The sequence below is a fragment of the Somniosus microcephalus genome, unplaced genomic scaffold, assembly GCF_052327205.1.
Source record: "Somniosus microcephalus isolate GS21.2 unplaced genomic scaffold, FLI_Smic_1.0 unresolved_chr1, whole genome shotgun sequence".
Lineage (NCBI taxonomy): Eukaryota > Metazoa > Chordata > Chondrichthyes > Squaliformes > Somniosidae > Somniosus > Somniosus microcephalus.
The window spans coordinates 51,833,886-51,905,974 of NW_028225179.1; the positions used below are offsets into that span (position 1 = coordinate 51,833,886).

Below are 72,089 nucleotides of genomic sequence, written 5' to 3' on the forward strand. Positions count from 1 at the left end.
AGAGTTTGATCCAGGCTCGGCTCAGCACAGCGGCCGGACTCTCGTCCTCTCACCCCGCCCGCCTCTGTCTGGAAAGCCCCGGATCCCCAGCACAGACTTTATTCTCCGCTTTGTTCACCGGTGCCGCCAGCTTCAGAGATTTGAGCACCAACACCCCCGGCTCTCTCTCTCCTCCCGCCCCCTTTAAAATCCCCCCCGTTTGGCTCCTCTAGTCTCCTCATTCTCCCCCAGACTCTCCGCCCTCCCTCACACTCTCTGCACTCAATCCCACCGGTCCTGTGTCCGCCCATTCCCCCAGCCTGTCTGTCCTCCTCACTCTTCACCACACGGCCCAGGCTCGGCTCATCGGCGCGGCGCACAGTCCCGCACCGAGCCCCCGAGTTCACGGCAGCTTCACACCGACACAACCGCCCTCAGAGCCACAGACAGTTTGATGGGACGGTGTAGAGGGAGCTTTACTCTGTATCTAACCCGTGCTGTACCTGCGCTGGGAGTGTTTGATGGGACAGTGTAGAGGGAGCTTTACTCTGTATCTAACCCGCTGTACCTGCCCTGGGAGTGTTTGATCGGACAGTGTAGAGGGAGCTTTACTCTGTATCTAACCCGTGCTGTACCTGCCCTGGGAGTGTTTGATGGGATAGTGTAGAGGGAGCTTTACTCTGTATCTAACCTGTGCTGTACCTGCCCTGGGCGTGTTTGATGGGACAGTTGTACAGTGTGCCCTCTCCCTCTCTCTGTCTCTCTCTCCCCCCTCTGTCTCTGTAATTGAAGCAGATTGGTTATTTTGTAAATTTATCTGAAATTTTAGAGCAAGTGACAAGCGATTCCTGCTGATCGCGTATTTCCATATAGGACACAGATGCTTCGGGGGAGCAGAGCTCTCGGTCATGTTGAAATAATGCTAAACAGGTTACTGTAGAGACCGCCTAGCAGTGGAAGGAAACTATGTCAGCAAATCTATAAAAAGAGTAAAATACATATCCTAATCATGGGAGATTTTAGCTGCACCAAATAATCCGTCAATAAGAGGAAGGGAATGGAGTATTTGCAGTATGTTCAGGACTCCTTTCTTACCCAGTACGTAAGAAGCCCAACAAGAGAGGATTCACTGATGGATCTATAATGGGAAATGAACCAGAGCAGATAAGAGAAGTAAACTTCGGTGAAAATCTAGACAGTATAGATCACAACATAGTAATAACGATTGACAAAGACATAAGTAGTAATAAGATTGTGAAATATCTGATTTTGAGGTGATGACAATGGAACTAGGGAAGATAAACATGGAACAGAAGAAACAGACACAGAGAGAGAGAACAGCAGTGGGAAATATTTAAAAAGGTGATCAGTAGAGTTCAAGAGAAATATATTCCACTGCAAAACAAGAACAAACTAGCCAATAATAAAACACCAGGGCTGAATAAAGAGATGAGGGTAAAATGGATACTGAAGAAAAATGCTGAGTACAGTGAAAATAAAGGAGAGGATGACAAAAGGTAATTGGACAAGGCTGGGAAAGTATTAGAAAAACAATTAGGAAGGTGAGAAGGAACTGCAAAATTAAATTATCAAGGAATATTAAAAGCAATAGTGAAGTATCGTACAGGCACATAAATAATAGGAAATTCAGGATAGGGACAGAGCCACTAAAGGATCACAAGATAAACCAACAGGTAATGACAGTGAAATGGCAGGAATATTGGATACAAAAGCCTGACCTGCTGAGTATTTGCAGCGCCTGACTGGCTGAGTATTTCCAGCATTTTCTGTTTGTTTCAGATGACCCAGAAATTCGGGTCTCCACGGGTGAGTACGCACGGGGTACTTGCCCGTAGGCCGAATGGAAGTGCCGGTTTTCTGCATGCACTGCGCATGCGCGGGAAACCGACACTTCCATTCCCCTGAAGGAAGAGGTTCAGAGGTCGAACGCGCGTGCAGGAGAGGCTGCGCGTGCGCATCAAACTTACAATTCTTTTTACAGGTTTTCCCGGGATCGTAAGCCTGCAGGATTTAGAAATATAAAAAGCAGGCGTAAGGCCTGCTTTTTACAAGGTAAGTGGTCAATTAATTAAAATTAAAAACATTTTCCACAGGTTTATTATTTTTAAATATTTTAAAGCAAGGTAAGTTTATTTTTAGCCCCGTTAGAATATAAAATTATTTTTTTCAAAAATTTAAATTATTGTTTAAAATAGTTATTTAATGTAATTTATAGTTTATTTAAAAAGTGTGATTTAAAAAAAAAAAAAAATTATTTGAAGGTTTACTGCTATTTTGGGGCCGTAGTATTTAAGTCTTGACAGCTCTTCCTGTCAATACTTATGAATGGAGCATTCCCTGCTCCGATTGGCTGCCCATTGCCCACGTGATCCTAGGGGATGCATCAAACTAACTGCGCCCCTGGGACACGCAAGCACTGCGCGCCGGCAGTTGGAGCAGGCCCAGGATCAGAATTCCACGGGGGCCCACAGCACAACGGCCGGCGAGCTAGCTAAGTGCAGGGCGGGAGCTTACACCCGCGGGGAGCCCCTGACCTGAATTTCTGGGCTATTGGATAGTTACTTTGCCTCAGTTTTTACCAGGTAGACGAAAAAGGTGGACATGACATTGGAAGAAGAGATGAGAAGAGAGATCAAGACATATAAAATAGAAAGGGTGAAATAATTGATAAACTAGCAAAAGTTAGAGAATAAAACCCCTATACTAAAAGAAGCAAGGGAGAGAGAGAACAGAGGCTCCATTATATATACTCGGGAATAGTTAGTGTAATTTCCAAATTTACAGATGACACCAAATTCTGGTGCATAGTTAATACTGAGGAGCACTGTGACAAAATACAAGGTGTTAATAAACTGGCAGGTTGGCGTGTAAATGGCAAATTAATTTCAATATAGATAGATGAGAGATGCTACAATTTTGGTAGGAGGAATAAGGAAACATACTCCTTGGAAAGTTACCGTCTAAATGGGGTAGAGGAGCAAAGGGATCCAGAGGGACAGATGCACAAGTCATTAAAAGCAGGTTAACCAGGCCATGAAAATGCAGACAAAGCACTGGGGTTCATTTCTAGAATGATAGATATGCAAAGCAGGGAAGGTATTTTAAACATGTATAGAACCTTGGTTAGACCGCACATGGAGTTCTAAAAGCTTTCCCACCGCCAAGGTTAAGCTGACTAGCCTGTAATTGCCAGGTTTATCATTCTCTCCTTGTTCGAACCAGGGTGTAACATTTGCAATCCTCCAGTCCTTTGGCACCACCCTTGTAATCGAAGGGAGGGTTGGAAGATTGTGGCCAGCACCAATGCAATTTCTACCCTTACTCCCCACAGTAACCTCGGGTGCATTCCACCCGGACCGGGTGACCTATTCACTTTATTTACCGCCAGCCTGTCTGGTACCTCCTCTTTATCTATTTTTATGTCATCCAGTATCTATTTTTATGTCATCCAGTATCCCAGCAATCTCCTTGTTTACCATAACTTTGACAAATGCTCTTCCTTAGTTAACGCTGATGCAACGTACTCATTTAGTACCTCGGACATGCCTTCTGCCTCCACCGGTCGTTCTCCATTTTGGTTCCTAATCGGCCCCACCGCTCCTCTGACGACGCTTTTTCTGTTAATATGCCTAAAGAAGACCTTTTGGATTACGGTTATGTAATTCTGTGGTGAATTCTGAAAAGCCATGGTACAGCACTCGAAACAATCTTCAGCAATGGGCTGGGTGTCAGAGGGTCAAAACTCCGACCTTTCACCCCTACCGATCTGAAGGTCTTGTGTAAAATGAATGTGGGGATTTCAAACACAGTCCTTGGTCAGAGGTCAGATTTGTGCCAAATTAGGCCGTTTGACAGTTCAAGATTTCCACTGGGCTTTGTGTGAAGACGTGCTTCCTGACCTCACCCCTGAATGGACTGTTTATAATGTAAATATTGTGCACTCTTGTTCTGGACTCCCCCACTAGAGGAAAGAGTTTCTCTGTCATTTTGACCAACTTGATTTGAGGTTTTTGACGAGGTAACAGAGGGTGGATGAGGGCTGTTCAGTTGATGCTGTGTATATGGACTTTAAAAAGTCCTTTGATGAAGTATCACGTAATAGGCTTGTTGGCAAAATTGAAGCCTGTGTGATAAAAGGGGCAGTAGCAGCAGGGATACAAAATTGTCTAAGGGATAGAAAGCAGAGAGTTGTGGTGAATGCTGTTTTTTGGACTGCAGGGAGGTATTCAGTGGTGTTCCCCGGGGATCAGTGCCAGGATAACTGCTGGTTATCCCCAGAGACCAGGTGAGGCCTCACAGTGTTGGCGGGAAACTCGAGCAGCAGAGCGGGGCTATAAAAGGCCCCAGAGACCAGGTAAGGCCTCACAGCGTCGGCTGGAAACTCGAGCGGCAGAGCGGGGCTATAATAGGCCCCAGAGACCAGGTAAGGCCTCACAGCATCGGCTGGAAACTCGAGCGGCAGAGCGGGGCTATAAAAGGCCCCAGAGACCAGGTAAGGCCTACCAGTCTCCGAACTCGGAGGGAAGGAGAGAGGTAAAAAGTAATCCAAGTGTGACGTCACCAGAAAGCGGGTAAGTGATTGGTTGGTAAGTATTTCTCTTTTTTAAGCTTAAACTCTGGTTTATAGTTTCTAAGGTGCGATATTCATCATCTAGACGGTGCAGAGTGTATTGAGAAATAATAAATTAAATTAATTACATAGAATGGGCGATCAGGTGATGTGTTGCTGCTGCAATATGTGGGAGCTGGTGGACACCATTGATGCTCACGGTGATCACATTTGCAGTAAGTGTTGGCTGCTCGAGGAATTCCGGCTCCGTGTTGAAGAGCTGGAGCCCGAGCTTCAAACACTGAGACACATCAGGGAGGGGGAGAGTTACCTGGACCCTGTGTATCAGGAGGTAGTCACACCAATTAGATTAATTAATTCAGATGTAGTCCGTAGCCAGGGTCAGGATGGTGTGACTAGAAGTGAGGCAGGTACGGGGATACAGGAGGTAGTGTTGGAGGAGCCGCAGCCCTTGCTCTTGTCCAACAGGTTTGAGGCTCTTACACCGTGAGGATGGGAACAGGGACTGCAGGGAGGATGAGCAACCTGGCCACAGCACCGTGGAGCGGGGGGCCATTCAAGTGGGGGGAGTTAAAAGAAATGTTGTAGTGGTAGGGGATAGTATCGTTAGGGGGATAGATAGAGTTGTTTGCAGCCGAGAGCGAGAGTCCCGAAGGCTGTGTTGCCTGCCCGGTGCCAGGGTTAAGGACATTTCCTCTGGACTGGAGAGAAACTTGGAGGGGGAGGATCCAGTTGTCATGGTCCATGTTGGTACCAACGACATAGATAGGACAAGGAAGGAGGTTCTGCTGAGGGAGTTTGAGCAGCTAGGGGCCAAATTAAAAAGCAGAACCACAAGGGTAATAATCTCTGGATTACTACCTGAGCCACGTGCAAATTTGGCTAGGTTAAATAAAATTAGAGAGTTAAATGTGTGGCTCAAAGAATGGTGTGGGAGAAATGGGTTTTGCTTCCTGGGACACTGGCGTCAGTACTGGGACAGGAGAGAGCTGTTCCGTTGGGACGGACTTCACTTGGCCAGTGCTGGGACTAGAATCCTGGCGAATCGAATAACTAGGGCTGTAGAGAGGGCTTTAAACTAATTAGTGGGGGGGAAGTTTTAAGAGCGCGAAAAATAAAAATGACAGCGGAGAAGGCAATAGAGCAAGGTAGCAGTGGGGGAATTAAAAACCAGAGCGTGTCAGGAAGGGACAGAATATATAATGATAAAGGTAAAGTAGTAAAAGGGGTAAAAGCAGGAATAAATTGCCAGAAAACATATTTGAAAGTTCTTTATGTGAATGCATGCAGCATTCGTAACAAAATTGACGAGTTGACGGTGCAAATAACTACACATGGGTATGATCTGGTGGCCATTACGGAAACATGGCTGCAAGATAATCATGACTGGGAACTAAACATACAAGGGTATTTGACAATTAGGAAGGACAGACAGGAAGGAAAGGGAGGTGGGGTTGCTATGTTAATCAAGGATGGAATCACTGCAATAGTCAGAAATGATATTGGGTCAAAGGATCAGGCTAGTGAAACAGTTTGGGTGGAGATAAGGAATAATAAGGGGAAAAAGTCACTAGTGGGCGTAGTCTATAGGCCTCCTAACAGTTGCAACTCTGTTGGTCGGAGTATAAGTCGGGAAATAGTTGGGGCTTGTAATAAGGGAACAGCTATAATCATGGAATAACAACAGAAAATGCTGGAAAAACTCAGCAGGTCAGGCAACATCCGTGGAGAGAAATTTGAGTTGACATTTCGGGTCGAACCCTTCTTCAAAACTAGAAAGAAAAGAAAATAGATCGAAGGCAGGGCTATAATCATGGGGGATTTTAACTTTCATATTGACTGGACTAATCAAATTGGGCATGGCAGCATTGAGGAAGAGTTCATAGAGTGTATTAGGGACGGGTTCCTTGAGCAGTATGTAACTGAACAAACCAGGGGGCAGGCAATCTTAGATCTGGTCCTGTGTAATGAGACAGGATTAATAAAAAATGTCCCAGTAAAGGATCCCCTTGGAATGAGTGACCATAATATGGTTGAATTCCAAATTCAGTTTGAGGGTGAGAGAGTTGGATCTCAAACCAGCATACTAAGCTTAAATAAAGGAGACTATGAAGGTATGAGAGTAGAATTGACTAAAGTGGACTGGGAAAACAGATTAAAGTGTAAGACGGTACAAGAGCAGTGGTCGACATTCAAGGAGATATTTCACATCTTTCAAGATAAATATATTCCACTGAGGAAAAAGGGGAGTAAAAGAAAAGACAGCCATCCGTGGCTTAGTAAAGTAATAAAGGATAGTATTCGACTGAAAACAAGGGCATATAAATTAGCCAAATCTAGTGGGAGGATAGAAGATTGGGAAGCATTTAAAAGCCAGCAAACAATAACTAAAAGATTAATTAAGAAAGGGAAGATAGATTATGAAAGTAAACTAGCAAAAAATATACAGCTATATAAAAAGAAAAAGGGTGGCTAAAGTGAACGTTGGTCCCTTAGAGGATGGGACCGGGAAAGTAGTGGTGGGGAACATGGAGTTGGCAAAGACGCTGAACAAATATTTCGTATCAGTCTTTACAGTAGAGGACACTAAAAATATCCCAACACTGGACAAACTGGGGGCAATTGGGGGGGTGGAGGAGCTAAGCACGATTAAAATCACTAAGGAGATGGTACTCAGTAAAATAATGGGACTTCAGGCGGATAAATTCCCCGGACCTGATGGCCTACATCCTAGGGTCTTGAGAGAAGTGGCGGTAGGGATTGTGGATGCATTGGTGATCATTTTCCAGAACTCCCTGGACTCAGGAAAGGTCCCGGCAGATTGGAAAACTGCTAATGTAACACCCTTATTTAAGAAGGGAAGTAGACAAAAAGCTGGAAACTATAGACCAGTTAGCCTAACATCTGTGGTTGGCAAAATGTTGGAGTCCATTATTAAGGAAACAGTAACAGAGCATTTGGATAAACATAATTTAATAGGACAGAGTCAGCATGGTTTTACGAAGGGGAAGTCATGTTTGACAAATTTGCTCGAATTCTTTGAGGATGTAACATACAGGGTGGAAAAAGGGGAACCAGTGGATGTAGTGTATTTGGACTTCCAAAAGGCATTTGACAAGGTTCCACACACAAGATTACTGATCAAGATAAAAAATCACGGGATTGGGGGTAATATACTGGCATGGGTGGAAGATTGGCTATCTAACAGAAAACAAAGAGTTGGGATAAATAGTTCATTCTGGGGCTGGCAATCAGTAACTAGTGGTGTTCCGCAGGGGTCAGTGCTGGGACCCCAACCCTTTACGATCTATATTAACGATTTGGAGGAAGGGACCGAGTGCAACATATCCAAGTTTGCTGACGATACAAAGATGGGAGGGAAAGCAGTGAGTGAAGAGGACATAAAAAACCTGCAAAAGGACATAGACAGGCTAAGTGAGTGGGCAGAGATTTGGAAGATGCAATATAATGTTGGAAAGTGTGAGGTTATGCACTTTGGCAGAAAAAATCAAAGAACAAGTTATTATCTAAATGGAGAGAAACTGCAAAGTGCTACAGTACAAAGGGATCTGGGGGTCCTGGTGCATGAAACACAAAAGGTTAGTATGCAGGTGCAGCAGGTGATCAGGAAGGCCAATGGAATCTTGGCTTTTATTGCAAGGGGGATGGAGTATAAAAACAGGGAAATCTTGCTGCAGGTATACAGGGTATTGGTGAGGCCACACCTGGAATACTGCGTGCAGTTTTGGCTTCCATATTTAAGAAAAGATATACTTGCTCTCGAGGCGGTTCAGAGAAGGTTCACTCGGTTGATTCCAGAGATGAGGGGGTTGACGTATGAGGAAAGGTTGAGTAGGTTGGGACTCTACTCATTGGAGTTCAGAAGAATGAGAGGCGATCTTATCGAAACATATAAGATTGTGAGGGGGCTTGATCGGGTGGATGCGGTGAGGATGTTTCCACTGATGGGTGAGACTAGAACTAGGGGGCATAATCTTAGAATAGGGGGCTGCCCTTTCAAAACTGAGATGAGGAGAAACTTCTTCACTCAGAGGGTAGTAAATCTATGGAATTTGCTACCCCAGAGAGCTGTGGAAGCTGCAACATTAAATCAATTTAAAATGGAGATAGACATTTTCCTAGCAGATAAGGGAATTAGGGGTTACGGGGAGAGGGCAGGGAAGTGGACGTGAGTCTAGATTCAGATCAGCCATGATCCTATTGAATGGCGGAGCAGGCCCGAGGGGCCGTATGGCCTACTCCTGCTCCTATTTCTTATGTTCTTATGATATATATTCATGACCTGGATTTGGATAAAGGGCACAATTTTGAAATTTGCAGCTGACTCAACTTGGAAGTGTTTAAAACAGTGAAGAAGTTAGTAATGGACTTCAAGAGGATGTAGACAGGCTGGTGGATTGGACGGACACATGGCAGATGAATTACAACAAAGAAAAGTGTGAGGTTATACAGTTTGGGAGGAAGAATGAGAAGAGACAATGCAAGCGAAATGGTACAATTTTGAAACTGTGCACGAACACTGACCTGGGGGGATGTTTGTGCACAAATCTTTGGTGGCAAGACAGGTTAACAAAGCAATTGTAGTTAATAAAGCCAATTGGATCCTGGGCTTTATAAATAGGCGTAGAGTACAAAAGCCAAGAATCGATGGTAAACCTATATAAGACACGAGTTTGGCCTCAGCTGAAGTATTGTGTCAATTCTGGGCACCACACTAGGAAGGGCGTGAAGGCTTTGGAGAAGAGACTTGCTGGAATGGTTTCAGGGATGAGGGATTACAGTTACTTGGAGAGACTGGAGAAGCTGGGATTGTTCTCCTTCGAGCAGAGAAGGTTAAGAGGAGATTTGATCGAGGTGTTCTAAAATGAAGAATTGTTTAGATCGAGTAAATAGAACAACTTGTATTTATATAGCACCTTTAACGTAGTGTAACGTCCCAAGGTGCTTCGCAGGAGCCGCATAAGAATATATTGGGGCAGATGACCAAAAGCTTGGTCAAAGAGTTTGGTTTTCAGGAGCGTTTTAAACAGGCCATGAAAATGTAAACACAGCGCTCGGGTTCATTTCTGGAGAGATCGAATTGCAAAGCAGCGAAGTTATGTTCAACATGTAGATTCTGTTTGATCCTTGGTTAGACCACACTTGGTGCACTCTGTACAGTTCTAGTCTCCATATTATGAAAAGGATAGAGAGACACTGGAGAAGGTGAAACAAAGATTGACGAGAATGATACCAGAACTGAGAGGTTCTAAGTATCCAGAATGACTGACCGTGCTGGGGCTCTTTTCTCTAGAAAAGTGAAGTCCGATGGGTTATTTATTAGAGATCTGTATAATTATGAAGTGGTTTGATCGGGTAGATGACAAAGATGTTGCCACTTGTGGGGAATCCAAAACTGGGGGTCAAAAACATAAGATAGTCACTAATAAATCCAATAAGGAGCTCAGGAGAAACCTCTTCACCCAGAAAGTAGTCAGAATGTAGAGCTTGCTGGTACATGGCGTAGTTGAGGTGAATCGCAGAGTGCCTTTAAGGGGAAGCTGGATAAGTACGAGGTAGAAAGGTATGGACGGATATGATGATAGGGTGAGGTAAAGTAAGGTGGGTGGAGGCTCGTGTGGAACATAAACACTGGCATGGACCTGTTGGGCTGGATGGACTGTTCTGTGCTGTATATACTATAATTCTACGGTGAATTCTGAATAGGCACGGTACAGCACTCGAAACAATCTTCAGCAAGGGGCTGAGGGTCAAAACTCTGACCTTCCACCCCATCCGATCTGAAGGTCTTGTGTAAAATGAATGTGGGGAGTTCAAACACAGTCCTTGGTGAGAGGTCAGATTTATACCACACTAGGCTGTAAATCGGCAGACTGGCTGTTACGTGCCGATGAAGTGCCTTCAAAATCCTGTTTAAAACCTCTCCGTCACTGATCTCAATCCACCTACAACCTTAACCCGTTCTCTGCTGCTCAGTCTGTTTGTGTCTCTACGAGCGTGTGTTTCTGTGTCCCACTATACATGTGTTTTTATATGTGGGTATGTCTGTGTAGGTGTTTCTCCATGTGTCTCTTGTACTGATGTGTGTGTCTATAAACAGAACCCTACCTAATGAAAATATATCAATCTGAGGCTTGAACTTTTCAATTGAGCTCCAGCATGAACAGCTTTTTTGGGGAAAGTTCCAGATTTCTACTACCCTTTGTGTGAAGAAGTGCTTCCTGACATCACACCTGAACAGCCTAGCTTTAACTTTAAGCTTTTGCCCCTTGTTCTGGACACTCCCACCAGATGAAATAGTATCTCTCGATCATCATAAAACCTCAGTGATCGCATCCTTAATTTTCTATATTCAAGTTTATAAATTCAGGAACAGAAATGGTATGGAGCGGGGAGGGGAGCAGAGTAACAGTGGTAATGTCTAGGTAATGAAGAGGGAGCTCAGAATTTTACCTGCCTTTGAGGGCTCAATGCTGACACTCTATAAAGTGGAGGTAGGAACAGGAGTCGGCTATTCAGCCCCTCGAGCCTGTTCCCCCATTCAGTGAGATCATGGCTGATCTATCATAACTCCATCCACCTGCCTTGGCTCTGTATCCTTTCTCGACCCTTGCCTGGCAAAAATCTATTGATCTCGGAATTAAATTATTAATTACGCGAGCATCTACTGCTTTTTGTGGGAGAGTTCCATACTTCTACCACCCTTTGCGTGAAGAAGTGTTTCCAAACTTCTCTCCTGAATGGCCTGGCTTTGATTTTGAGATTATGTCCCCTTGACCTAGACTCCTCAACCAGTGGAAATAGTTTCTCTCTCTCTACCTTGACAATTCCTTTTAACATCCTAAAATCCTCAATCAAATGAAATCGCCCCTTAACCTTCTATATTCCATGGACTACAAGCCCAGTTTATGTAATCTCTCCTCACACAATCCTGGCACTCCCTCCCTAACAGCACTGTGGGAGTACCTTCACCACATGGACTGCAGCGGTTCAAGAAGGCGGCTCACCAATATCTTTTCGAGGACAATTAGGGATGGACAATAAATGCTGGCCTTGCCAGCGATGCCCACATCCCAGAAATGAATAAAATAAATAATTTAACCTTTGGTACCCTGGTAACATTCTGGTCGATCTGTGCTGCACTCTCTCCAAGGCCAGTATATCCTTCCTGAGGTGCGGTGCCCAGAACTGAATGCAATTCTGCAGATGGGGTCTTTCCAGAGCTCTCTACAGCTGAAGTACCAACATTCCATTAGCCTCTTTAATTATTATTGTACCCGTCCACGAGCTTTTACTGATTTAAGTACTTGGACCCCTAAATCTCGCCAGTAAGAGGTGTGGGGTGTGTGTATTTTCTGTTTAAATTGGTGCATTTGATTTAATTTGATTCTGGTATTTAACAGCAACAAACAACTCCTGTAAACCCTCAGCAACTGAATCTCTATTTGGAATAGTTCACCAGTCCCGGCGACTGATCCAACTCTCCCTACGTATCTCTCTGCCCCACTATCCTTCCCCGGTGGGTTCAGATGTTGCAGACCGAAACAGTGAAAGATCCAGTGATTGTTTCCCACCAGCCCGAGCACTCCATGTTCTCACTGAATGAAACCTTCCTTCACGGGAAGCAGGCTCTGTTTGATTGTTTAGGTCCCGTAACCCCTGACCCTGTATTACTGCTGTCAGAATAATGGGCTGTACTCAGAAATAAAACTTACTGCATTGATCACAGCTTCACACCCATGTCTTGTTTCTCTTTAGGGTCAATGTGCTGGAGGACAAGGTGTCTGGGGATGAAATGAGACTGGGAGAAGATTTGGGAATCGCAGGAAATGGGAAGAGGAAACTGGCACAGGGAATCTCTCCAAGTGTCCAATAACACATTCAGAAAGGTACTGAGATAAGATGGCTGTTCCAGAGCGTCAGCACTCTGACCGTTTGGGGTTCAAGCTGTTTAACTTGAAACGGTGCCTTCAGGCAGATTGGAAATTGACATCTATTGCATCAGACCCACAGATCGTTTGATGGGACAGTGTAGAGGGAGATTTACACTCAGTCTAACCTGTCCATCCTCTATCTTGTTTTTTCTCTAGCTACCTCATTTAATCTCTCTCTCTCTCTCTCTCTCTCTCTTTGCCTCAACTCACTCTCGTCTCTTTCTTTCTCAATGGCTCTATCTCTCCTCACCTCGTTTTCTCTCTCTCATACACCTTTGCTCTGTCTCTCCTCTCTCTATCTCTCTCATTTCTCTCTGCCTCGCTGTGTCTCACGCTTTCTGCCTTTCTCTTCTCTCCCTCGGTCCCTACTTCTGCCTCACTCTCAGTCCCCCTCTCTCTGCATGTATCGACTGTTGTATCCTGAAAAGTGGACCTGGTGTTGTGCCAGGTCGACACTTAACCCTTTCCCCCTCAGAGCGGACTAAGTGATATACAAAGTCGACGCTTAGCTTTGGTGCAGATGACAGACTTCGAGTGAAGGATGGTTCAAAACGGTCTTTGTTCACAGGCCTGGGGAGAACCTTCTGAGACCCCTCTCAGATCCGACTCCACCGATTCCCTAGCAACAATTACAGTTATACAAAAACAAACCCCTGCCCTAGGGGCGGGGATAAAGCTTATCAGCATATACAGAGTTATAGCTAAACGGCAATTATAAACTGTGACATTTCATCTTCTTGCCGCCAACAAATCCCACATTTCAGTTTATCAGTTTGTCCCATCACCTCCTGTGACTGTGGGCCTCATCTTAATTGCTCAACAACCATCCATTTGTCCATAGCCAGGTGGTTTTGCTTGTTACATGTTGTCTTAAGATAACAGTCCTCGTTAAGGTGTGCAAAGCACAGACTTTCGGCCTCGTCTCGGGTTACCTCTGCAAAGCAAGCACATTCTGATTAGTCCCACCATACTTTGAAGAATGGAACCCTGTTGTGATTTACAACAAACAAATTCTTAGGTGCGTTATCTTGCATATGTGTTGCCTGGCCTGGCCAAATAGACCTCCTCCCCAATCTTCCCGTGAGTTGTTCTGCAGTTTAATCTCTCAGGATTTGAAGTCACTTAATCATGTTTTAAAACTTAGCTGGGTAAATGCAATATACAGACCTCTATATCGTTTAACTCAGGATGGGGATTAACCCATTATCTCCACCTTGTACATTGGTGCTGCATTATACATATTCTAACATAAAAACTAAATTATAAATATTCTAACATAAAAACTAAGGTATAATAGTAATTTGGCTACTTCAGTCCCCCCTTATGGACCATTGGTCATTTTGACCCAATACAGCCAATATGCTGCAGTTTAAGATTGTTTGCTAAGAGTACCGTCGCCCTAGTGGTACCAAGCCAGGGTGTCTAATACTCATACTTCCGCAATCCTAAACGCAGTCTTCATAATGATTCTACTCACGCCCTACCCCTTGCTTGTTGGTGGTTAGCAACAGTGTTTCTTTCTCTTCTTCCTTCGTTATTCATTTGGTTATGGCCTGTGCGAGGTTGTGGTTCTTTCGCCATCGGCAATATCCACAAAGTTAGAACAAAGGGATCATTAATACGGCGCCTTGCACAACTACCAGCACGTGTGACATGATCCTGATCCAGGGGTGTATATCGACATTTAGCCCCCAGTTCCAGATCTTATTGTACCAAGGAGTTTCCGCTAATGTTGTACCAATGTCTTTTTGTTGTTTCTTTAAGTCTTCCTCTATTTTATGATAATATAATTTAAAATTTCCTTTGTTTCCTGCCGTAATTTCTTCCAAGCCTCCTCTTCCTCTAACTTAGGAATTGCCTTGGGCTCTGGTATGACATAAGCTTCAACCTCTTTATTAAGTACCATAGCATCAAGTGACCATGTTTTCGTTTCCTGTGGTCTTGGTGGGTGTATATATTGATGTCCTATCTGTGTAGATATCTTTGGATCAAAACAAAAGTTTGGCTGGGGAATGGGACAAATCATATCTTGATATTCATATTTCTGTTCAGTTGTGGTGACACAAAATGTCCCGTTGTTCCTTGGTGCTACCCTTGTCCGGTGTATTCCCCTTGGGTGTACCTCAATGGTGCAATTGGTGGTTTTTGTGAACCCGCACTCGGATGTGTCTCCCTTAGTGGGGGGGGTGTGTGCACGCCCATGTCCTTCCCTTGTGGTGGCACCCGTCCATTACCACCCCCCTTAAGGTTCCATTCTTCTGTTTATTCTCTTCATCCCCGTCCCAAAGTGCCTTGGTAGGGACATCATGATATTTAACCCAACTTTCCCTTTGTATCTCTCCTATGTTAATCACGTCGTATAGGGGCTGTCCCTCTTCTGGGAGTTGTGGGATGGCCAGTACAAAGCCAATCACCTTAGTCCATGGGGTCAGACAATTGCCTGCCCGGTATACTTGTCCCATTTTACGCCCCTTACATAGGCTTTCATTTGCGTCAATCAAGGGTTCCAGATCCTCATTAGTAATCCAGACAGAGATCTGTCCATTATTTATTTGCCTCATGTTATGTTGAGCATTTGACAATAGCCATGAGCCATACATGGCACATACTAGTTCCTTATGGGTTTGGCGAGAAGCATTGTCAAGTCGATCAATAATTGTATTGATTGTTTCTGCATGGGGGGCTACTACCTCTTCCACCCCCAACAATTGCATTATTGTTTGTTTTCCTGCCAGTGCCAATTGCTGGCTATTTCCAGTGGTTTGTTTTAGTAGCCTTTTTTATTTTTGGTTGTAGTTCCTCTACTCCTTCGTTTACTCCTTCTATGTCCAAGCTATTAACTGTTGCTAACCCGGCCGCACACCCTGCTCCAGCCATTTCCAGTGCTCCCCTTTTCTTGCGTCTTTGTAAGAGAGATTTTCCCTGTGGACCCTCTAATTGTTTTACCCACAGGGAGTTCCATATTTGTTTTGTATGATTGTTACACATCGCGGGCATCTCTAGAGTACTCCTATTAATGGCAACCTTAATAGTTCTATGTGTTACACTAAAGTACACCTCATCTTGTGTTTTCCTTGTTATTAAATCCCCGGGTGCCCCTTTTTCCATTGGTGGGCCAGTTAGTGGAGTGAGGGTATTTTTATGCTTGTTGCTTTTCCTTTGTAACCCTATCCCCTCCGTCCTTTCCCTGATTTCCATCTGTAATATTTGTCCTCGCCGGGATCCCTTTTTGCGTTCCGCATTATAACATCCTATCATTCCCCTTTGTCTTTGACCTATTTTGGGCCAATTTAGTGGATTCGAACTCTGTCCCAAATATGGGAGCCCTGTGTAATTTGGTGTAATCTCAACTGCTTTATTGAATCCGGATCCTGTATCTACGAAATATCCCTTTCCTACTCAAAACTTTGGAGTTATTTGAACATTGTCCTTAGTACATAGGCACTCTATTTTAATCCCTTTGCCCTCCGTGACCCAGACAAACAAAGTCCCGTTAGCTGTACTTTCGTATTCACAATAATCACAGTACACAGTCATATCGCATCCGTTTCCCGAAGCCGCCCCCCATTCTAATGGTGGCGTATTGTTGGTGGGCATCTTGATTCAATTCTGGATGATGATTATGTTTCAAGTCGGGTCGATACCAAAGAGCATCAGAAGTCCCATTACAGATTCAGGGCGTATATTTAAGCATAAACTCCCGAGTTGCTCGCGCCTCCCACTAGACCCAGCGCTTATACTTAGGCATAGAATCCCGATGAGAGCGCGATTGATGCTCCACTTCATTTTTCTATGCATTTATCGTTCCTGTAAAGATAAATAAAGGGGCCAGTCGTCACCAGCCAATTAGAACGGATAAGAATGGCATAATTCTATCACTTCAAACTGCTGTACGTCTGGTTCATTTCTTGGTCTGTGGCTCTGTTTCCAGATATACTTGAAGATGCAAACCACGACGTATAATATTAACATCCCGCACAGCCCTAGCATTAATATATGTAGAAACTGCCCTTCCCATTCTTTATACCTTCTAGCAAACTCCTCACTCTCCTCAAAAGGCGCCATCTCTGGTTTACTCATTGTTTTTGTTATATATTTTTAACTGAGTCCAGTGCTTCCACCGTCCTTTACCTGTTCCGGACTCATCTATACAAGCGCATGTGTCACTGTTCATTCATACTTAGTAAGGTCCTGACCATCTGGGTGCTAGCCCTGGTTTGGCTGGTATTATTTTTGCCATCACCTTGCTACCTACAGCTGGGACCTCCTTCTGGTCGTCCTGTGCATCCTGTTCTGGATCCTGTATAATCTGTTGGTCTTTGGCCTCATGTCTGAGAGCGTGTAATTGCGTACACAATTGTTTAATAAATCTGCTAATTCTATCCTTCAGGGGCCCTACATCCCCACCCCCGGTAGCGACTCCTTCCGGCAGTGTCATTGCTCGTCCGCTCATTAGTTCGAAAGGTGTCAGCCCCGTGGTTCTATTCGGAGTTGCTCTAAGTCTCATCAGTATACTCGGGAGTAACTCTGCCCATCCCTTCCCCGTGTCTTCTATTGCTTTAGCTAAGGATAATTTCAAAGTCCGGTTCATCCTTTCCACCATCCCTGAACTCTGAGGGTGATATGGTATGTGGAACCTTTGTCTGATACTTAATAATGCGCATGTTTCCTTTATAACATTTCCTGTAAAGTGTGTTCCCTGGTCTGAATCAATCTGCAGCGGGACCCCCCATCATGGTACAACCTCCTCTGCCATTATTCGTGCTACGGTTGTTGCTGTGCAATCTCTAGTGGTGAAAGCTTCAACCCATCTAGTAAATTGATCTATTATTACCAAACAGTACATTTTCCCCATTGATTTCGGTAGAGGTCCAGTAAAGTCTATCTGCAACTTCTCCCATGGGCCTCTTGGTCTCGGCTGATGTCTCCACTTTACCTCGACGGGTTTCCCTATGTTATACTGCGCACATATGGGGCAGTGTCTACAGAATCTGTCCACAGCTTGTTTCATTCCGGGCCACCACCAGCATCGCTGGAGGTTGTTTAACATATTGGATATACCTGTGTGTTGCCTACCATGGTACATTTTCATTAATTCCTGTTGTATACAGCCTGGTGCATATATCTGCTGCTCTTTCCTCCATATTCCCCCCGCCCTTTCTCCTTGTCCCCCTCGTTCCCATAGCTGTTTCTCCTCCTGGGATACTTCCTTATGTAATTTGGATATATCTATATCTTCTGGCAATGCAGTTATAGCAGCTATGTCTATCTGTGTTTCTGGTTCTGTGCTTCTCTTGTTTGCTGCTGCAACCTGTTGCTCTACCAATTTTCTGTCTGCACGATCGGCGGCTCTGTTTCCCTTTCTGTGGGGGAGTTCCTCCTCTGGTGGGCTTTTACCTTCACTACAGCTGTTTCAGTGGGTAACCCTGAGGCAGCTACCAATTCCTTTACTAATTCCTCATGCTGTATGGGTTTGCCACCTGAGGCAATATACCCCCTTCTACTCCAAGCTGCCATATAATCATGTACATAACAACTATCGGTATAGATATTCACCCGTTTCCCTGCTGCCAATTTTAATGCTTCTGTCAACGCTGTTAACTCAGCAACCTGTGCTGAACTACCCCCTGGTAATCTTCCTTCCCTCTGGACGATGCCATCTCTGGTCACCATGGCCCGACCTGTTCGTAGTGTTCCGTTAACATATTTACGGGACCCGTCCACATATAGCTCTAGGTCTGCCTGTGTCAAAGGCAATTCCCTGATCCTGTCTACATATTCTGATTCTTCTTCACTGGTGCAATAGTGTTCCTCTCCTTCCATTCCCATCATAGCTGCGGGGTTCTGGCTCATATCTCTAACTATCTGTATGGATTTATCTTTAGGTAACAGGACAGCCTCCCAAGCAGCCTTCCGGCCGTTTGAGACGGTTTTTAATCGTCCGGTGTTTAACAATTCCACTAGGGTGTGTTATGTATGTAACACAATATCCCCTGTCATTACTACAGGTTCACTCACTTTGTGCACGGTGGGCAGTCAATCAATCGCAGCAACGCATCTTGGCATACCGGCTACTATCGGGGATCTCCGTGTCGAATAGTAGGCTACAGGTCTCATGTAATCCCCATGCTTTTGTGCTACCACTGCACTGTACTGTCCCCCGTGATTGTGGCAGAAGATATGATATGGCCTCCCCATATCAAGTAATCCTCAGGCTGGTGCGGCAGTCAGTGCCTGTTTTAATTTAGTGAAGGCTTCCGCCTGTAACTCTGTCCATTCAATGGGTTCGTCTGGAGCTTTTCCCCCTTTGGTCAATTCACAGAGAGGTGCAGCTAGTTGTGAGAATCCTTCAATAAAATTTCTGCTATAATTAAATAGTCCCATTACTTGTCACACTCCCCTTGTATTCACAGGTTTGGGCATATCGTTTATAGCCCACTTTCGATCCCCTGCCATGGCTCTCTTGCCCATGCTGATGTTATATCCCAGATAGGTTACCTCTGATTTCCCTACTTGAGCTTTGGTGGGGTTTACATTGGGGAAACACTGTGTGTATGTAGATAAACCTGTATAATCCCCTTTTAACTGCTGTATTCCCCTCCCCCTGCAAGACAGTTGCAAGCTGAGAGGAATAAGGCACGTTTAGACTTGCCTGCTGCTGAGAGAAGGAAAACCAATCGGGTTCCAGCAAGTGACCAATCCGTGAGTCATCACAGGTTCGCGGGCTTCACGAATTCAGTACTGTATTGTGAGAGTTGGAGTAAAGACCTATTTCTTGTAGCTCGCTGTGTTGCCTATTTGTTTACGCGGGAGACCGTAGTCCCCCACAACTTTAAAGCCTGCATCCCGAAGAGCTTTCAGAATTTTAGACAAGGCTTTAACATGCCCCTGAGTGCTTGTGGAAGCTATCAGTAGATCGTCGACATACTGCAACACAGTGCTGCCGTCCTCCTCTAACTCTACTTCCTCCAGGGCCTTGGCCATGTGTCGGTGGAATATAGCTGGACTATTATGGAACCCTTGAGCGACCCTCGTCCAAGTATATTGTTTCCCATCTAGTGTGAAAGCAAATTTCTCTTGCGATTCTTTGTCCAATGGTATGGACCAGAATCCGTTCACAATGTCTAATACTGTAAAAATTTTGTGTTCAGGCTTTAGTTCATTAAAAATTGTAGCAGGGCTTGCTACTATCGGGCATTCCTTTGGGGTTACCTTATTTAGTTCTGTGTAATCTATTGTCAGTCGAAATGATGCATCTGGTTTCCTTACTGGCCATATCGGGGAATTAGTTTCAGATATAGTTTCTCGTAAGATTCCCTGTTTGGTTAATTCCAACACTGTCCCGTACTGCTGCTTTGGCTCCCTCCTTTAAAGGATATTGTTTGTGGGCGATGCATTGGTCCTGGTATGTTCACCAGAGGGGTTTGGACTAGTCCACAATCTTGTTTGTGTTACCCACACCCCAATATACTCTCTGCATGGGATTGTCCACGGTCCCTTCTTACCCCATTCTTGGTCTATAATCTTCGTTGCCCCTGCCCGATCTGCTTTGTTTCCCGGGGCTGCCTGTTTGTTTGACTTATAATCTGGTGGCCAGTACACTTCATTTGCTTTAGGGTCGACTAAAGCTCCTACTTCTCGCAGTATGTCTATCCCTAGGATTGTTCCTTCAGTATTCTCGCATACCCACAACTGTGCAGGTATTATTATACATCCAATTTCTAGTAAAACTGTTTCGCTCTTATGAGCCCTGATTTTTCGTCCACCGATTCCTGTTACATTAATTGAAAGTTTTGTTCGGGGCAACTCCTCTGCGGCAGCTATCTTAAACTTTTGCATGTTATCCACTTCTGTTGCGCACCTAATTAAGTCTTCATAGTTGTCAATGAGATTGTGGCTCCTGTGTCTATTAACATTTTGCACTGCCGGCCCCCTACCAATGCGTTAACAAACATCCTTGGATCCCCCTCCCCATTCTCCCGGAGGGCCGCTACCTTTCATTTAATATTCAACTTCTTCATTATGTCTCTCATTTGCCTCACAGTGCATGTGTCACCACCTTCCCCATCCTCTGAATCATACCCATGTCGCTTCTCACTTCGGGTATTTTTCCAGTTACTATATTCCTTAAGCTCCCTTTCTTCCCTATCCCTTTGTCGCGGTCTATCCCTATCTCTGTCTCTATCCCTTTCCTCCTGTTCCTCTCTTTCTTCCCTCATCCATCTTTTAAAATCCTCTCTTCCCCCGTCTCCTCCTGGCTGTCCTCTTTGGGGTCCCCCCCTTTGGTTTGGCCCCTGGCTTTCCATTCCTCTCCCTTTCTTCCAGCAGTCTATTCTCTTATGTCCTGGCTTGTTACAATTCTAGCAAATTAGTTTTGTATCCGATGCTGATCTGGCAGCCCTTCTCTGCTTCTGTTTGTATTCTTTAACGAAATGTCCCTCCTCTCCGCAAGCATAACAGCTCGCTATCCCCACTGTTTCCTCCTGTTCCCCGAACTCCTCTGCGGCAGCTATCTTAAACTTTTGCATGTGATCCACTTCTGTCGCCCACCTAATTAAGTCTTCATAGTTGTTCATTGTAACAACTCCTAATCGTATGGCTGCCTGATGTGCGGGACCCAGTCCGGCTTTAAATTATTGCAGGAAACATTGGTTCTCTGTGGTGGGGTTTCAGATGCCGGAACATCCCACAAACCTTTCCCATTTCCGTTTACTATAGTCTACGGCAGATTCCCCCTTCTCCTGAGCTATATTGGTTATGGCTGCCCAATTTACCGGGGCCTGTCCCATAACCTCTTCTACTGCTCGCTTGAATAACTCGTAGTTTTGGTCTAACTGTTGCGGGGTGAGATTACACTCCAGGCACCAAGTTCCGTCCCTGAAATTCACGGGCAATTGGTCCCAACGATCATCCGAAACTTTTGCTCGCACCAACTGGTTTACATCTTTATTGTGTAAACTATGACTGATCCTCAATTCCCTCATCTTTTGCCAAAATGGGTAGTTATTCCCCCGATGTTGCAGCTGGGGTAATTTATTCACCAGCATTTGTTTCTCTAAGGGTTTGAAGGGCTGGTAGGTAGTTCGAATTATCTGGGGTCTTGCCGGAACTGCAGGGACCGCTGGAATTTCCAGGTTGTCTCCTACCACGGGGATCATGGCGGTACCGGGAATCTCTGGGTGTCCTGGGATTACTTCAGCTTTTACCGGGGCCACTTTTACCGTGCGGTCCAGCGGATTATAGGGTGGTGGGAAATTATTTTCTTCTGGCCAAGGCAGTGGCTCCAGCCAGTCCCTTTCCTTACTATCTCCTGCTGATTTCTCTCCTAACCCACCCCCATCTATATTACCTTTTCCCAGTAGGTTTGGGTATAGGGACGTACTGCTGGAACTGGCTGCCGCCACCAGATGTCCCTCTCCTCCTGGTTTGGGAGTTGTAACTTCTTTCTCTTCCCTTTCTCCCTTTTCCTTCTGTTTCAACTCATTACATAGTTTCTGGTAACCAGCTAAAACTACCATTCCCCCTTTCCCCTCTTTATCTTTGGATTGTCCTCTCTGCCAAGCTCTTTGGCTCTCTGCACTATCTTCAGGATCCCATCCTTTTTCATATTTTCGATAAATGTTCGATTCTTGTCCGCTAAATAGCGGGTGACAGAGCCGGGATCTCCCCAAGGGGACAGTCCCTTCTCCTGTATCTCTGCATTCACTTTAGGCATTCTATATAGCTTCCGACTTACTTCTCAATGGTTCTTATATTACCCTATCACTCACTCACACACACTTATTTTGCACACACTCACTCATCACGGGGTCACGATCCTGTGGTGTTTCGTTCCCTACACCTACTTGGTCCTGGCCGTCACGTGGGACTACGTCCTCTTAATTCGGGCTCAGGCTAGGCGTTTAGGATAGACAACCACCCTTGTCCGTGTTGGTCACCCCATGACTCCCAAGGATCCACTATTCGTAGGAGTTACCGCCCACTTAACCACCTCTTTACCCTAGACGCCTTGCCATCTTAACGGCTCTGAGGATTTGGTTTGCCGCCTCCCGGCTTCCTCGTAGGTCATTATAGCCCACTTATCTGCCTCTTTATCCTAGAGGCCTTGCCGTCTTAACGGCTCTGAGGATTCGCCGCCTCCTGGCTCACCAGACCGCACCCCCTTTCTCGAGTCTGTCTCTAATTTAGTTCTTTTATTCACAGCTTTACCAGATCTCACAGTACGTTCTGAGCTTTCTAATTTATGGGTGGTAATTTAAAATGTACTCGCCCTTCTTAGCTCGTCGTTCCTGTGGACCGGTCAGAGTCTGTTATCCTGTTCGTGACGCCAATTGTTGTATCCTGAAAAGTGGACCTGGTGTTGTGCCAGGTCAACACTTAACCCTTTCCCCCTCAGAGCGGACTAAGTGATATACAAAGTCGATGCTTAGCTTTGGTACAGATGACAGACTTCGAGTGAAGGATGGTTCAAAATGCTCTTTATTCACAGGCCTGGGGAGAACCTTCTGAGACCCCTCTCAGATTCAACTCCACCGATTCCTTAGCAACAATCACAGTTATACAAAAATCAAACCCCCTCCCTAGGGGCAGGGATAAAGCTTATCAGCATATACAGAGTTACAGCTAAATGGCTATTATAAACCGTGACATTTCATCATCTTGCCGCCCACAAATCCCACATTTCTGTTATCGGTTGGTCCCGTCACCTCCTGCGACTGTGGGGCCTCATCTTAATTGCTCTACAACCATCCATTTGCCCGTAGCCAGGTGGTTTTGCTTGTTACATGTTGTCTTAAGATAACAGCCCTCGTTAAGGCGTGCAAAGCACAGACTTTGGCCTCATCTCGGGTTACCTCTGCAAAGCAAGCACACTCTGATTAGTCCCACCATGCTTTGAAGAATGGAACCCTATTGTGATTTACAGCAAACGAATTCTTAGATGCGTTATCTCGCATATGTGTTGTCTCACCTGGCCAGACATCCTCCTCAATCTTCCCATGAGTTGTCCTGCAGTTTAATCTCTCAGCACTTGAAGTCACTTAATTATGTTTTAAAACTTAGCTGGGTAAATGCAATATACAGTCCTCTATATCGTTTAACTCAGGGTAGGGATTAACCCATTATCTCCACCTTGTACATTGGTGCTGCATTATACATATTCTAACATTAAAAATAAATTATATATATTCTAACATACAAACTAAGGTACTGCCTACCACTCGGAAAAAGACCCGTTTATTCCAACAGTTTGCTTTCTGTCAGCCAACCAGTTCTCTATCCAAGTCAATACCTTGCCCCCAATCCCATGTGCCTTAACTTTACACGCTAATCTCTTATGCAGGACCTTATCGAAAGCCTTCTGAAAGTCCAAATACACCACATCCACTGGTTCTCCCTTATCTATCCTCAAAAAATTCCAGTAGATTCGTCAAGCACGATTTACCTTTTGTAAATCAATGTTGACTTTGTCCGATCCTGTCACTGTTTTCCAAGTGCTCTGCTATTACATCATTTATAATGGACTCTAGCATTTCCCCCACTACCGATGTCAGGCATACCGGTCTGTGATTCCCCATTTTCTCTCAGCACCTTTTTTGAATAGTGGGGTAACATTAGCTACCCTCCAATCCATGGGTACTGTTCCAGATTCCGTCGAATGCTGGAAGATGATCAGCAGTGCATCTATTATTTCTGGGGCCACTTCCTTAAGTACCCTAGGATGTAGATTAGGGTTGCAAAGGGGTGGAAAGTTTCCGGTAAATTTCCGGAAATTTTCCACGGGAAGTTTAGCTTGGGAATTTTGCCCAAAAAAGCACATGCTAGCACAATATTGTTTTTTTTGTATTTTTTTTTCCACAGGTCCTCTCTTAAAATTACTAACAGAGATGGAATCTTAATTATTAAGGAATTTCTTAATCAATATATGTTTATCTTACTTGGCTTGTTTTAATAATTACAACTTTTGTGTATGACTGTGAACAAATGTGTCCTGATTGGTTGGATGAGTGGATGAGCGATTAGCTCCCTCTATTTGTAATATTTGCATATCGAATTGTGATTGGCCTGCAGGCATCTGTAAGACTGCTATAGTTTTTTTAAGATCCAGGTTAGGGGTCCTGAGGGAAGTCATTTTGTTTTCTGCTGATGTTGTGATGATGCAGTAAGTAAATCAGACTTTATACCAAATAAACCAGTTACTTGTTGAACTCTGTTGCCCTTCAATTTAAAATATACAAAATAATACACTATTGGTGATGTAGGGTCGTGTGTGTACAAGTCATGCTTCCATCACATGGAGCATCAGCAAAAATGTACTCACCCTGTTGCAAAAGAATGCCACAAAGATGCAGCAGCATTTATCCAAATGCAACAACTTCACTCAAAGCTCACAGCAGTCAGCCCAGAGTTCCTCTGCTTCCATTCAAGAAGATGATGGTTCTCATTCTGTATCAGGCTCCTTATCATCAGCAACTCCTGGCCCACTTGGAAGGTTCTTTGATACAATGGATAACCATAGCCAGAAGAATGCAGATGAGTGCCTTGCTGGAGCTGTATATGCAACAGGCTCACCCCTCATGCTCACAGCCAATGTGTACTGGAAGAGATTTTTCAATGTTATTCGCCCTGCATACTGTCCTCCCACCAGACATGCTTTGTCTACTTATTTGCTGGAGGCTGAGTATAACAGAGTCCAAGGAAAGCTCAAAGAAACGATAGCGATGGCAGACCGAGGTGCAGTTATCTCAGATGGGTGGTCAAATGTACGAGGGGAGGGCATCATAAACTACATCGTCTCCACTCCTCTCCCAGTGTTCTTCAAGAGCACAGACACGAAGGACAACAGACACACAGGCACATACATTGCTGATGAGCTGAAAGCGGTCATCAACGATCTTGGATCACAAAAGGTCTTTGCAGTAGTGACTGACAATGCTGCGAATATGAAGGCTGCTTGGGCTCAAGTGGAGGAGGCCTACCCTCATATTACGTCTATTGGGTGCACAGCTCATGGGCTTAACCTGCTCCTCAAGGACATCATGGGTTTGAGAACCATGGAAGCACTGTACAAGAGAGCCAAGCAAGTTGTTAAGTATGTCAGGGGAAAACAGGTAGTTGCAACAACCTACAACTCCAAGCAAATGACAAAGAACAAGAACACCACACTGAAGCTGCCCAACAACACTAGATGGGGTGGTGTTGTCATAATGTACAACAGCCGTCTGGAGGGTAAGGAGTCGCTGCAAGAAATGGCAATATCTCAGTCTGGGGATATGGAAACCACCATCAAGAAAATACTGCTGGATGATGTGTTTTGGGAGAGAGTGGTTAGCAGCCTTAAACTTCTCTCACCAGTAGCATCTGCAATTGCTCAGATTGAAGGAGATGACGCTGTCTTGTCAGATGTTCTCAGGCTTTTTACTGATTTAAAAGAACAAATCAGCATTGCCCTACCCACATCCCTGCTGCTCACAGCAGAGGAGAAGGCAATTGTTCAATTCATACAGACGCGTCAAGAATTTTGTGTCAAGCCGATTCATGCTGCAGCATACATGCTGGACCCAAAGCATGTTGGGAGACCAGTACTTTCTGGAGAACAGATCAACAGCGCTTAGTGTGATTTCTACCCTCTCACACCATCTCAATCTGGATGTGGGCAAAGTTCTGGGAAGTCTGGCAAAGTTCTCTACCAAGCAAGGTCTTTGGAATGGGGATGGGATATGGGAATCATGCAAGCATATCTGTGCACATACCTGGTGGAACGGACTTTGTGCATCTGAGGCCCTGTCACCAATTGCATCGGTGATACTCCAAATCCCACCATCAGCGGCCTCTGAACGAAACTGGTCACTTTTTGGGAATACGCATACAAAGGTGCGCAACAGGCTGACTAACAAGAGAGTGGAGAAACTGGTGGCTATCCGGGCGCACCTACAACTTATTGAGCCAGATACAGAAGTGTCCACCATACAGCTAGACACTGACACAGAGGAGGAAATGGACACGTCAGACCCAGAGTCAGAGAATCAGGAGGAGCAATGAGGAGTAGAAGACTCAGAAGACTCAAAGGGACAAAATAAGGACAAATTACAGGCTAAATAAGCTGACGCTTTTTATTTTATTTTAGATGGGTCTTTTTTGTGGGGGTTCAAAATTATAACCTAAATAAAGTTTTGAAAGCCTGTTTTTATTTGTATGGAACAGTATGTCTATTTTGACGACAAAGATAATATAAGGGTCAGAGACAAAAACCATCAGTGTGCAAAAAAACTCAAAATTCCCATAAATTCCCATGGAAAGTTTCCTCTTTTAAAAATTCCCAGAATTTTGCAACCCTAATGTAGATTATCAGGCCCTGGGGATTTATCGGCCTTCAATCCTATCAATTTCCCTAACACCATTTCCCTACAAATACTGATTTCTTTCAGTTCCTCCCTATCATCAGACCCTATGTTCCCCGACATCTCTCGGAGGTTATTTGTGTCTTCCTTTGTGAAGACAGAACCAAAATATGTATTTAATTGGTCTGCTATTTCTTTGTTCCCCATTATTAATTCCCTTGATTCTGATTGCATGGGACCTACACTTGACTTCACCAATCTTTTTCTCTTCACATATCTATAAAAGCTTTTACAGTCAGTTTTTATGTTCCCTGCAAGTTTACTCTCGTATTCTATTGTCCCCTTCTTAATTAATCCCTTTGTCCTCCTTTGTTGAATCCTAAACTGCTCCCAATCCTCAGGTTTACTGCTTTTTCTGGCCAATTTATATGTCCTCCTTGTATCTTATGCTATCCCTAATTTCCCTTGTTAGCCACGGTTGAGTCACCTTTTTTTGTTTTATTTTTTATGCCAAACTGGGATGAACAAATTCTGTAGTTCACCCATGCGGTCTTTGAATGTTTGCCATTGCCTATCCACCGTCAACCCTTTGAGTGACATTCCCCAATCAATCCTACCCAACTCGCACCTCAGACCTTCGTAGTTTCCATTATTTAAATTGAGGACCCTTGTTTCTGAGTCAACGACTTCATTCTCCATCTTAATGAAGAATTCTATCATATTATGATCGCTCCCACCCAAGGGGCCTCGTACAACAAGATTGCTAATTAATCCTTTCTCGTTACATAATACCCAGTCTAAGATGGCCTGATCTCTGGTTGGTTCCTCGACATATTGGTCCAGGAAACCATCCCGTAAACACTCCAGGAATTCCTCCTCCACAGTATTGTTACTAATTTGGTTAGCCCAATCTATATGTAGATTAAAGTCACCCATGATGACTGCTGTGCCCTTATTGCACGCTTCTCTAATTTCCCTTTTAATACCATCCACAACCTCCACATTACTGTATGGAGGTCTATATACCACTCCCACTAACGTTTTCTGCCCCTTGGTATTTCTCAGCTCTACCCATACAGATTCCACATCATCAGAGCAAATATCCTTCCTTACAATTGTGTTAATCCCTTCTTTAACCAGCAATGCTACCCCACCTCCCTTTCCGTTTTGCCTATCTTTCCTGAATATTAAATACTCCTGGATGTTGAGTTCCCAGCATTGGCCACCCTGGAGCCATGTTTTTGTAATCCCAATCAAATCATATTCGTTTACCTCTATTTGCACAACTAATTCATCCACCTTATGATGAAACACACTCACTGACATAGTGTGTACATCATAACCCACCGCCAGAGACACACTGTGAACTGTAATACACTTCTACTGACCTCAGGAATATTAACACTCTGACAGAGACCCCAGGTTAATATTATCACACTCACTGCGACACTCTGTCCTTATGTTTATACTGCCAAATGCTGACAGTAATCAATAACACACTCCCACAAAGCCTTGGCTCATATTTACAATGAGAGGGAGAGAAAACCTCGTACATATTAACACAGTCCCGGTATAAATATTAACTGAATCACAGAATGCCTGGCATAAAATAAAACATTACCAAAGACAGTCTTTGTGCAATAAAATTCTGCTACAAATCCACAATAAATATTAACACACGTTTAGAGACACATTGTTCATAGTGACTCTGTCATGGATTTCCTGTGGGAAAATCTTGTTCACTCTCTCTACTTTCCCCTCATTCTCTCTCACTTATTCTATTTGCAGTATGTACTGGAGCTGACACTGAGACACACACGGGCTATACAGTGCCAGACAGGAGTGAAGCGTTCCCTTTTACCCGCTGTGTGCTGTCCATGTACTGGAGCTGACACTGAGACACACACGGGCTATACAGAGCCAGACGGGAGTGAAGCATTCCCTTTTACCCGCTGTGTGCTGTACATGTACAGGAGCTGACACTGAGACACACACGGGCTATACAGTGCCAGACGGGAGTGAAGCGTTCCTTTACCTGCTGTGTGCTGTACATGTACAGGAGCTGACACTGAGACACACATGGGCCATATAGTACCAGATAGGAGTGAATTGTTCCTTCTACAAGCTGTGTACTGTATATCACAGAGTCAGAGAGTCCATCGGCACAGAAGGAGGCCATTCGGCCCATCAAGTCCATGCCGACTCGCTGTAGAGCAATCCAGTCAGTCCAATTGCCCCACTCTATCCCTGCAGCCCTGCAAGTTTATTTCCCTCAAGTGCTTATCCAACCTCCCTTTGAAAACATTGAGTGTCTCCGCTTCCACCACTTCCGTCGGCACTAAACTCCAGTTCAACACCACTCACTGTAAGAAGATTTTTCCTCACATTCCCCCCTGTATCAAGTCTGTGTCCCCTAGTCCTTGTACCATCAACCAGTGAGAACAGCCTTTCCCCGTCTAGCCTTTCCAAACCCGTCATAATCTTGTACACCTTGTACATCTCTATCAAATCACCACAAGGGAAGATGTTACCATGTGTGGCGAGTCCAAAACTAGAGGTGATCAGTGATATCTGCTCCTGCTATTGCCTGAAGACAGCTGATTGACAGCGCAGCCCCCAATCGGGGCCCGGCGCAGCGACCCACACCCCACCCATTTTCGCAGTCGGAGGCGGGGTCGCTGCGCAGGGCCCCGATTGGTGGCTGCGGGTTTGAATCCCGCGTCCGTTAAACCGCCTCAGCGGCAGTGACGTCATGTAACCCGGCAACGCGGGCTTTGTGACATCAGCAGCCCAGCAATGGGGGCCCTCCCTGCCCCTGGTGCCAGGTTACTGAGGTCAGATTTGTACCACACTGGGCCGTAAATCGGTAGACTGCCTGTTCCGTGCCGAGCAAGTGCCTTCAAAAGCCTCTTAAACCCTTTCTCTCCGTCACTGCTTTCAATCCACCTACAACCTTAACCCGTGTGTGTGTGTTTCACCGTGTCTGTCTCTCAATATACAGACACACAAAACCCTGCCTATCAATCTGAGTCTTGAATTTTTCCAGCTCCAGCTTCAACAGCTTTTTGGGGAGAGAATTCCCGATTTCTACTCCCCCCTTTGTGGGAGGAAGTACTTCCTGACATCACACTTGATCGGCCTAGCTTTAATTTTAAGGTTTTGCCCCTTGTTCTGGACTCTCCCACCAGATGAAATAGTATTTCTTGATCATCTTAAATACCTCAGTGATATCACCCTTAATTTTCTATATTCAAGGAAGTAAAAGGCTAGTCTATGACACCTGTCCTCCTCATTTAAACCTTTCAGCCCGGGTATCATTGTGGTGAATCTGTGCCGAACCCCCGCCAAAGCTAATACATCATTCTTGAGGTACGAGGTCCAGAATGCAATGGGTTCTTCCCTTGCATGTTTTAGTACACTCGGATGTAATTCATCCAGTTCTGATGATTTATCATCTCTAAGTTTTACTGGTTTATAAATTCAGGAACAGAAATGCTATGGAGTGGGATGGGGGACAGAGTAATTGGCAATGTAGAGGGAGCTCTGTATTGTACCTGCCCTTGCAGTGCTCGATGCTCCAGGGTGGATAAAAGGGAACCAGTAGATGTAATGTATTTGGATTTCCAGAAGGCATTCGATAAAGAACCGCATAAAAGGTTACTACACAAGATAAGAGCTCATGGTGTTGGGGGTACAGGAAACTTTTTTTTATCTGGGACCGACGTGGTGCCGGTTTATCAAAAATTCCGGATAACTGAGTGCTATAGTAAAAGATACGGAGAGCTGAGAGCTCCGTATAAAGCAACAAACCCTGTTGCTTAGCAACAGGTGCAGAACAATGGCCACAAGTTCCAAGCATCTCTGTAGCTTAGCAACAGCTGCAGCCACACCCAATTGCACAGCAACAGATCGAGGAAGGCAAGTAATATGAAGTAAAACTTACCTGAACCACCTACTGAATTTTGCCGGTTAACCGAGATTTCCGGTTATTTAGGTGCCGGTAAATAGAAAGTTTCCTGTAATATATTAGATTGGATAGGGGATTGGCTAACGAACAGAAAATAGAGAGTCGGAATAAATGGGTCATTTTCAGGTTGGCAAACTGTAACTAGTGGGGTGCCACAGGGATCAGTGCTGGGGCCTCAACTATTTACAATCTATTAATGACTTGGATGTACTGTAGCCAAATTTGCTGACAATACAAAGATAGGTGGGAAAGCAAGTTGTGAGGAGTACACAGAGTCTGCAAAGGGATATAGATAGGTTAAGTGAGTGGGCAAAAATTTGGCAGCTGGAGTATAATGTGAGAAAATGTGAGATTCACTTGGTAGGAAGAGTAAAAGAGCAAAATCTTATTTAAGTGGAGAGACTATAGAATGCTGCGGTACAGAGGGATCTGGGAGTCCTCGTCCATGAAACACAAAAAGTTACCATGTAGGTACAGCAAGTAATTAGGAAGGCAAATGGAATATTGGCCTTTATTGCAGGGGGATGGAGTATAAAAGTAGGGAAGTCTTGCTGCAGCTGTACAGGGCATTGGTGAGACCACACCTGGAGTACTGCGAACAGTTTGGGTCACCTTATTTAAGGAAGGATATACTTGCATTGGAGGCAGTTCAGAGACGGTTCAGGAGGTTGGTTCTGGAGATGAAGGGGTTGTCTTATGAAGAAAGGTTGAGCAGGTTGGGCCTATACTCATTGGAGTTTAGGAGAATGAGAGGTGATCTGATTGAAACATAATATTCTGAGGGAGCTTGACAGGGTAGATGTAGGGAGGATGTTTCCTCTCGTGGGGGAATCCAGAAATAGGGGGCATAGTTTCACAATAAGTGGTTGCCCATTTAAAACGGAGATGAGGAGGAATTTCTTCTCTGAGGGTCGTGAATCTTTGGAATTCTCTACCCCAGAGAGCTGTGGAGACTGTCATTGAATATATTCAAGGCGGAGATAGACAGATTTTTGAAAAACAGGGGAATCGAGGGTTATGGGGAAACGGCTGGAAAGTGGAGTTGAGGCCAAAATCAGATCAGCCATAATCTTGTTGAATGGCGGAGCAGGTTCGAGGGACCGAATGGCCAACTCCTGCTCCTATTTCTTATGTTCTTGTGCTGATACTCTATAATGTGGAAGTAGAAACATAAGAACAGGAACAGGAGAAGGCATTCAGCTCCTCGAGCCTTTTCCCCCATTCAATGAGATCATGGCAGTTCTGTATCTTAACTGCATCCAGCTGCCTTGGCTCAGTATCCTTTTATACCCTTGCCTGGCAAAAATCTACCACTCTCAGAATTAAAATTATTAATTGCGCTTGTATTTGCTTTTTGTTTGAGAGAATTCCACACTTCTACCACCCTTTGTGTGAAGAAGTGTTTCCTAACTTCTCCTGAATGGCCTGGATTTGATTTTAAGACTATGTCCCCTTGTCCCAGACTCCTCCACCAGTGGAAATAGTTTCTCTCTCTCTACCTTAACAATTCCTTTCAACATCCTAAAAACCTGCATCAAATTAAATCACCCCTTAACCTTCTATATTCTAGGGAATATGTAATCTCTCCCATAATGTAACCCTTGGAGCCCTGGTAACATTCTGGTCTATCTGTGCTGCACTCTCTCCAAGGCCAGTATATCCTTCCTGAGGTGCGGTCCCAGAACTGAATGCAATTCTCCAGATGGGGTCTTTCCAGAACTCTCTACAGCTGAAGCACCAACATTCCATTAGCCTCTTTAATTATTATTGTACCCGTCCACTAGCTTTTACTGATTTAAGTACTTGGAGCTCTAAATCTCTCTGCTCATCCACAGCTCCTAGCTTCTCGCCAGTTAGAGAGGTGTATGTGTCTGTGTGTCAATCTGTGTGGCTGTGTATGCGTTTATTTGTATATTGTGATCTAGGTATGTGTACATGCTTGTGTATGTGCTTCTGTGGGCATGTCTCTACATGAGTGTGTCTGCATGTCTGTGGTTATGTGTGTCTATGTACATGTGGGTCTACGTTTATGTGTCTGTGAGGTTGTCTGATCCACCATCCCTTTGCTCTGTTTCTTTCTAAATACGGTTCCGTACCAATGTGTCTGGGCCATTCACCTCCACAGAAAGTGCTGAACTTTCTGTTTCAATTGGTGCATTCTCATTAATTTGATTCTGGTATTTAACAGCAGCAAACAACTCCTGCAAAACCACAGCAACTGAATCTCTATTTGGAATAGTTCACCAGTCACGGCGACTGCTCCAGAGCAACATAGGAACAGGAGTAGGCCATTGAGCCCCTCGAGCCTGTTCTGCCATTCAATGAGATCATGGCTGATCTGCACGTTGGCCCATATCCTTTACTACCTTTAGTTAACAAAAAGCTATCAATCTCTGATTTAAAATTAACAATTGATCTAGCATCACTTGCCATTTGCGGATGAAAGTTCCAAACTTCTACCTCCCATTGTGTGTAAAAGTGTTTCCTAATTTCACTCCTGAAAGGTCTGGCTCAAATTTTTAGACTATGCCCCCTAGTCCTAGAATTCCCAACCAGTGGAAATAGTTTCTCTCTCTCTACCCTATCTATTCCCCATAATATCTTGAAAACTTCAATCAGATCACCCCTTAGACTTCTAAATTCTAGGGATTATAACCCTAGTTTGTGTAATCTCTCCTCGGAACAACCCTTGGAGTCCGGGTATCATTCTGGTAAACCTACGCTGCACTCCCTCCAAGGCCAATATATCCATCCTAAGGTGTGGTGCCCAGAACTGCTCACTGTACTCCAGGTGTGGTCTAACCGGGGTTTTGTATAGCTGCAGCATAACCTCTAACCCTCTGTACTCTGGTCCACTAGACATAAAAGCCAGCATTCCATTAGCCTTTTTGATTATTTTCTGTACCTGTTCATGACATTTTAATGATCTCTGTACCTGGACCCCCAAGTCTCTTTGGACCTCCACTATTTTTGAGCCTTTCACAATTTAGAACGTACCCTGTTGTATCCTTTTTAGGTCCAAAGTGGATGACTTCACATTTGCCTACACTGAAATCCATTTGCCACAGTTTTACCCATTCACATAATCTATCGATATCACTTTGTAATTTTATGCTTTCATCTACACTCCCTACAATGCAGCCTATCTTTGTGTCATCGCAGATTTAGATATATGACTTTCTATGCCATCATCTAAGTTGTTAATAAATACTGTGAATAGTTGAGGCCCCAACACAGATCCCTGTGGGACACCACAGTCACATCCTGCCAATTTGAGTACGTATCCATTATCCCTACTCTCTGCCTCCTGCAGCTCAGCTAATTTCCTAACTAGGTCAATAATTTGCAATGAATTCCTACTATCACCAAATTCTTCCACTCTGCTTGTGTGAAAGATCCAGTGATGGATTCCCACCAGCCCGAGCTCTCCACGTTCTCACTGAATGAAACCTTCCTTCACGGGAAGCAGGCTCTGTTTGATTGTTTAGGTCCCGTAACCCCTGACCCTGTCTTACTGCTGTCAGAATAATGGGCTGTACTCAAATAAAACTTACTGCATTGATCACCGCTTCACATCCGTGTCTTGTTTCTCTTTAGGATCAGTGTGTCCGAGGACAAGGTGTTCGGGGTGGATTGAGGCTGGGTGTAGATTTGGAAATCGCAGGAAATGGGAGGGGGAAACCGCTGTAGGGAATCTCTGCAAGTGCCTAAACACATTCAGGAAGGTACTGAGTTAAAACGGGTGTCCCAGAGTTTCAGCACTCTGACCGATTGGATTCAGGATATCTCACTTACAGAATCATAGAATGATCCAGCACAGAAGGAAGCCCTTCGGCCGATTGACGCTGCACCGGCTCTTTCACAGAGTAATCCAGTTAGTCCCCCTCCCCCGCTCTGTCCCCATATCACGGCAATTATTTCTCCTTCACGTATTTAGCCAATTCCATTTTGATGGCTATTCCTGAATCTGCATCCAGCACCCCATCAGTCAGTCATTGCAAATTCTAACCACTCGTTGCATAAACACATTTTTCCTCATGTCACCTCTGATTCTATTGACAATCACATTAAATCTCTCGTTATCGACGCTTCAGCCATTAGAGAGAGATTCTCATTATTGACTCTCTGAACCCTTCATGATTTTAAACTCCTATCAAATCTCTACTTGGCCTTCCCCGCTCCAAGGAGAAAACCCCATCTTCTCCAGTCTATCCATGTAACAGTAATCCCTCATCCCTGAAACCATTCTAGTAAATCTCTTCTGTACCCTCTCCAAAACATTCTCATCCATCCTAAAGTGTAGAGCCCAGAATTGGACACAACACTCCAGCTGGGACCGCACTAGTGTTTTATATCGGTTTAACACATTGTTCTGACTGTTGTTAACCTGTCCTCCCCCCAAAGGTTTGTGCACAAACAACCCCAGGCCTCGTTCTCGCACCCCCTTTAAAATTGGAACATTCAGATTGTGTTGTCTCTCCTCATTCCTCCGACCAATCTGTATCACCTCACACTTTCTGTGTTGAACTTCGTCCACCATTCCAGCCTGTCTATGTTGTCTTGAAGTTTATTACCATCTTCCTCACTCTTTACTGCACTTCCACATTTCGTGTCATCTGTACATTTCTAAATTCTGCTCTGTATCCCCAAGTTCATGGGTTTCCTCAGGCAGACTGAAATGAGACATAATCTACATTAGACCCACAGACACTATCTAACCCGTGCTGTACCTGCCCAGGGAATTTTCGATGGGACATTGTAGAAGGAGCTTTAGTCTTCGGCTAACCAGTGCTGTACCTGCCCTGAGAGTGCTTGATGGGACAGTGTAGAGGGAGCAATACTCTGCATCTAACCCGAGCTGTACCTGCCCTGAGAGTGTTTAATGGGACAGTGTAGACTGAGCTTTACTCTGTTTCTGTCCTGCACTGCACCTGCGCTGGGAGTGTTTGATGGGACAATGTCGAGGGAGCTTTACTCTCTATATAACCCATGCTGTAACTTCCCTGAGAGTGTTTGATGGGGAAGGTATAGAGGGAGCTTTACTCTGTATCTAACCTGTGCTTTACCTGCCCTGGGAGGTTTTGATAGGGACAGTGTAGAGTGAGCTTTATTCTGTATCTAACCCGTGCTGTACTTGCCCTGAGTGATTAATGGGACAGTGTCGACTGAGTTTTACTCTGTTTCTGTCCTGTGCTTTACCTGCCCTGGGAGTGTTTGATGGGACAGTGTAGAGGGAGCCTTACCCTGTAACTAACCCAAGTAGTGCCTGCCCTGAGAGTTTTTGATAGGGACAGTGTAGAGGGAACATTACTCTGTATCTAACCCGTGCTGTACCTACCCTGGGAGTGTTTGATGGGATGCTGCAGAGGGGGCTTTACTCTGTATCTAACCTGTGCTGTACCTGCCCTGGGAGAGTTTGATGGGACAGTGTAGAGTGAGCTTTACTCTGTATCTAACCCGTGCTGTACCTGTCCTGGGAGTGTTGGATGGGACAGTGCAGAGGGAGCTATTCTGTGCAACTAACCCGTGCTGTACCTGCCCTGAGAGTTTTTGATAGGGACAGTGAAGACTGAGCTTTACTCTGTTTCTGTCCTGCACTGCACCTGCCTTGGGAGTGTTTGATGGGACAGTGTAGAGGAAGCTTTACTCTGTATCTAACCCGTGCTGTACCTACCCTGGGAGTGTTTGATGGGGACAGTGTAGAGGGCACATTACTTTGTATCGAACCTGTGCTGTACCTACCCTGGGAGTGTTTGATGGGATGCTGCAGAGTGAGCTTTACTCTGTATCTTATCCGTGTTGAACCTGCCCTGAATTTTTTTGATGGGACAGTTTGAGTGATCTTTACTCAGTTTCTGTCTTGTGCTGTACCTCCACTGGGAGTGATTGATGTGACAATGTAGAGTCAACTTTACTCTCTATATCTGTCCTGTGCTGTACCTGCCCTGGGAGTGTTTGATGGGGACCGTGTCGAGGGAGATTTACTCTGTATCTCTCCCGTGCTGTACCTGCCCTGGGAGTGTTTGATGGGGCAGTGTAAATGGAGTTTGACCGGGGACCCATGTGAAGCTGGCAGTATAAATCAGATCTGCTGGATAACCCTGCTCTGAAGTCAGTGCCTGTCTCAAAACCTGTACTGACTAAACAAAATCTCATTGCTTTAAAGTTAGTGATTATAACCTGACATCGATATGATATGATAGAGTAAGAAAACATCGAGAAATATTAAACTGAACAGAGAAGGAGCGATTAAAAAAAAAAAATCTCTTTCCGTCTCTCTGCCTCTTTCTCTCTTACTATGCCTCATTCCGGCGCGCTCTCGCGCTCTCTCATCTTTCTCTCTGCCTCGCTGTCCTTTACTCTTTCAGCCTTTCTCTTCACTTCCACTTGGTCCCTCTTTTTGCCTCTCTCTGTCTCCCTTCCCTTCTCTGTCTCCCTTCCCCTCTCTCTCTCCTTACCCCCTCACTCTCCCTCCCCTCTCTCTCCCTCAGACCCCCCTCCCCTCCCATCTGTCAGTTTCTACCTTCTCAGTCAAGATTCCTCACCTAACTGCGCTCTCTGAACACAACCACTTTATCACTGAGCCCAGCCTGTGCTCTGAACACATTGCATGAGCTGGTCACAGCTTCTTCACCCCCCAGTTTTAAAATGTGCTTTCCAGGATATGTCCGGTCCCAGCAGGGGCTTGGAGTCCTGCAAGATTTCGCTGTTAATCTAGAGGGAAGCTTGCTTTTTATTCTAACCTCTGCTGCACCTCTTCCGCCACATCTCATTCATCCCCATTCCTGAATTCATTGTTTTACATTTCATCGTCCACTGACATCTCCGCCCACATATGTACACATTGCCTCCGATGTGCTCCTCTCTGTAAATCTACTGGGCCTTGTTTTTCAAGATTTTTGTCAGCCTGCCTCTGTAATTGAAGCAGTTTGGTCATTTTGTAAGTTTATCTGCAATGTTTCAATAATTGGCAAGCGATTTCTGCTGATCTGCTGAGCGTATTTCCATAGGACACAGATGCCTCAGGAGAGCAGGGATCCAAACCAGGTTAACATGACACTGAAAATGTTATTCTACAGTCCAGCTAACAGGGGAAGGGAATTGGAGGGAAAATATGTCAGTACATCTATAAAATAAGTCAAATACAAATCCTATTCATGGGAGATTTCAACAACACCAAATAATCTGGCAAGGAGAGGTAGGGAAAGGGGAAAAGGGAATGGAGAATTTACAGTGTGTTCAGGACTCCTTTCTTACACAGTACGTAAGAAGCCCAACAAGAGAGGGATCAGTGATGGATCTATAATGGGAAATGAACCAGAGCAGATAAGAGACAGACAGAGAGATAGAACAGCAGTGGGAAATACTTACAAAGGTGATCAATTGAGTTCAGGAGGAAGATATTCCACTAAAATAAACAAGAATAAACTAGCCAATAATGAAACACCATGGATAAGGGCAAAATTTAAACAAAAGGAAAGGCAGACACTGAGTACAGTGACAATAAAGGAGAGGATGAGAAAAGGAGTAGGGCGAGGTTGGGAAAGAAGCAAAAAAACAATTAGGAAGGCGAAAAGGAACTGCGACATTAAATTATCAAGTAATATGCCAAGAAATAGTAAAAAGTAATCTACAGACCCACAAAAGAAAAGGTAAAACAAGATAGGGTCAGGGCCACTAAAGGATGCAGAAGATAAACTCGCAGGTAATGACAGCAAAATGGCAGAAATATTGGAGAATTACTTTGCCTCAGTTTTTAACCAGGTCGACTAACAAGGTGGATATGACATTGCAAGAGGAGATCAAAAAAGATACCAAGACCTTTAAAATTGAAAGGGGAAAATAACTGATAAACTAGTAAAAGTTAGAGAGGATAAAGCGGCGGGTCTGGATGTGTTAATTCACACATACTAAACGAAGCAAGGAAGAGATAGCAGCGGCACTAATATATTTACTCAGAATTGTTGGTACAATATCAAAATTTGTGGATGACACCAAATTTGGGATTGTAATCAATACTGAGGAGGATTGTGACAATACAAGATGGTAATAAACTTGGGTGATGGGCGTGTGAAGGGCAAATTAATTTCAATACAGATAGGTGTGAGGTGCTGCATTTCCTTGGAAAGTAAGTGTCTAAATGGGGTAGAGGAGCAAAGGGATCTGGAGGAACAGCAGTACAAATCGTTAAAAGCAAGCTAATAAGGCCATGGAAATGCAAACAAAGCATTGGAGTTCATTTCTAGAGTAAGAGAATTGCAAAGCAGAGAAGTTATGTTAAACATATATAGAACCTTGGTTAGACCCCACTTGGAGTACTGTGTACAGTTCTGGTCTCCATATTACAGTAAGGGTATAGAGTCACTGGAGAAGGTGCAAAAAAGATTTACACGCATTATACCGTAACTGAGAGGTTCTTAGTATTCTGAATGACTGAATAGGCTGGGGCTCTTTCTCTAGAAAAGGGAAGGCTGAGCGATGATCTAATAGAGACCTTTATGTAGAGAAGATGATCCCACTTTAGGGAGTCGCAAACTAGGGATCATAAACATAAGATGGTCATTAATAATTGCAATAATGAACTCGGGAGAAACCTCTTTACCCAGAGAGTGGTTAGAATGTAAAGCTTGCTGGCAAATGGAGTAGTTGAGGTGAATAGCAGAGTGCCTTTAAGGGGCAACCAGATAGGTATATGATGGAGAAAGGAATAGAAGGATATGATGGTAGGATGAGGTGAAGTAAGGGGGGAGGAGGTTGGTGTGGAGCATAAACACCGGCATGGACCTGTTGGACTGAATGGCCTGTTTCTGCGCTGTAAATACTATGTAATTCTATCGTGAATTCTGAATAGACACAGTACAGCTCTCGAAACAAACTTCAGCGAGAGGCTAGGTGTCACAGAGGGTCAAAACTCTGACCTTTCTCCCCTACCGATCTGAAGGTTTTGTGTAAAATGAATGTAGGGAGTTCAAACGCAGTCCTTGGTGAGAGGTCAGATTTGTACCACACTGGGCCCTAAATCGACAGACTGGCTGTTACGTGCCGAGCAAGTGTCTTTAAAAGCCTGTTTAAAACCTCTCTCTCCGTCACTGATCTCAATCCACCTACAACCGTAACCCTTTCCCTCCTGCTCTGTGTGTGTGTCTGTATGTATGTGCGTGTTATCAGTCTGTCTATGTGTATGCATGGCAGTGTCTGTGTGTGTGTTTCTTGGCACCATGTGCAGATCCCGCATCTATATTACCCTCTACATTCCGCGCAGTGCCAGTTTCTGAGCTGCTGTCTGAGTGTCGGATGCAGTGACGTGTGGTGGGCCATCTTCTTCATCTCCACTTTCCTCCATTATTTCGGGGACAGGCTATGCGGGTGACAGATCTTGGTCATCTGAAATCAGAAAGGCACAAGAGTCAGGTTATGATGAGGGGAGGGGGAAAGCAAGATATCCATGTATATAGCATCAGCAGCTTGTAAGTGAGAAGAGGTTGTGGGATGAGGGGATGTGGGATATGAGAAGAAGGATTAGGAATGAGCATTATTGACCCCCAGGGCTGCAACTTCCCCGTTGTTGCGGCCTCGGTGACTTCCCCTCCAATCATGTCGAGCACTGTCTCCTCCAGTTGGCAAAGGCCTGTACAGCGGTTTGGTCGCCTCCCGTCTGCCGCTGCTCACGGTGGTTGTGAGCCACCTTGGCCTGCAAGAGAAAGGGAAGTGTGTCAGTGAGTGCAGTGAGTGTTTGGTGATGTGTCTGTCAAAGTTGAATAGCTGTCGGTGTGTGCAAGGTGTGAGATGTGGCTGTGAGTGCAGTGAGTGTTTGTGTGATGTGTCTGTCAAAGTTGAATAGCTGTCGGTGTGTGCAAGGTGTGAGATGTGTCAGTGAGTGCAGTGAGTGTTTGTGTGATGTGTCTGTCAAAGTTGAATAGCTGTCGGTGTGTGCAAGGTGTGAGATGTGTCAGTGAGTGCAGTGAGTGTTTGGGTGATGTGTCTGCCAAAGTTGAATCGCTGTCGGTGTGTGCAAGGTGTGAGATGTGTCAGTGAGTGCAGTGAGTGTTTGTGTGATGTGTCTGTCAAAGTTGAATAGCTGTCGGTGTGTGCAAGGTGTGAGATGTGTCAGTGAGTGTTGCAGCAATGGTAAGGTTGTGAGGGTGAAATGAAGCTATGATTGTGAGGTCTGAGTGGTGAAACGTCGGTCAGTGATGGGGGTGTGATGCATTGAGCAGTGTCCGAGGCTTGTGGTGCAGATGCTGGGATATGACATTTGCTGAAGCCTTCACTCACCTTGACCTGCCGTGTGAGGTCGCTAAACTTCTTGCGGCACTGTATCCATGTCCGCGGGACAACACTATTGATCGTGACATGATACTGTTGACCGTGATGTAGCTAATGTTACCCCACTATTCAAAAAAGGTGGTAGAGAAAAAGCGGGGGATTATAGACCGGTAAGCCTGACATCGGTAGTGGGGAAAATGCTAGCGTCCATTATAAAAGATGTAATAGCAGAGCACTTGGAAAGCAGTGACGGGATCGGACAAAGTCAACATGGATTTACAAAAGGTAAATCATGCTTGACTAATCTACTGGAATTTTTGGAGGATGTAAATGGTAAAATAGATAAGGGAGAACCAGTGGATGTGGTATACTTGGACTTTCAGAAGGCTTTCGATAAGGTCCCACATAAGAGATTAGCGTGCAAAATTAAGGCACATGGGATTGGGGGCAAGGTATTGACTTGGATAGAGAACTGGTTGGCAGACAGAAAGCAAAGAGTTGGAATAAACGGGTCGTTTTCCGAGTGGCAGGGAGTGACTAGTGGGGTACCGCAAGGATCGGTCCTAGGACCCCAGCTGTTCACAATATATATTAATGATCTGGACGAGGGAATTGGATGTAATATTTCCAAATTTGCAGACGACACAAAGCTGGGTGGGAGGCTATGCTGTGAGGAGGATGTCGTGAAACTCCAGTACGATTTGGACAGGTTGGGTGATTGGGCAGACACATGGCAAATGCACTATAATGTGGATAAATGTGAGGTTATCCACTTTGGTGGCAAAAACAGGACGGCAGATTATTATTTGAATGGCAATAGATTGGGAGAAGGGGAAGTGCAAAGAGACCTGGGTGTCCTTGTGCACCAGTCGCTGAAGGTAAGCATGCAGGTGCAGCAGGCGGTTAAGAAGGCAAATGGTATGTTGGCCTTCGTAGCACGAGGGTTCGAGTACAGGAAAAAGGATGTCTTGCTACAGTTGTACAGGGCCTTGGTGAGACCGCACCTTGAGTATTGTGTGCAGTTTTGGTCGCCTTACCTGAGGAAGGACGTTCTTGCCATGGAAGGAGTGCAGCGAAGATTCACCAGGCTGATACCTGGGATGGCAGGAATGACGTATGAGGAGAGATTGTGTCAATTGGGCTTATACTCACTGGAGTTTAGAAGATTGAGAGGTGTAAGGATTCCGGGGGCTTCTTTTAAACTGGTTTAAGGTAATCTACCTGGCCAGCAGTCTTTTTGCTGCTGCACTCTAAACCAGTTTACAAACAGCGGTTTCGAATCGCTACCCCTCCTTTAGTTCTGAGTGGAGGAACTTATAATTAATGATATTAAAACGGAACAAGTGGTTTGGATGAGAGCAAAAATCAAGCTTTATTAACTAAAAGAAACTATAATCAAAAATATCAAACTATCCCACACGAACACAGTGAAATTGTAAAACTATATAACGGGGGTTGCAGACATTGAAAACGAGGGATACAATGGCTACAATGTTATTTAAACAATCTTAGCAATTCCTTTAAATCACCATCCCCCCTTAACTCCTGCTTGGTTGCCTTGTTGAGGAGTCAGAAACTCTGCTCACATGTGGTCCAGCAAAGAGGAAGAGGAAGAGAGAGAGAGAGAGAGAGAGCTCACCTATGGTCCCAGGAAGTCAAGAGAGCGAAATAGCTTCAGCATCTATCTTTATACCTGGTGAGCCCCTCCCGTTCTGCCTTGCAAGGCTGTGTGCAAAATTCCCCACCCAAAAGGGTCCAATACACAAGAGAAAGCTGTGATAGGTTAACTCAAAGTGGTTGGATTGAGTTAATGTGATTTTCGGAGCTCCCTGTGCTGAAACAAAAGGGAGATACGACTGCTCTATTGTCCAGTACTGGGGTGATTTAAAATCCATTCAAATGTTAACGCTTCCCATTCACGATACAAAAGTCTCTTCTGCAGTTTAGATGTCCTCCACTCGATATACAAACAAATGCTAATAGCATTCAGTTGCTTTGTAAACAAAGCATTGACCTTTGTCTTCATCGAACCTTACTTCCAGACATACAAAGCTGCATTCCAAGCCTCTTTTGTCATTCGGCCATGTGGTGCGACTGCCACTCGGCCTCGGGCGACTGTCTGTGTGGAGTTTGCACATTCTCCCCGTGTTTGCGTGGGTTTCCTCCGGGTGCTCCGGTTTCCTCCCACAGTCCAAAGATGTGCGGGTTAGGTTGATTGGCTATGATAAAATTGACCCTTAGTGTTGGGGGGATTAAATACGTGGAGTTACGGGGATAGGGTGGGATATGTGTTGGTGTAGGGCTTACGGGGATCGGGTGGGATATGTGTCGGTGCAGGCTCGATGGGCCGAAATGGCCTCTATCTGCACTGTGGGGCTTCTGTGATACTTTAATCAAAAAAATGAATCTTCAGAACTGTAAATTATTGCGAATTCTTAGAGGGGATCTCATGCAAACCTACAAAATTCTGTCAGGCCTGGACAGACTAGATGCAGGAAGGATGTTTCTGATGGCCGGGGAGTCCAGAACTAGGGATCACCGTCTGAGGATAAGGGGTAAGCCATTTAGGACTGCAATGAGGAGGAATTTGTTCACCAAGAGAGTGGTGAACCTGTGGAATTCTCTGCCACAGAGGGCGGTGGAGGCCAGTTCATTAAATATATTCAAGAAAGAGTTGGATATATTTCTTAAGTCTCAAGGGATATGGGGAGAAGGCAGGGACAGGGTACTAACTTTGCATGATCAGCCATGATCTCATTGAATGGCGGAGCAGGCTCGAAGGGCCGAATGGGCTACTCCTGCTCCTATCTTCTATGTTTCTATGTGATGTACCCAGCTATCTCCTGCCACAGCCTTCTCGAAGTGTGCACTGATGGCTTCCTGCCCCGCTGCAGGAACAGGACAGCCTGCCTCCTCTCCACTGCCACGACCAATGCCTCCAGAGCCGCATCGGAGGACCTTGTGGCTCGTTCTCTTTGCTGCTGCTGAGACTTGTGGGCCAACTGCAATTCCAACCCCTACTTCAGTGACAATGAGGTGCTGCTGCATCAAAGCACCTCAACTCTAAGTAGTGGAGAAACACTAGGCCACACATTACAGGCCATTAGACTGCACAAGATATTAGCCCACCTGTTTAGCGCTGTGATCAGCACTACAATCATGTAAATGAGCAGACAGCATGAATTGTGCATGCTGCCTGGGCCACTCTGAACGGGGGCAGCCAAATAGCACTGGGCCATGACACCGCCCGTTTTCGGGCCATATCCAATTTCTAGGCCTAGGTTTGATGGGTTAAAAGTCCTGTTGAGAACATAAGGACATAAGAATAAGGAGTAGGAGTAGGCCATACGGCCCTTCCAGCCGGCTCCACCTATCAAAAATACCATGGCTGATCTTTGACCTCAACTCCACTTCCCCGCCTGATTCCCATAATGTTTGTGTACCAGCTGCATCATGCCAGCTGAGCTCAGGAGTTCAGACCTGGAGTTGGGCCCAAACACACAACCTTGTCTTCTGAAAGATAGAGAACTGCCAACTGGGTCCAGCTGCCAACTGATCCACGTCACATAAAAAGGAAACGCCTTTTCCCAGGATATCTCCAGAGAACAGAGCCACTCCCCGTGTGTGTGACTATAAATGCAGCAAACTCGGAGTCCGGATTCAGAACATTTCCACTCCAGCCGCCTGAATCTGACTCTGGAAAACATCACAGAAGATGAAAGCTCTGCTCTTGCTTCTTGGATTCCTGGTGCTGACTCAGGCCAGCCTCACTGGAGGGGAGATCGGTGGAGGCGCCAATTGGAAGATATTAGGAGGAGGAAGAGGTAGATTTGGAGGAGTAGGAATAGGTTTTGGTTTCTAGGTTTCTCTGATCTCTCCGCAGTCAGTGTCCAGTCAGTTTTATGTTTTAAACTATTGTATTCTCTGTTTGAATGTCACAGTTTGATTAATTGAGTGAAGGTGATTGTAAGAAAGTCTGAAGAATTTAACCTGAACCAGTTCCACGGGTAAATCCCCCGATTATTCAGCGGGTACCTCAGTGGGTCAAGGGAATGGCGGGTGTTTGCTGATCCAAACAGACCAGCAATAAAAGCACAAATTACTGGCCGGTGCCGAGTGGGCGGATCTCAGCCGCAGCATTGACCCGGTTAGGAGACTCTGTAATTGGCCTCAGTACCCAGGTACTGCAGAGGGGAAACTCCCAGTTGTTGCTTCCGATCACTGCTACCCGCTGCAAAGTGTGAGAGTGCGGACTCTGTGTGAGGACCGGAGCGGGAGATCCTTCAGTCCCTTTCCCCCCCACTCACTGTCCAGTCTCACAGATGAAGAATGGTGAATTGGGAGCGATGCTGGAGGTGTGAGAGGAACCGGTCCCCAGACAAGAGTCAGCTTTTCATTACAGGAGGGCAGGGAATGGGATCAAAAAGGTTTCAAAACAGGTTTATTTAATTGGAATAATTCTGCAGCCTTCATAGAGATCGGGATGTGAGAACACGGACTAAGTAGAGGAGGCAAGCGGTGAAATGATCAATTGCCAGTAGCTGGGTGTCAGTTTGGCTCAGTTGGGAGTTGAGTGAACAAGTTGTGGGTTGATGCCCCAGTCCAGTACATACAGCCCAGCACTGGGGGAGTGCTGCACTGTTGGAGGTGTCATGTTGTGGATGAAACGTTAAACGGAGACCCTGTCTACCTGTTCATGGGGCAGGAAACATCTGGTGACATTATTTGAAGAGCTGGGAGTTCTCCCGGTGTCTTGGACCGACATCACTCTCTCATCCAACATGAGCAGAGACTCCCCATCCTGTCCAATCTCATTTGCTGTTTGTGGGACTTTGCTATGAGCTAATTGGCTGCCACATTTCCTACAAAACAGTGTCGGCACTTCAGAAACAAGCCCTGGTCTGTGAAACTCTTTGGGCCCTTCTGGTGCCGGGAAAGGTTCTCCATCAATGTCAGATCTTTCCTCTCTGTGTCTCTGGTCTCAGATAGCGGGTGTGGTAGACTCCTTTCTGAGGAAATCCCCTTGGGCTGCCCTTCAGGACAAAGAGTGAGTCTGCACAGGTCGGGGGAGAGGTGTGGAGTTTCATTAAGTATAAAAGAGTTAATGTTCATGTGTGGTCCAGAGTCAGTCTTAGTAACACTGACAGACTCAGCTTCATGTTTTCTCATTGTTCTCCCTCCCTCTGTGTACAGAACCATCAATCAATTCATTCTTCATTTTGGATTTTAGTGCCCTGCACCTGGTATGGAGGAGCATGTCGTGAGGGCGGCTGTAACAGAGACGAGATGCCTTTCCCAAAAAAGTGCCCTGATATGTTACAATGCTGCTTTCTGAAATGATGAAAGATCCAGTGACGGATTCCCACCAGCCCGAGCTCTCCACGTTCTCACTGAATGAAACCTTCCTTCACGGGAAGCAGGCTCTGTTTGATTGTTTAGGTCCCGTAACCCCTGACCCTGTATTACTGCTGTCAGAATAATGGGCTGTACTCAGAAATAAAACTTACTGCATTGATCACAGCTTCACATCCGTGTCTTGTTTGTCTTCAGGGTCAATGTGTCCGAGGACAAGGTGTTCAGGGATGGGATGAGGCTAGGAGAAGATTTGGGAATCGCAGGAAATGGGAAGAGGAAACCGCTGCAGGGAATCTCTGCAAGTGCGAAATAACACATTCAGAAAGGTATTGAGATAAGACAGGTCTCCCAGAGTGTCGGCACTCTGACCGTTCAGGGTTCAGGATATCTCGGTTGAACGGATTTGTTCAGGCAGAATGGAAGCGGACATACTTTGCATCAGACCCACAGACTGAGGGGACACTGCAGAGGGAAATTTACTCTGTATCTAACCCGTGCTGTACCTGCCCTGGGAGTCTTTGATGGGACAGTGTAGAGCAGGGGTGGGCTATTATTTGGGCTGGAGGGCCGGTCAACAAGTTTTGTTGAGCTGTTGAGGGCCGCACACCAATGTTCCCCCGAAGGTCCGCAGCCGCGCACCTATGGTGAGGTCACGTGCAGGCCGCTCACCAGCTCCTGCCGCTGGAAGAGAAACTGCAAATTTAAAGGGACCGCGCACAAAAAAATAATTAGAGGGAACATTGCTGCTCAAATAAAATGAATTGTGTTCACCACAGCTACCATTAAAATTCGTTCTGGCATTTATTGTATAAAAACTCTTCATGTCGTTTGCACACTGACTAAAAATAACAACACTTATTAACAGGCTAACCAACATGATGCAGGTTCACCAGTCACTTTGAAAAGTGCTCGGTCTGTTTATTCCAAATGGTCTCAATTCATTCTTATAGTGGAAAATGAGAGATCGACTCTGCTTCCACTGGCGATTATAACCACGGTATAAGGCACAATCAAGGATAAAGTCATTGATACAACCTTTAAAAATTGCACATGAAAGTGCTACTTTGATGCTTCGGCAACCTCACTGAGAAATAATTAGGTGACTCGGAAAGTGATTTAATCCACAAATTGCGGCCCAGGTCAGCCATCAAATTGGGCTTGTTCATTGTCAACGTGCGATCACTCCTGAGAAAAGCCAAGATGCCGATAGAGTTTGTGGATTTTCACTTGAGAATGGCCACAAGTAATGCACCATTATAATGTACATTTCATCCCCGAGTGCTATTTATTACTGGGACTGGCCAACGACATCAATCTCTACAGCTCTCGCTCTCTCTCTCTCTCTCTCTCTGCCCCCCTTTCTCTACTTAGGAATACATAGGATATACGGCACAGAAACAGGCCATTCGACCCAACCAGCCATGATGGCATTTATGCTGCACTCGAGCCTCCTCCCACTTTTCTTCATCTAACTATCAACATAACTCTCTATTCCCTTCTCCCTCATCAGCTTATCTACCCTGCGCTTAAATACACCGATACTATTCGCTTCAACCACTCCCTGTGGCAGCGAGTTCCACATTCTCACCAATCTTTATCTCTCACTGTCTCACTTACTCTCTTCCTGCCCCCTCTCTCTATCTCCATTTCTCTCTGTCTCTCTCTCTGCCCCGTCTCTCACCCACTCGTTCTTTCTCAGTCCTCTATCTCTGTCTTTCTGTGTTTCTCTCTCTTTCTCCCCCCTAATCTCCATCTCTCTGTCACTATCCCTCTGCCCTTCCATCTTGTCTATCTTTCTCTCCCTCTTGTCTCTGTCTCTCTCTCTCTCTCGCTGTCTTTCTATCTCTCTCTTTTTCACCCCATCAGTCTCTCGCTCTTTCTCCTTCTGTCTTTCTTCCTGTATCTCTCCCTGCCTTTGTCTGCTGTGATACTTTCTCTCTCGCTCTCTTTCTCTCTGTTCTGTGTCTCGCTCCCCTTCTCTCTTTTCTCTCACTCAGTCTCTCTATCTCGCATTCTGTCACTCACTCTCCCCTCTTTATATTATTCTCTCTGCCCCTCTGCTTTACTCTGTCTTTCTCTCAGTCTCACTTTCTCTCCCTCTCTATCTGTCTTTCTCTCACCCTTTCTGTCTCTACCCCACTATATTTTCCTCTCGCTCGCATTCCTTCTCTGTCTCTGTTTTTCTCTGTCTCTTTTTTCTCTCACTGTCTCACTTGATCTCTTTCTCTGTCTTTCTGCCCATCTCTCTTCCATCTCACACTGCCCTCTATCTCTGTTTCTCTGTGTCTCTGTGTATCTCTGTCTCTCCCCCTCCCTCCCTCTTGTCTCTGTCTCTCTCTCACTATCCTTCTGTCCCTCTGTCCCTTCATCTTGTCTTTGTCTCTCCCTTCGTCTCTTTCCTTCTGTATCTCTCCGTCATTATGTCTCATTTTGTTCTCACCCTGTCTCTCTATCACTATCTGTCTTTGCCACCCTCTCTCACTCTCTCTAAGTCTCCGCCACTATCCCTCCCTCTTCTCTCTCAGCTCTATGATTCTATCTCTCCTCCAACTCTTTGTTTATCTCCCCTTACGTCACTCTGTCTCACTCTCTCTCAAACTCTCTTGCTTTCTCTCTGACTCACTGTCTCGGTCTCTCTCTCTGTCTCTCTATGTCTTTCTTTATCTGTCTCTGTTTTTATGTCTTTCCTTCGCTCTCTCTCTCTGTCTCTCTGTTTCTCTCTCTCTCCCGCTCTCTCATTGTGTCTCCCCCTCTCTCACTCTGTCTCCCCTTCTGTCTCTATCTTTCCTGGTCAGCAGTGCTCCCTGCTGGTATTTTTCGACACTGAGTGTCTGGGCTGACACAGGAGATCAGACCCCTGGGGGCAGGTTCCAGTGATGCAGCCTGGGTCTGTGGATCCCGACCCTCAGCGACAGTCTGTACCTGTGGAGGCTGAGAGGGGGAAAAAAAGGAGAGATCAATGTAAATTAATCACTAATGTTACCAGAGTTACTGTTAAATGGGGAGGGTCAATGCTGGCTGCATTTCACCAACAGGCCTCTAGGGGGAGAGGGGATATTTTAGGCAATGGCGCCACCTCCTGGTAGCAGGGAGTATTACACGTCAATATTCCTGGAACGATACAGCACGGGAGGACGCTAATCGGCCCATCGTGCCTGTGCCGGCTTATGAAAGCGCTACCCAATTAGTCCTACTCCCCTGTTATTTCTTCAAAGCCCTGCAAGTTTCTCCCTTTTCAAGTATTTATCCAATTCCCTTTTGTAAGTTGCTATTGAATCTACTTCCACAGCCCGTTCAGATAGTGAATTCCAGATCCTAATAACCCGCTGTATAAAAAAAATTCTCATCATCTCCCTGTTATTGAAGGGAGTGAAGATTGAATCCCCATTTTAAAGTAATCCGTTCTCTCCTGTTCCCATTGAACCGGCCAGTGTCCCGTGACCTTGAACCTGGGCATATGAAGAGGAAGACACACTGGAACAAGTATTTTGAAAGGAGATGATATCGATCGATAGGCACATGCTGGTTTAAATGATGGATATGGTGTTTAAATGTGGCAGCATTCAATTACAAGAAAACGATTTTAAATAGGCACAACTTTTAATAGATACGTGGTTTAAAATTATTCATGCAATGTTTAATTTATACTTGTTTTCTGAAAGTTTAGATATGCCATTTCAATATATAGATATGTTGCATTAAATTACACACACGTATATAAATTCCGCTAATAATGCTAGCTTATAAATACAATATTGCAGGAATATGCTATGTTGAGAGATAAGTATACCCGGTTACATTGTACACAGGCTGCCTTAAGTTAAATGCATGTAGCTTGGATTTATATTTCTAATCTTGTGAGTTATAGATAGGCCAATTTGTTCATGTTAATGTTTTAATTTATATAAATGCTGATTTGAAGTATATACATATAAAACATTATGCTGTGGATACTTAATTGAACTCTCTCATTGGTATACATACCTATCAACAACATCAACATGCATTTATGTAGCACCTTTAACGTAGTAAAACATCACAAAGCGCATCACAGGAGCGATTATCAAACAAAATTTAACACCGAGCCACATAATGAGATATTAGGACAGGTGACCGGAAGCTTGTTCAAAGAGACAGGTTTTAAGGAGCATCTTAGAGGAGGTACTGTCCCCCTCACATTCAAATCTGCCGTCATCACCCCCCTTCTCAAAAAATCTACCCTTGACCCCTCTGTTCTAGCAAACTACCGCCCCATCCCCGACTCTGTTTCCTCTCCAAAGTCCCTGAGCTTGTTGTCACCTCCCAAATCCATGCCCATCTTTCCTGTAACTCCATGTTTGAAACACTCCAATCAGGTTGAACCCCTGCCACAGTCCTGAAATGGCCCATATCAAAGTCACAAATGACATCCAAAGTGACTGTGACCATGTAAAACTGCCCCTTCTTATCCTTCTCGACCTGTCTGCAGCCTTTGACATGGTTGACCACTCCATCCTCCTCCAACGGCTGTCCTCCGTCATCCAGCTGGGTTGGGCTGCACTCACCTGGTTCCATTCTTATCGATCTAACCATAGTCAGTGAATCGCTTGCAATGGTTTCTATTCCTGCTTCCACACTGTTACCTCTGGTGTCCCCCAAGGATCTACCCTTGGCCCCCTCCTATTTCTCACCTTCATGCTGCCCCTCGGCAACATCATTTGAAAACACAGCGGCAGTTTACACATGTACGCTGAGGACACCCAACTCTGTCTCACAACCACCTCCCTCGACCCCTCTGCTGTCTCTAAATTGTCACACTGCTTGTCCGACATCCAGTACTGGATCAGCAGACATTTCCTTCAACTAAATATTGGGAAGATCGAAGCCATTGTCTTTGGTACCAACCACAAACTCTGTTCCCTAGCCACCAACTCCATCCCTCTCCCTGGACACTGTCTGAGGCTGAACAAGACCGTTCACAACCTTGGTATCCCATTTGACACTGAGATGATCTTCCGACCACATATCCGCTCCATCACCAAGACCGTCTATTTCCAGCTATGTAACATCACTCAACTCTGCCCCTGCCTCAGCTAATCCGCTGCTGTAACCCTCATCCGCTACTGAAACCCTCATCCGCTACTGAAACCCTCATCCGCTACTGAAACCCTCATCCGCTGCTGAAACCCTCATCCGCTACTGAAACCCTCATCCGCTACTGAAACCCTCATCCGCTACTGAAACCCTCATCCGCTGCTGAAACCCTCATCCACTGCTGAAACCCTCATCCGCTACTGAAACCCTCATCCGCTGCTGAAACCCTCATCCGCTACTGAAACCCTCATCCACTGCTGAAACCCTCATCCGCTACTGAAACCCTCATCCACTGCTGAAACCCTCATCCATGCCTTTATCACCTCTAATCTCGACTATTCCAATGTTCTTCTGGCCGGCCTCCCAATTTCCATCCTCCATGAAATTTAGCTCATCCGAAACTCTGCTGCCAGTGTCCTAACTCGCACCAAGTCTCGTTCACCCATCACCCCTGTGCTCGCTGACCTACATTGGCTTCCAGTCCAGAAACGTTCATTTTAAAATTCTCATCCTTGTTTTCAAATCTCTTCATGGCCTCGCCCCTCCCTATCTCTTTAACCTCCTCCAGCCCTACAATACATCAAGATACCTGCACTCCTTTAATTCTGGCCTCTTGAGCATCCCCGAGCTTAATCGCTCCACCATTGGTGGCCGTGCCTTCAGCTGCCGAGGCCCGAAGCTCTGGAATTCTCTCCCTAAACTTCTCCACATGTTGTATTTCTTTCCCTTCCCAAAATTTTGTTCCCCACACCCATTTATTTCCCCAAACCCCACCCCCATTTTTTCCCCCTTCCTCTCCCCCGGGTTTCTCCTCTCTCACCCACTGACTTTCAGCTTTAATGATCATCAGTGAAATATAGTTGCACACTTTAATTCTCAGTGCGGCTCCTCTTTAAGAGCGCTGTCCCACCTCCACTCTCTCATTGAGTCCGGCACGACTCTCCGTCACAGTGGGGTGACGCAATGAAGCTGGGAGGAGAATAACGAAACGCCGCTGGGCGGAGATAAACCACATGTCTGTGCTCTGATTGGTCATAGCGTGTACACGGCGCTCAGCGATTGGTTCGGTGAGTTGACGTCACAAAGTCTGCGGGTGGTTCCACTGTGATTAGTCCATCGCGTTTTAGGCTGCGCTTTGATTGGGTAAGACAGCTGTCTGTTACACAGCGGCTTCTCCGATTGGCCGTAAGGCCTCCTCAGAGGGTGGGGATTGTCAGTGAGCCAGCGGGCGATGGATCAGTGTTGAGCGGCAGCAACAGGCAATGTCCCAGCCTGCGGCCCCCGCTCCTAATCCATCGGGGGGACTTGGGGCTGGGAATCCCCGCGAGGCCCGAGAGTAAATCCCCGATAAAGGGTTTCCAAAGGGAGCTTCCTATGTAAACATGTCACGCTGCAGCACCCGCTCCTGCCAGTGGCGGCGCTGCACCACAACTCTTCAAACCTCCTGGTGTCAGCCAGATAGCCCGGCCCCATTCACCAGGTGAGAGAGGGCAGCTCATTGGGATTATCCTGCTCTGTGTGTGGGGCTCAGTACCACAGCGGGTGAGAGAGGGCAGCTCACTGGTCACAGGCCCGGCATGGAGACTGGGACCTTCCTGCTCTGTGTGTGGGGCTCAGTACCACACTGGGTGAGAGAGGGCAGCTCACTCAGACATGGCTGGGGATGGAGCTTGGGATCTTCCTGCTCAATGTGTGGGTCTCAGTACTAAACCAGGTGAGAGAGTACAGCTAACTGGGCACAGGCCGGGCATGGAGCCTGGGATCTTCCTACATAGAACATAAGAAATAGGAGCAGGAGTAGGCCAATCGGCCCCTCGAGCCTGCTCCGCCATTCAATAAGATCATGGCTGATCTGATCCGAACCGCCAATCCACTATCACAGAACCATCTCCTGAATCTAACAGAATTAGACACACGAAATAGGAGCAGGATCAGGCTACATGGCCCCTGGGCCCGCTCCGCTACCCACAGGGCCATGACCGATCCGAACCTAGACTTATATCCAAATTCCTGCCTGCTCCCCGTAACCCTTAATTCCCTTTACTTCTAGGAAACTGTCTATTTCTGTTTTAAATTTATGTAATGATGTAGCTTCTACAGCTTTTTGGGGCAGCATATTCCATGGACCTACCACCCTCTGAGTGAAATAGTTCCTCCTCATCTCAGTTTTGAAAGAGCAGCCCCTTATTCTAAGACTATGCCCCCTAGTTCTAGTTTCACCCATCATCGGGAACATCCTCCCCGCATCCACCCGATCCAACCCCTTCACAATCTTATATGTTTCAATAAGATCGCCTCTCATTCTTCTGAACTCCAATGAGTAGAGTCCCAATCTACTCAACCTCTTCTCCTATGTCCATCCACTCATCCCCGGGATTAACCGAGGGAACCTTCTTTGTACTGACTCGAGAGCAAGTATGTCCTTTCTTAAGTATGGACACCAAAACTGTACGCAGTATTCCAGGTGCAGTCTCACCCATACCTTGTACAACTGAAGCAATACCTCCCTATTTTTATATTCTATCCCCCTAGCAATGAAAGCCAGCATTCCATTGGCCTTCTTAATCACTTGCTGCACCTGCATACTAACCTTTTGAGTTTCGTGCACCAGGACCCCCAGATCCCTTTGTACTTCAGTACTTTCCAGTTTCTTGCCATTAAGATAATAACTTGCTCTACGATTTTTCCTGCCAAAGTGCATAACCTCACACTTTCCAGTATTGTATTGCCAAATCTCTGCCCACTTACTTAGCCTGTCTATGTCCAGAGTCTGGGATCTACCTGTGCTCTGTGTGTGTGGGGTTCAGTACCAACCGGGTGAGAGAGGGCAACTCACTCAGCACAGGATGGGGATGGAACCTGGGATCTTCCTGCTCTGTGTGTGGGGCTCAGTACCACACCGAGTGAGAGAGGGCAACTCACTCAGCACAGGACGGGGATGGAACCTGGGATCTTCCTGCTCTGTGTGTGGGTCTCAGTTCCACACCGAGTGAGAGAGGGCAGCTCATTCAGCACAGGTCGTGCACGGAGTCTGGGATCTACCTGTGCTCTGTATGTGTGGGGTTCAGTACCAACCGGGTGAGAGAGGGCAACTCACTCAGCACAGGACGGGGATGGAACCTGGGATCTTCCTGCTCTGTGTGTGGAGCAAAGTACCACACCGGGTGAGAGAGGGCAGCTCACTCATCACAGACTGGATATGAAACCTGGGTTCTTCCTGCTCTGTGTGAAGAGCTCAGTACCACACCCAGTGAGAGAGGGAACGTCACACCAAACAGGCCTGGGATGGAACCTGTGATCTTCCTGCTCCGTGTGGGAACCTCAGTACCTCACCAGGTGAGAGTCACATGTTGCGAGAGACCGAGTGTTAATTATTGTGCCCTGCCCTGATTTGGGCCCCAATCTCTGTTGCTTTTCCTCCCCCAGCTCCTGCTATGTCCAGCCTGGTGATGTCGGGTACCTGGGCTGAGGAGTTTCTGGTCACTGAGCCGACCCTAGGCACATCGCAGGCTGACAGCAAAGTTAATTGGTCAAAGGAGTTCCTAAGGAGATGGGATTGTGGGTTCAAGGCCACTGATCCTGTGCATTGTTGGTACTTGGTCACTGACCCTTGGCATTGTGGGTAAGGTCACTGACCCTGGGCATTGTGGGTGCAGAGTTACTGATTCTGGGCATTGTGCATAAGGTCACTGACGCTGGGTATCGTGGGTGTAGGGTATAGGTTCACTGACCCTGGGCATTGTGGGTGTAGTGTTAGTGATCCTGAGAATTGTGGGTAAGGACACTGACCCTGGGCATTGTGGGTACAGTGTTACTGACCATAAGCATTGTGGATATAGGGTCACTGACGCTGGGCATTGTGTGTATAGTGTCACTGACCCTGGGCATTGTGGGTTTAGGGTAAAAGGCCATGAGCATTCTGGGTATCGGTCGCTCACAATGGGCATTGTGGGCACTGGGTCAGTGACACTAGGCATTGTGGGTTTAGGGTCACTGAGCCTGGGCATTGTGGGTATAGGGTCACTGACCCTGAGCATTGTGGGTATAGGGTCACTCATCCTGGGCATTGTGGGTTTAGGATCACTTACCCTGGGCATTGTGGGTAAAGGGTCACTGACCCTGGGCATTGTTGGTACAGGGTCACTGATGCTGGGCATTGTGGTCACTGGGTCACTGACCTGGGCATTGTGGGCACTGGGTCACTGAGCCTGGGCATTGTGGGCACTGGGTCACTCACCCTGGGCATTGTGGGTACAGGGTCACTGAGCCTGGGCATTGTGGGTTTAGGGTCACTGACCCTGAGCATTGTGGGTACAGGGTCACTCATCCTGGGCATTGTGAGTTTAGGATCACTTACCCTGGGCATTGTGTGTTTAGGGTCTCTGACCATGGGCATTGTGGGTACAGGGTAACCGACCCTGAGCATTGTGGATACAGGGTCACTGTCCCTGGGCATTGAGGGTACAGGGTCACTGACACTGGGCATTATGGGTTTAGGGTCACTGACCCTAGGCATTTTGGGTTGAGGGTCACTGACCCTGAGGATTGTGGGTACAGGCTCACATGACCCTGGGCAATGTGGGTTAGGGTCACTGAACAGGCTCGAGGGGTTGAATGGCCTCCTCCTGTTCCTCTGTTTCGATGTTTTCAGATTTGTAGTAAATCTGTACATTTTGACTGTTAAAGTTAATTCCACCGCTCGCTCTGTTAATAAAAGTTAAAGTGGAGGAACTGAAAAGAGCTCCCGTCCTGTTTCCAGCCCACGATCTCTTTCACTGTTAACAATCTCCCGGGCTAGAAAATAATCCCACCCAGGGCTCAGTAACTGCCACAGAGATTTCAGCAATTCTGTCCCTCCTGCATTTCCCGTATTTAAATATTTCCCAATTCTTCGAGGGGTATTTGGGAATAGGGGAGAATTCCTTGGTTTAAATAACGAACATTTAAATGCGGAGAAATCCGTCTGTTGTTCCCAATTCCTTGTGTTTTTTGTTAGTAATAACTTGCGGGAGCAGAATTGGAATCAAGTCCGCCGTTTGTTCCCTTCTCTGTTCCTGTTCTCTCTCGATGTCTCTAAAAGACGATTCACTGTATCGGGAATCGAGTTCCGATCAGTCCTGTGACGGACAGACCTGCTGAGTATGACAAGCATTTTCTGTTTTTATTGCAAACTAGAATCCGTCTCTGAAACACGGAGACACAGGGAACGCTGCTGAATCTGCTCCAGGGACACTTTCCTGAACCGCTGAAACGTTTGACAAATAACCAACCTGAGACAAAAGCAAAATGTTACGGATGCGGGAAATCGGAAATAAAAACAGAAAATGCTGGAATCTCTCAACAGGTCAGGAAATGTGTTCTGACGAAAGGTCGTGGACCTTAATCGTTAACTCTGTTCCTCTCTCCACAGATGCTGCCTGAGCTGCTGAGTATTTAGAGTATTTTCAGTTTTTTATAAATAATTAATCTCAGAAAAATTTGTCTATTCTGAGTTTCGAGTTGCAAAACTGACTCAAATGTTGTCCGAATCTCTCTGTAAAAGTTGTATAATAATGTTCAAACCAATTATTAGAAATGTTTAAAGCCTTGATTCTCATTGACTCTGATTACCGTAAAGAGTAAAGAAATTGAAAGAAAAGCCGCACAGAGCCTCGTCATAGAATTATACAATAATACAACAACAGCATTGTGCTGTGTTTCTGACGTCACACACCCCGTGTGTCGCGTTTCTGACATCACTCAAATCACAGCAGAGTTCAGAGTTCTCTGCGGCCGGACCATTGTACAAATACTATTAACGGAATGAGGTTTAATTGACATATTGTGTCACTGTATTGTAAAGATATTCTGTTTTATGCTCGGTATTTTTTTTAGATTTCTATCAGGTCCGGACAAAACGTTTCCTACTCCCTCGTTAGCTTCCTCTGGTTCCCGAATATTGGTTTGCATTATAGAATTAAATTCAGAACGATTGCCTTGTTGTTGCATTAAACACTTTAACTTTTTGATTCTGACATCATTTCGGGTTTAGAGAGCGACCGATGTGACTGCGGCCCCAGGAGATCCACTCGGAGATCTCGCTGAGACCCCAAACAATGCAAGTTGGGAGGAGCGCGGTTTGAGCCGGAGAAGCTGCTCCCTCTGACCAGATGTCCGTCTACCAGCGGCCGCTGTTTATTCCACACTCGGAGTTTAGCGCCGTACTGCTTGTGAAAAGTAACCCGAGGAATGTGACTCTCTAGCGGACTCTATAGGGAAGCAAGCTCTGATCGGGGCGGATTCACATCCCAACTCTCCCGACCCTCATACCAGTGGGTGAAAAATTCCCCTTCTGTGTTCCGGCTGCAGCGAGGAGCCCAGATCAGGAAAAGGTGAAGTCCCAGTCCACAGGTTTCGGTCCATTAATATAAGTGGGAAATTTACGAAACAGCAGTGTTGTTGCTGGGGGAGGTGGATTATAAACGGGATTCCCCTCCCCATCCCTGAGGGCGCTCCGTATACCCCGGGTTAACCTGTTTATTTTGGGGTTAACAGCAGACACGGGACTGCCACATGTCCGGATGTGACGTTCGCCGGTTGGAAGATCCGCATCTTTTCTGTTGGTGAATATTGCCCAGAGTTCATTGATGTTTCTTTTGTGTGAATTCGGTAATATTGCCTTATCCTAATATTCTCGCAGCTGTGGACTCTTCAAACTCTGGGGCGAATTTATTCTGGACCTTCTGTGATCTGTGGGGATTGTGGCACGGTGGCATAGTGGTTAGCACTGTTGCCTCACAGCGCCAGGGACCCGGGTTCGAATCCGGCCTCGGATGAGTGTGTGGAGTTTGCACATTCTCGCCGTGTTTGCGTGGGTTTCCTCCGGGTGCTCTGGTTTCCTCCCACAGTCCAAAGATGTGCGGGTTAGGTTGATTGGCTATGATAAATTGACCCTTAGTGTTAGGGGGATTAAATACGTGGGGTTACGGGGATAGGGTGGGATATGTGTTGGTGTAGGGGTTACGGGGATCGGGTGGGATATGTGTCGGTGCAGGCTCGATGGGCCGAAATGGTCTCTATCTGCACTGTGGGGTTTCTGTGATTTCTGTGTGTTCATTTCCTGAGAGGAATGAGGATGCAGTGTGGGGCCGGCAGAAAGTCTTGGGTCCAATTCCCGCAGTGAGTCCCACTGATAGAGCCGGGCTGGGTAACTCAGTGAGGACAGGACGTGGACAATATTCCCTCTGGGTCACGGGATGAGATATGTTCTCGGGCCGAACGGTACAACTGCTGAAAGTGAGTGCGGCATTTTAAACTCCGATATTGTAACAAGGGGAGGCAGACATTTCAAACTATTCACATCGGCCTCTGAGAGCCATAATGTTTGGATCGATTCCCGATCTTCTGTGGACTGAACCATATAGAGAAGGAAGGGCCCGAGTTCTGTCGCTGCTCTGTGTTGAGTTAGTTTCTCTTAGCTCAGGATTGGCGGGGACACTGAACTTGATCTCAGTGCTGCGGTCTGAAGAAACGAAGATCAGTGAGACTCCCTGCTCCTGGGAGTTTCCTATTGATCCGGGAGACGGTGCTGGTTGGAGTCAGTTCATCAAAACATTCTCTATATGAATGTTTATAATTCGACTAAAAACCTCAAACCAAGAAAATAAATCCCAACCCCCGGCAGGCCGGAGTGGGAGTGGTCAGGAAAGCTCTTTATGGTTAAAGATCCCACAAATAATCAGTGTCCAGACTCTCACATGAAACAAATTATCACTTCGGGATGTGGCAGACGCTCCTGGGCCCTTGGAACTAGATCCCAGCACAAGCCCGTCCCTTCTGGGGAGAAGAACATTGGAAGGAGGAAGGAATAACCTGAGGATGGAAATTGTTAAGTGGCAAGAAGTTTGGGTCTTTGTCGCTGGAAGCTCTGGACTAAAGGGAAAGGAAGGTGACCCGAGACAGACCCGGACCAGGAGCACCGCCTTCTCCCAATCTCTGAGCTCGGGCAGCTCTGCACTACTGGGACAGGCAGGTGACCCGAGACAGACCCGGTCCAGGAGCGCCGCCTCTTTCCAGTCTCTGAGCTCGGGCAGCTCTGTACTAAAGGGAAAGCAAGGTGATCCGAGACAGACCCGGTCCAGGATCTCCGCCTCCTCCGAGTCGCTGAGCTCCGGGCAACTCTGCACTAATGGGACAGGAAGGTGACCCGAGACAGACCCGGTCCAGGAGCTCCGCCTCCTTCCAGTCTCTGAGCTCGGGCAGCTCTGTACTAATGGGACAGGAAGGTGACCCGAGACAGACCCGGTCCAGGATCTACACCTCCTCCCAGTCTCTGAGCTCAGGGCAGCGCTGCAGTAAAGGGAGAGGAAGGTGACCCGAGGCCGACATGGTGCAGGAACACCACTACCGCCCAGTCTCCGAGCAGCAGGCTCTGGTCAGAATCTGCTCTTACGTCACTTCAATTAAACCGCACACATAATACTGGTGATCTTCAAAATATGCCTGGGATGTTATGGAGCAGGAAGCAACAAATAACTCTGAATCAACAGTCTTTGTGTGGTACTGAAATAGAGAGTCACACAGAACGAGAGAGACAAAGAGAGGGGATAGAGAGAGATGGCGAGACAGAGTTATAGAGAAAGGGATAGAGTTAGAGCGAAAGAGAGTTACAGAGAGAGAGGGGCAGACAGGGACGGAGAGAAAAAGGGAGAATGGGAGAGGGACAGAGATGTACAGGGACAGGGACAGCGTGAGAAAGGGACAGAGAGAGATACAATGAGAAGTATCGAGCTGTCAGAGATCAATCTCCAAGACCCATTAACCAACAGTATTGGGATCAGCAGCTGCCAGCCGGGGTTTAAGAGGTTAAATTAGGAGGCCAGGTAACAGAAACATGGCTTGTATTCCCTTTTATAGAAAATTGAGGGTTCAACTGATCACAGTGTTTAAAAAGATAAAATATTGAAATGGTAGATTACTGGAATCAGCACATGTACATAGACAGCGGGAGAGGAGTCTCACTACTGGAAACACCACTGTTCCTAGACAGTGGGACAGGGGACTCACTACTGGAAACACCACTGTTCATAGACACCGGGGCAGGGGACTCACTACTGGATACACCACTGTTCATACACACCAGGACAGGGGACTCACTACTGGAAACACCACTGTTCATAGACACCGGGACAGGGGACTCACTACTGGAAACACCAGTGTTCGTAGACACCGGGACAGGGGACTCAGCACTGAAAACTCCACTGTTCAAAGACACTGGGACAGGGGATTCACTACTGGAATCACCACTGTTCATAGACACCGGGACAGGGGGCTCACTACTGGAAACACCTCTGTTCATAGACACCGGGACAGGGGACTCTCTACTGGAAACACCGCTGTTCATAGACAACGGGACAGGGGACTCACCACTGGAAACACCACTGTTCCTAGACACCGGGACAGGGGAACTCACCACTGGAAACACCACTGTTCATACACACCAGGGCAGGGGACTCACTACTGGAAACACCACTGTTCATAGACACCGGGACAGGGACTCACTGCTGGAAACACCACTGTTTATAGACACCGGGACAGGAAACTCACTACTGGAAACACCACTGTTCAAAGACACCAGGACAGGGGAATCACTACTGGAAACACCACTGTTCATAGACACCAGGACAGGGGACTCACTACAGGAAACACCACTGTTCCTAGACACCGGGAGAGGGGGCTCACTACTAGAAACACCATCGTTCATAGACACTGGGACAGGGGACTCACGACTGAAAATACCACTGTTCATAGATGACGGGGCAGCTGACTCACTACTGGAATCACCACTGTATAGAGACATCGGGAGAGGAGACTCACTACTGGAAACACCACTGTTCCTAGACACTGGGACAGGGGACTCACTACTGGAATCACCACTGTTCATAGACACCGAGGCAGGGGACTCACTACTGGAAACACCACTGTTCCTAGACACCGGGACAGGGGAACTCACTACTGGAAACACCACTGTTCATAGACACCGGGACAGGGGACTCAATACTGGAAACATCACTGTTCCTAGACACCGGGACAGGGTACTCACTGCTGGAAACATCTCTGTTCCTAGACACTGGGACAGTGGTCTCGCTACTGGAAACACCACTGATCATAGACACCGGGACAGGGGACTCACTACTGGAAACACCACTGTTCATAGACACCGGGACAGGGGACTCACTACTGGAAACACCACTGTTCATAGACACCGGGACAGGGGGACTCACTACTGGAAACACCACTGTTCATAGACACCGGGAGAGGAGTCTCACTACTGGAAACACCACTGTTCCTAGACACTGGGCAGGAGACTCACTACTGGAAACACCACTATTCACAGACACCGGGACAGGGGACTCACTACTGGAAACACCACTGTTCATAGGCACAGGGACAGGGGACTCACTACTGGAAACACCGTTCTTCATAGACACCGGGACAGGGGGCTCACTGCTGGATACACCACTTTTCCTAGACACTGTGACAGGGGACTCGCTACTGGAAACCCCACTGTTCATAGACACCGGGGAGGGGACTCATAAATGGAAACACCACTGTTCATAGACACCGGGACAGGGGACTCACCACTTGAAACACCACTGTTCATAGACACCGGGACAGGGACTCACCACTGGAAACATCACTGTTCATAGACACCGGGTCAGAGGACTCACTGCTGGAAACATCGCTGTTCATAGACACCGGGACAGTGGACTCACTACTGGAAACACCACTGTTCCTAGACTCTGGGACAGGGGACTCACTACTGGAAACACCACTGTTCATAGACACCGGGACAAGGGACTCACTACTGGAAACAGCACTGTTCATAGGCAACAGGACAGGGGACTCATTACAGGAAACACCACTGTTCAGAGACACTGGGACAGGGACTCACGACTGGAAACATCGCTGTTCATAGACATGGGTCTCACTATTGGAAGTTTCTTTGTTCATAGGCACAAGTGCAGGGGACTCGAGCTGGAGCAACAACATTAACAACACCTTTTATTTATATAGCGCTTTTAAAGTAGTAAAACGTCACAAGGCACTGCACAGGTGCATAACAAGACACAAAACGACACAGAGATGCATAAGGAGAAATTAGGGCAGGTGAACAAACGCTTAGTCATAGAGTTAGGTTTTAAGGAGCGTCTTAATGGAATAAAGAGAGGTAGAGATGTGGAGAGGTTTAGGCAGGGAATTCCAGAGCTTCAGGCCTAGGCAACTGAAGGCACGGCCACCAATGGTTAAGCAATTATAATCAGGGATGGTGAAGAGGGCAGAATTAGAGGAGCGCAGATAACTCGGGGGGTTGTGGGGCTGGAGCAGTTTACAGAGATAGGAAGAGGCGAAGCCATGGTGGGATTTGAAAACAATGTTGGGAATTTTGAAATCGAGGCTTTAACCGGGAGCTAATGCAGGTCAACGAGCACAGGGGTGATTGGTGAACGGGACTTGGTGCGAGTAAGGACACAGGCAGCCGAGTTTTGGATAACCTCAAGTTTACGTAGTGTGGAATGTGGGAGGCCAGCTAGGTGTGCGATGAAATCGTGAAGTGTAGAGGTAACAAAGGCATGGATGAGTGTTTCAGCAGTGGATGAGCTGAGGCAAGGGCGGAGACGGGCGATGTTACTGAGGTGGAAATAGGCGGTCTTCATTATGCTGCGGATAGGTCGGAAGCTCAATCCAGGCTCAAATGTGACTCCAAGGTTGTGAACAGTATGGGCCAGCCTCAGACAGATGTTAGGGAGAGGGATGGAATCAGTGGCTGGGAACGGAGTTCACCACTGTTCATCGGCACAAGTCCAGGAGTGTCACTATAGGAAACAACATCACTTTAGTTCCAATAAATCCCACAGTTCCACGGGTGATGGAGAAGCTGTTCACGAGCTAGAGAAGGTAAAAATCCAAAGACAACACATGCTGATTGTTTTAATGATCTGTTTATTGTTCTCCAGGCATTCCACACACATAAACCGCCACAGTTATTATTCATGTCCTTTGTTAGGGTGAAAATTAAATAGCTCAAAGCAGCAACATGAATTTTAAAGATTGTATTGTAAGAAGTGAGAAATATAGCTACAAGATAAAATGGCTGCGCGGATGAGTGCGATGGGTAATGTCAACCGTCAGAATGCGTATGTGCGAGACAACATGAATCCCACCAAAGAGGAACAAATGACTACAATAATAGCACGATGGTTGCACCTAAGAACCAATCACCGTAAGAGAACTCCAACCGGCCAAGCAGGTGTGATGCAACACTCTGCGTGTTTTTCGTTCCAGAAGGGAAGTAACAAGAAAAACTTAGCTTAAAGCACAAAGTGTAATTAAATCAGTAGAGGAGGAATATGATTGGAGAAAGGACTTGTTGCTATGGGAATGTGATTGGACGAAGACCTTTGTATGTAATGAATTGCTTATCCGGACTGATAATGTATAAACAAATTCCGACACCATTGTAACGGCGAGAAGGTGATCACTAGACTGCGGGGTCTATGACTCTTCTCCCAGAGCGCTCTGAATAATAAACTGTGGACTTCTACTTTGAGACAGACTCGAGTGAATTTATTTTTCACCAACACCTTATATTATTTAGATATTAATAACAGACGGGCTTATTATCCTTTCACACTCAACTGGTGTAACCCACGTGTTCTGACGCTCATCCAGCAATCAACATCCCATTCTCACATCAGCCTAAACCTCAATGCTGGGTCTTGTATTTCTTTGTGTCCAGAGTTTGATTTAATCCAATTAAACCCCTACCACTTTTATAACCTTATCATCCACATAATTCCAGCTCTTCTACCTTGTTCACTGATTCTTACATGGGAATACGCGGGCCTTGTCAGATATTGGCCAGCGTTATATCTGGAGAATCCTAAGGCAGAGATGGAGCCTGTTGGGGTTCCGGTAAAAGATGCAAGAACACAGGATGGGATATGAGATGCAATGCAGGTCTAATGCTGGGAATTCCTCCGATCTTTTCGTTGCTTAACTAATTTAAATATTATTCTCAGTGTATATTTCATCCCAATCTTCAGCTCCTCTCTGAATTTAGTCTGTGTTACTGCATAAATACACGTGTTTGTGCAGCAGCTCAATAGCAGGAGCATATAGCTGGTATAATCTGCGATAAGTAACGGCTCATTGAAACTTATATAATAATAACGGTTTGTAATTAGCCTTAATAAGAAAAATATCACGTACGTCATCCAGAGCAGCAGGAAGTTGCTGGATATGGCGAAGAGTAAGACAATGGATTTCCTTCGGTTCTCCATCTCCGGATCATTGTGATTCCCATCATTCTTGCTGCTCCTCAGCTTCCTGCGGACTCTACTGGCCGCCAAAATGTGTCCCATGGTTAGAGCATTGAGCAGCAGCATCAGGAATATTGGGAGCAGTGGGGTGAAACAGCGATCAATCCAGCTAAATGCTACCCACGCAATTACAATGTAATACTGTAGTTTTATATTACAACCCCAGGGTACGTTGTCCACTGTATACCAGGGTTGAAATGCAAAGTACCAGGGAATGCTTTTCAAACAGAACAGCAGACACACGGTTCCTATAACCACGGCTGCATTTTTCTCGGTGCAATATTTAGTCCTCAGCCTCAGGCAACAAATGGTAACAAAACGATCAAAAGTGAAAGCGACTGTTAACCAGACAAACATATCTGTGGCTGCATGAGCCAGGGCGGCGAAGAAAGAACACACAGGTGTGAGCAACAGGAAGTTAGTCGGGAAATAATAATCATTAATCCGAACCAGTATCACATCAGTGATAATGCCCAGTAGATCCGCCGCCGCCATGGCCACCAGGTAGCGGGTGATACATCTGGAGAGCCCGCACTTTCCCCGGGACAGGATCACAATCGTCATCATGTTAGCTGCAAAAGGGAAACAGACAGAAACAGGGAATGAGCCTTCAGGTTACAGCAAGGGAGCCAGATTCACAGTATTTGATGTGAAATGTACTTTACTGCAGGGTCTGGGGATGGGAACTGAACTCGTTATCGCTGCAGGGATTGTGCAGTTGATAACGATTTTATCATAAAATTGCAGTGTTCAGTATATGAGAGTCTGGAGAAAATAAGTTAAAATAAACGCCTCCAGTAAAGATTAAAACATGAACAAAATGGATTCTCAGGGAATTTCCTCAGAGCTGCTCCTCTTCCACCATCACAGCTTCGTCAGAAGTGCAAGGAATCCCGGAGAGCTCCGAGTAAATTACCGGACCTTTAATTGTACGAACAAATGGACAGCGAGATAATGAGTTATAAATAATAGCAAGAAGTAACAGTTCAGTGACGGAAGAACGAATGAAAAGAAAACGAAAGAAAAGTGATTGAAAATAAGTACTGAATGGTCAGTTATAAATTGGGAGATAAATGATGGGTGAGGAGCAGTGAGAATGAAGCCGGCCCGAAATGGGGTAAATGCTAAACGGGGAGCACCGAGGGTGAGATGAAACGGCGGGGTTTGGATCCGTGGCCAGGAGAGGGGAGCAGATACCAGGCGGGGGTCAGAACAGGCTCGGATTTGTCAGGTTGGATTCTCAGACTGGGGGTCATGACTAAAAACTGCTGAAAAAACAAATGTCAAACACCATGTTACAAAGCGACTTGTTGTTGGTCAACTCGAACAGTTTCTGTTTACAAACCACCAGATGGACATTTCAACAAAAGCAAGGCTGGATGCTGGAAATCTGAAATTAAAACAGAAAATGCTGGAAATACTCAGCAGGTCAGGCACCAGCTGTAGAGAGAGAAACACAGTTAACGTTTCAGGTCGATGACCCTTCGTTAGAACAGGAAAAAGTCAGATGGACAGTTCACCTGATCAACCGACTTTCCCTCGCTGGAAACCCCAGGTCCTGACATCGGTGTAAGTGTTTGGGGGCTTCTTTAAACTGGTTTAAAGTAACTTTCCTGGTCTTGCAGGACCAATTCCAATAAAACCAATTTTATTACAGCGGTTACGAATCGCTACCCCTCCTTTAGTTCTGAGTGGAGGAACTTATAATTAATGATATTAAAACGGAACAAGTGGTTTGGATGAGAGAAAAAAATCAAGTTTTATTACCTAAATAAACTACAATCAAAATATCAAACTATCCCACACGCACACAGTAATTACAGTAAAACTATATAACAGGGGGTTGCAGACGGTGAAGATGAGGGATACAATGGCTACAATGTTATTTAAACAATCTTAGCAATACCCTTAAATCACCACCCCTTAACTCCTGTTAGGTTGCCTTGTTGAGGAGTCAGAAGACACTGCTCACCTGTGGTCCAGCGAAGTAAGAGAGCGAGATAGCTTCTCAGCCGCTATCTTTATACCTGGTGAGGCCCCTGCCGTTCTGCCTTGCAAGGGCTGTGTGCAAAATTCCCCACCCAAAGAGTCCAATACACAAGAGAAAGCTGTGATTGGCTAACGCAAAGTGGTTAGACTGGGTTAATGTGTCTTCCGGAGCTCCCTGGGCTGAAACAAAAGAGAATGCAACAGCCCTATTGTCCAGAATGCTAAGTGATTTAGACCCATTCAATGTAAAAAAGTCTCTTCTGCAGTTTAGATGTATCCACTCGATATACAAACAAATGCTAATAGCATTCAATTGCTTTGTAAACAAAGCATTGTCCTTTGTCTTCATTGAACCTTACTTCCAGACACAGAAAGCTGCATTCCAAGCCTCTTTTGTCTTCGGCCACGTTGTGCGACAGCCATTTTTATCCCTGGAAATTTAAAAGCACATCGCCCAGGGATTCTTTAATCAAAAAAATTGATCTTCAGAACTGTAAATTATTGCGAATTCTTACAGTCCGCCCTTGGATACTTCCAGCTTGCTTGTAGTATCCTCTTGAAGAAATGAGCAATGCTTTCTGACCCCTCACAAACAACCATCCCCTGTATTTGCCTAATAGCTATCTGCCTCTGATCCCCGTCCCGTCTATTCCACTTAAATTCAAGAAAAAAAAAACATGGTACGGTAGGCATCTTACAGATACTTCAGTTTTCAGTATGGGGTCTCATACCCCTACACGCTTGTAAAATTATACAAGGTAAACCAAATTTACAATCGCCTTTTACATCATAACTTATTACAAAATGTTGCAATCTTAGTTACACAATGTACTCAAAATGATCCCAAGCACGGAGAGTGTCCTACGCCTCTGCTCAACTTGGAGTTGTCACAAACTGGTCCCAAGCACGGAGAGGATCCGACGCCTCTGCTCAACTTGGGGCTGCAACACAAAATACAAAAAATCGTTAAACAACATGCTTAAATGAACCTCGATCACGTGCCGATGATGGGTCGTGAAATTTGAGTGGGTATTGCTCCTCCCACTCGGGCAGTAAAAGTACCTTCCACCCCTCTTTGATCATCTTAAACTTTAAAACAGGCAGACTGGATTTACAGACCAGCCTGCTCCGCCAGCCCCGAGCCGTTCCCTTGTCCTTTCATGGAGGCGGGGTACCCCTCATGTTTTAAATTACCTTGGCACAGACCGAGACCGGGAAGTATGGGATCTCATGACTCCCAGTCCCTCCCCCTCCCGTCTTCCATCGACTGGCTGCAGAAAATGATGGGTGCCTGTGTGGCGGCTCTGCCTGGCCCCACACTGATCCGGCCACCCACTCATCCTTCCCAGCCACACTTATCCTCTTTGCCTGTGGGCCCCCGGGTGAGTTCCTCCCTCCCCCGACCGCACCCCCGTGACTCTTGGGCCTCCCCCTCCTCTATGCAATCATTCCCGGGCCATCACCACCCACCCCCGGGGAATGCGTCCCTATCACAAGGCGCCCGCGCTTCCCCATTGTGACTCCTCAACAGCGAGGTCTCCCGCACGTGAACTTCGGTCAGGATAGTGCTGGGTTGGGGGCCGTGCCCCACCCAGCTGGGGCCATCTCCTCCCCGTAGGAGTAGGCAAGTTCCTCCGGACCCTGTCCGGTTTTTCCCAAAGATCGCTGCGGGGTCTCCTGGATTCGTCCAGTGGCGAGGTGATCCCCAACATTCTGTTTCCATATCTTCATTCGGTGTCCAGCTCGGGCTGGGGGAACATGGCTGCTTCATTTTCCAATCTCCTGTAAAAACTTAAAGGGACACGCAGCCAGGTCTCACAGACCTGCTGCCTTAGGTGGAGACATGGTCGGGTACCTCGACCTCTGACCAAAGCACAAACGTTCGGCACACATGTAAACTTAAACTCTTTAAACTACCAGTTAAATCAACAAAACTTAAAATACATCTTAAAGCAAGCTATATACACACACATAGCTATAATTCAAATGCCGCACGTCTCCGGATGACCAGGCCAATCTCTGGCACTGTCGCAGCTTGCTGCTGGCTGCAGCGAAGCTGGACTGCCTCCTGTCTCTGGTCCCCCGCAGCTTATGGCTGTTGAGTGGGGACCAGAGACAGGAGGTCTCATCTCGCTCCTCTTTACTTCTATAATTTGGTACTTTAGGAATTCTATCTCGTTCCTTGCATGGCTTTTTCCCTCGCTAGCTTCTTGGGTGAGGAGTGCGATTTCCTCCCGTAGCCTCATCTCACAGTCCCTTGCCTCTGTGACTTCCTGCAAAAGGCGCTCGATAAATGACTGGCATTTTGTGACCTCTAGTGTGAGGCGTGCATTCTCCCGCACCCTCATTCCACTAGTTCTGGCCTCATACACCTCTCTGAGGCGTTCTACCTCCGCCTGGCATTTTTCAAGCTGGGACTCCCGATTCTTGGCCTCTTCAACCTCCTCCTGCACCCTCTTCTCACCCTTCCTAACCCAGCCAACTATACCTTGATAGGTCAGCCTACATGCTGCTGCCAACATCCGCAGGGCTACCCACATACTGAAAACAACGAGAGAAACAAGAGCTGATGCTTTCTCCAGATCCAGACCACTTATTAAATCAAAAACTGCCTCCACTCCTACCTGGCTCGCCATTGTAAGGGTTTGGGGGCTTCTTTAAACTGGTTTAAAGTAATTTTCCTGGTCTTGCAGGACCAATTCCAATACAACAGTTACGAATCGCTACCCCTCCTTTAGTTCTGAGTGGAGGAACTTATAATTAATGATATTAAAACGGAACAAGTGGTTTGGATGAGAGAAAAAAATCAAGTTTTATTACCTAAATAAACTACAATCAAAATATTAAACTATCACACACGCACACAGTAATTAAAGTGAAACTATATAACAGGGGGTTGCAGATGGCGAAAACGAGGGATACAATGGCTACAATGTTATTTAAACAATCTTAGCAATACCCTTAAATCACCACCCCTTAACTCCTGTTAGGTTGCTTTGTTGAGGAGTCAGAACACTCTGCTCACCTGTGGTCCAGCGAAGTAAGAGAGCCAGATAGCTTCTCAGCCGCTATCTTTATACCTGGTGAGGCCCCTGCCGTTCTGCCTTGCAAGGGCTGTGTGCAAAATTCCCCACCCAAAGAGTCCAATACACAAGAGAAAGCTGTGATTGGCTAACTCAAAGTGGTTAGACTGGGTTAATGTGTCTTCCGGAGCTCCCTGGGCTGAAACAAAAGAGAATGCAACAGCCCTATTGTCCAGAATGCTAAGTGATTTAGACCCATTCAATGTACAAAAGTCTCTTCTGCAGTTTAGATGTATCCACTCGATATACAAACAAATGCTAATAGCATTCAATTGCTTTGTAAACAAAGCATTGTCCTTTGTCTTCATTGAACTTTACTTCCAGACGCAGAAAGATGCATTCCAAGCCTCTTTTGTCTTCGGCCATGTGGTGCAACAGCCATTTTTATCCCTGGAAATTTAAAATTGATCTTCAGGACTGTAAATTATTGCGAATTCTTACATCGGTGCCTTCAACAGTGCAACATCATCTGGGCAAACTCCAACCATTACCACAAGGGGGAGTAGGGCAGATGTGAGCAGCAACAAACAAGCTGACATTGTTCTGTGATCCAGGAATAATTGAACCTTCCAAAGTACACGAAGTAAGACGGAGCACACTCCCGACCTCGCTTTTGTCACCTCTGATAATGGATGAAACTTCAGAGGGAGGTGATGGCGGCGATCCCGAGCTTGCAGCAAAGATCAGTGCAAGTGACAATAGCGGCTGCTGTCCAACCCAGGACAAAAAAGTACCTGCCGAGATTCAGCTTCAGAAAGTTTGAGTGGGAAGGTCATACCTCTGAATTGGACGAATCCATCTGTAATATTAATCCGACACACGAGCAATATTGAGAATCTGTCACCCTGGTGTGTAAGATTTTCCAAAATTACATCCTAGCAGATATGGGACATATATACAACTGAGCATCTGGAATAAACAATCAAAAATATCAGAGTTTCACTCAGGATAATGTGTCGTATGGCAGGTTGTCAGCTTGACATAGAAAGAAGCGTCATGGGTTAATTGGTACAGAATAAGAGAGAGAAAGAATGTGTGGGACAGAGAGAGAATGAAAGACGGATAGAACGAGATAGGGAGAGACGAAATGAGAGAGTCAGTGAAAGAGAGAGGGGAGACAGAGGGAGAAAGAAAAATTGAGATTGAGAGACAGAGAGAGAGAAAAACGAGAACTATATATATCAGAGACAACTCTGTGCAGAAGGAACAGCCTTTGCAAGATAAGGTAGGTGAAGTAGAAATAATTCACTGTCTTCCTGCAGAACCGACTTTAGACAAGAGACTCTTAGGTGAAAATGATATGACATGATTTTAGGAGTGTATAATTTTTAAATAGTTAAGCAGCTGGGGGGATCTCCATGGATACAGAAATATATTGTAAAGGAACTGCCCCCGAATCAGAGATAAGAGATGTGAGGTGCTGTCCAGTGACCCTGAGCAGGTTGAGGTGGACCTTCTGCTTGAACCGCTGCAGTCCATGTAGTGATGATACTTCCACAGGGCTGTTAGGGCGGCACTTCTAAGGTTTGGACCGAGTTACTATGCACCAAATGTGACGGGATAATTTTTTCCCAATGTTACCAATATTTTGTAATGAGTCAAACCAATTCAGTAATTTATTAATCTAAAATATGCAGCATTATACAATATTGCTAAAATTATTCACCACATTTATCATTCACTAAACCATTAATTGATTCAACAATTGGATCAGTGTTTCAATGATTTATTAATTATGGACCCGCCTTACTTAGAGTCACACTTTAAACAATGGTGGCACTTAAATAACAAATGATCTGGTTACACAACGATTGCAGTCAATTACACTTGTTTCTATTTCCAAGTTCAATGACGGGAAACGAAGAGAAGAATATCCACCACTCTGAGAATCCAACCACCAATGTCGTCAGTTAAAAATAAAAATATCTTTACTGCTGTGCCGTAATGTTTCTATTTCCCCAGCTCTCCGTTCCTTCAGTCTCCGGGCTCACTGTCCATGCAATGTCCAGAATATAACCATTAAAGCACAGAACATTATAATATCAATAAGTATATCGCAAAAGGAAGAGGGAGGACAGTTAGGGCGTGATATTCCCAGAATTTCTGAAACTGACCCGTAATCTGTAAAATA

At 45.9% G+C, this 72,089-nt stretch overlaps 1 long non-coding RNA gene across 1 annotated transcript; it reads left to right on the forward strand.

Annotated features, from left to right (window-relative positions):
• Positions 1 to 12,207: 12,207 nt before the first annotated feature.
• LOC147094981 (uncharacterized) lies at positions 12,208 to 46,623 on the forward strand. The gene is made up of 2 exons (XR_015074766.1): positions 12,208 to 12,480; positions 46,328 to 46,623. It is a non-coding gene; the product is annotated as an uncharacterized LOC147094981 (long non-coding RNA).
• Positions 46,624 to 72,089: the final 25,466 nt, after the last annotated feature.